Here is a 72089-nt window from a genome sequence, read left to right on the forward strand (position 1 = left end):
TAGGGATCTCACACAAAGGAGCTTGGTGCATTCGGAACGTGAAGGACCTCACCTCATTGCTTTTATCCACCCAATCTTCGACTAGTTTCTTCCCTAGCCTCGAGCTAGTAGTAAGTTGCTACAAACGCCCTCTCGATCTATTTTAAAGTGGTTAAAATGAAATGTGAGGGTTAAAACTCATGAACTTACAAGATGATATGTTAAAAGTCTACTAAAATGCTAAAGATGTTGGTTAAAAGCTATGATGTTGTGTAAATCTTGTAAGACTTGTCTTGTGATGATTATTTAGTGCCGATCTATGTTGTGGTAGCTCGGATCATCATCTAACCCGGATGGTCATGTTCATGGATCATGGTATGGAGTATGTTCAAGAGTATAAAAAGGGTTAAATGATGAAACTCTACCACACACTAAACATGAACTTGTGTAAAATCGATTTTTACTTATGAAATAGTGTTCAAAACTAGTAGATCTACAGATCTACAAGTGGTATTTTCAAAGAACCAAGTGTCAAGTGAAATCATATTTTCTAAACCGGATCTTTACTAAACAAAAGTGATTTTTGTAAGCACACAAGTGTGTAAACACTTGTGTAACACTAAGTTTCGACAAAGAAGTATTTTTGTCAAATTTTACAAGAAGATGTGAAAGTATATTTCCTTTAAAAACAAGATTTTCAAGAAACAAAGTTGATTTATATAAAGATCCACTAAAAGTAATGGGATTTACTACGTATTTTGGATAAACCACAAGTTCATGTAATTTATGCGATTTATACATATTTTGACTAGTTTGATGCTTTGGATATTGTTTTTGTGAATGAGAAAATTGTTGATTTGAATTATAAAAGAAAATGATACGCTAGAAAGCGTGGCCACCTCCAGTTACAGGGGAAACTCTGGCGAAATTTTTCTAAAAACCTAACACTTAAAAGTATTTTCATCACAAGTGTTACAAATGTATTTTTGACTTGTTTTCAACATGTAAATTTCGCCACGACTTTATTTACAAAATATCAGAGGTGGGAACTTTCACAAAATAAACGGGGTAAATGTATATTTGATATATATATTTTTCATAACGTCACTTGTAAAATGTTTATGATTATTTTGTGAAATATACAAATATTATTTTTAGGGTAAAAATAATATTACCAAAGGTTAACAACTCCAAAATAATACGAACGCCTTCAATAATAATTATTTAAGTTACAAGGGTATAGTTAATACCACCCGACCTTTAAAACGTAACTTACGCATTTTAGGAAATATTTATGAACGCGTATTTTTGTTAAGGTATTATTTTGGGAAAATCATATGTATTAAAATATAATATTTTTGGGAAGAATATTTATATTTTGGAGTAAGAAACAAAATATATATTAAGTGAGACTTAATAATATATTTCGAAATTATACGAACGCACATGTGTTAAATCCCCCATCCTTGGGAAGGAAAATAATTACCAAGTATTTACAAAATGTAAACACGAAATAGATGTCTAACTATTTCCCAAAAACTTAAACCATGAAGCTAAGGCACGGCCGTCCGTCTAATAGAGTTAGTACGTGTAGGTCGTCGCACAACTGCTTGATCAGGAGATATACTTGGTAGAGACGCACCACTGTGAGTTCATATCCCCCTTTTCTCTTAACTGTTTTCAGTTTTCTAAACTGCAGGGGTGAAATACATGTTACTATATTTATGAGAACTTTATACATGGTATGGTTAGCGTAAGGAGGTTTACTACTTAGATCATGTGAGTGGGTAGGCGGAAACTTGAGGCCATTAATCCTCAGGGTAGGACCGAGGGACAGGAGCGGTAGATCTATCTGGGTGTAGCGAGCCCAGCCCCAGGCCCAACAGTACGGACCTCGGGGTGACTTTGTGCCCAACGCATAAATCCGCTAGGTTTGAGTCTTCCTACTTGCACTTCACACATATCAATGGCCTTGCAAACCATTGGTGATCTCTTTTTCCTTATTTGCTACATACCAAGATTTTATACATACGAAGGTTTTACTTACTCACTTACACATGAACTCGCTCAACATTATTGTTGATTTTTCCAACTTACATGTATTTCAGGGAATTAAAGATCTGGCGCGGTATGTTATGTTTTCCCGCTGCGTAGGAGTTACGAGGTCATCCGGGTTTAGGGGATGTGACTTTTTCCTGGACGAGTCACAGTCCTTAAACTGCATTTATATCATGTTGATGTTTATGTCTTTCAAATAATGTCTTTATGTTATCAGGTTGTAGTTTCCGGTGCATGAACGCCGTAAAACAATGTTATGTTACTTATGTTTTTAAAACTTAATTTAATGGATGATCTTGCATGGTTTTATTTCATATAGCTTGTTATGATTAAGCTATGGTATTAAGAAGTCACACCAAAAATTAAACACGCTTCCGCAAAGCCAGGGTATGACAATCTCTCACTCACTCTCTCCCTCTCCTCTCGGCTCACCATAACCGCCACCACCACCACCACCTTAACTCAACCATATTCATCCATTTTCAAGCTTGTTCAAGCACTAGAAGGTGATTCCTTGGAGCTTGAAGCTTATGGATCATCAAGGAGTTCTCTTGCTTGCTTTCATCATCCATTTTCACCATCTTTTCTCTTGAAGTTCTTCCCTAGCTTTGAGCTAGTTGTAAGTCCTCGTTTAAACTTTGTTTACTTCTATTTTGAGTAGTTAAAAGATGTAGTATGAGGAATATCACAAGAACACTAAAAGGTTTAAACAAGAAACATGAACATAAAGCCTACATAAAGAGGAAATATGATGAAATGATACTAGTATGGTGTTGTTGGGTGTATGTTGATGCTTGCTTGCTGATTACTAGAAATATGTTGTTGATCATTATATGAAACTTGTTAACTTATGATTTAAAAACATGATTTAACAAGTAGGAGGTGATTAGGGGTTTACAGAAAAAAATCACCTCCATATTTAGACATGCACTTAGTAACAAAATGATTTCTTGTAAAATAACAAACAAAGTGATCTAGTTAATTTGTAAATCTAAAACTTGTGAATGATTTTCCTAAAGAAACCAAGTTTGAAAGATGGTTCTTGAAAGATCATGATTTTAGTGAACCTACACAATTTTTTGTGACAACATAACTGTAGAAATGTTCTTGGAACAAGAAGATGTGGTAAATAAATATTTTTGTAAAAAGTATCTACAAGTTGTAAACGTCTAAAAATCCCGAGAATGAGCTATTAAGTAATGTAAACACACTTTGGAGGGTAACTAAGACCACTAAACACCTTACTAAGTTACTACACGTTTTTACGAAAACTCAGGTTCATGTTACTATGTAGAGTGCATTGTTTTTACACTTGGTGAATGTAATATTGTTTAGTGAATGATTGTTGATTGCTGGACAATGTTTGGAAAAGAAAATGATATGCTTATTAGCATGGACACCTCCATTTACAAAGGAAACTCTGGCGAAATTTTCTAAAATTCCAACACTTAGAAATTATTTTTCTAACAAGTGTTCATAATACGTTTTAACTTTGTTTCTTTTCAAAATAAACTTCGCCATGAGTTTTGTTACAAAAATGCAAAGTATCGGAGGTTGATTTTTACAAGTAAAATGGTTAAATATATATTCGGAATATATATATTTTATACTAGAATACTTGTGTGGATACTTGTTTATTTTGTGAGATAGTTATATTATTTTAGGGTAAAATAATATAACTTAAGAAAGTACCTTGACATTGGAATTGCGTGGTACGTGATAGAAGTAATGAGTAGATAAACCGTACGTAGGAAACGTGTTATGCATGAGAAACTGATTGTTATCTGTACCTTATTAGGACGTGCTTGATTCCTGTTTATTAGAGTAACTAATCTGACCGAGCAAACCAAGGTGAGTTCACACACTTTCTAAGGCATGGGATTCCCGGTGGTTGGGAATGGGTTAAAGAATTAAAACGAAACCTACATATCCTCCGGGGTAGATATGTACCGCCATCATCCATGGGTAGGATGCCAATATTAATCCTGCGTATTCTCCTTGGGTAGAATACGTACGTTCGTCCTCCTTGGGTAGGACAACAACCTTAAAACTTACTAGACAAAACTCTATCATTAAGTCCCTCATTTTATATCGACTTAATCGTCGAGGCCAATGGCGAGCGGTTCATTAGTTAATAGCGCTATTAGGTTTAACAAACCTCACACCGTGCCAGTCGGACGGGCGTGTACTAATGGACTATGGCAAACTGTCAGTGATGATAGACATTGACGTAGGGCACAACTATTGTTCGTCAGTTGTCGATATGGTAACGGTCTAGTGGTTCACTTGGGGAAGCCCCCCCACTGATTATGGATATGGTTTGGGTAATAAAGAAGGAACTGTTTAATCATATTTTCAACTATGGGGTAACCCCCACGGCAAGTAAGCCAGCAAAAGACAAACCATGTTTTCGGAAACAACTCAAAACTAAACAACCAACTGTGAACTCACTCAACTTTGTTGTTGACTCGTTGTTACATGCCTTACAGGTCGTTAGATGCTTATGGAGCTGGCACGAGGAGGAGGTCGTTGTGGGATATGGACTGTGTGCCATGCTAAACATTTAATCTTTATGAACTTATGGAACTTATGTTTTGGTCTTTAAACTTATGAACTATGAAACTTATGTTCTAGTTTACGTATTATGCTTCCGCTGTTAACTTAAAGTTGGTTACTGTCTGATGGTCACCAATTATATTGTGAATGGTTTTATCTACTTAATTACGTTGTTCAATATGATTGGTGGCTCGATTCTGGTCATGTCACGCCTCCAAGCGGTGATACTCCGCGTGTGGATTTTGGGGGTGTGATAAGTAACTATGATCTCACATGCGGTCGTCCTGAATAGTGTTGCGACTTACAAATGTTCTTATATTTGTTAGACACTTCGGTCTTTATAAATGACTTGAGTACAAGTCTTGTGTCTTGAATGTGTGTAAGACTTGCATGTCTTTGTTTTTCCGTTGAACTATGTATTAGATGTATGATTTGTTAAACTGTTATCTATACTATATTAATAACCATATCCAAAGGACTTCTTAAGGTCATAATAATTTTCTTAAAACACCCCTAAAGCATGATGTACAAGTCTTTTAAAGACTATAAAATATCACTTTCCACTTATACCCTTATTAACTCAAACAAAAACACACAAATCAACGATCCTATATCAATGATCCTATCGTCCATCACTATCATGATCCTATCCTACCGTCCATTAACTCCACACGGATCATGATCCCCACAACTCTCGTACAATCCCTACTTTTGTACAGCTTTTGTGACATTTGAATTTTGAAACAGTGTTTCAACATCGATTTGAGGATTTGGCTCCATCTTCTCTCTTTCTCATGTATATTGAACGACTCGATCTCCTCTCTTTCTCAGAACACCACCGACTTGAAGATTACATCTGGGAGATATGACATCGAATAAGTTCGTTCTTCCGATTCAACAACCATCAGGTTTGTGTTTTTGAATCTGAGTATCCATGAGTTTTGGAACAATAATTACGATTTTTAGATCTAGGGTTTCATACTCACCAAATCGGGCATCGTGTAGTTTATAGTGAATCAAGTCTGCAAAGATTGGTGGCTACGGAGAAGAGTTCCTGGCTGTAGATGGTGATTGAGGTAGGTTCCGACAGACAAACTGAGGTATGCTTCTTATAATTGCATTTCATCTACAACTACCATATGTGTCTTTTTCTCTATCTGAAATCAAGATTGATATCTCAGGATTTAATAAGGTGTGGCCGATATTTGATTCTTTTCAATCTTGTGATTTTCGGAAGGTATTTGCCTCTTCAAATTTAGGATCTAAGCATTTTCACCAAGTAGGTTTAACGTTACTTTTTAATTGGGGTTTTGTTTGTTATCGGGTTGTACACAGCATCATAAGTGAACGTGAATCACAAGGGGGGCTTCTGAGTAGTAATTTGAGGGATTCGTCATTTGCTACATGTTGTGAACCAAGTTTGGTTGATTACCAGAATTCTTATGTCGTCTCTTGGTCGAATCATTTGTAAATTTAGTGCTTTTGGCTTGTGTTCAGTCCTTGCTTCTATATATGCTATATACAGTAACATATTGCTTGGTTTAGTTGTGATTTTGCTCCCATTCTTGCTGGGTTGTCTGTACAATTTAGATATGCACCTAACATTTTCTAGATATCTTACCAGAATGCACAAAATAAAAGACACAACTTATACTTATGGAAGAAACAAACTTTTAAATAATGTGTACTTAATTGTTCACCGAGCTCAGCATATATTTGCTAAGTTAAGTTATATGGAGTTTTTTTAAAGCATTCCACTTGTATATTGTCATGGAGCTTTTGTTTTATATGAATGAAAATGTGATTATTTGAGTATGACATATGTAACCCAGGTAAATTGAAGCCACCAACGGGCTTGTAGCCTAGCAGCGTGATGGTATCATGGTGCGCAGATAAGTTGTTCCTCCCCTGCTTCAATGGCTGATGTATCTGCGTTTCATGCAACTTCATTTCTTCCTGTAAAAAAGGTACACCATGCTTACATTTTGCTTCTTATAACATAAAAATAGACTCAAGGCATGTTTTTAAATCTTAAATAGCACTAAGCTCTGTTTGTACCATTGATAAAAGAATCAATGTGTTTTTAATTTTAACCCTCCTGAGCAAATTTACTGAATAAAAAAAGCTAAATTTGTTTTCTTATCGAACAGGCTGAGGCTATAACAGATACAGAGAGAAGAGGGTTTCTAAAAATGTAGAGATAGGCGTAGAGAGGCCATGTGGTGAAATTTGGCTCATGAAATGAATGACAACAGAGTATAGTGTTTATGTATGGACTGTGCTTTGCATTGCTTTATGTACCATAGATTGGTATTCATTAGTAAGTTTTTATTATTTTCAGGAAGCACCAGATATTGTTTATTTTTGGTCTTACCTTTTCGGGAAATGGATGTTGCCAAAATAATATCCGAACCCCAGTTACAGCTATTAATTTGTATTGTGGTTTTTTATTTATTTTACTGTTTTTATTCATTTATTTTAAATCTAAAGATAAGGGGTTGCTATTTTGGTTACTTGATCTATCCCTGTTACAAGTTTCCCTCTAATATGTGTCCTTTACCGGGACTTGAATAACACTCTGGTTTTGTAGGGTGCTTTCTACCTTTTTATTGATTTCAACCATTACTATGGCACACAGGTTGATGGTTTCAAGTTGATTAAAAACTCAGGATGCGTGTGCTGGTATTTGTTAGAAACGGGTCAGGTAAGCATTCTACCAAATGCATAAGTTGGAACTTCCGCATTATGTTTTACAAGTCGTACCAATATTTCTCTTAATTTAGAGTTGTGTTTGGCAAAAACGGTCGTCTTTGTTTAAGTAGGGATGAGCTCGGTACCAACCGGTAGCGATACCGAAAATCCTCAAAAACGGGTACCAGTACCAAAAATACCCGGTATGCTATGGTTCCCGGTACCAGTTGCCCATCCCTATGTTTAAGTACATAGAGATGCACAAATGGTCCATGTACCATAATCAGTCCCATGGCCACTGTGGTCATCATACTTGCCCAATTTGAAGTCTAAGGACCGGTTAAAGGTGGCTCGGGAAGAGTTAGAGTTTGATTCAGAGTTAAAATTCTTGAACTCAACAAGTGCCCCAGCTATAATGAAAAAAAAAAAAAAAACTCATTTGTGACTAAGACTCTCTTTTAGAAAAGTGTAATATTTAACTGTTCAGTAGGTTACTACATATTCAAATTTGTGAAATAATAGGTAGGCAAGAAAACATGAAAAATTAAGAAATGTATATTAAGTTTCAGGTTGCCCTTGTGTCGAAAATGATGGTTAAAGCTGACAAATACTTGGTCATGGGATGCTATGATAATGATGGTCTTGTGAGCTCTCCAAGAACACCAACACATGAATAACAGCTTACAGTAGACTCAGCTGGTAACGGGTTTGGCCACATTGTTTTCTGTAAGAAATTACAGTTTTATATATGAGTTATACTTATTCAGTAACAATATACTTTAACAAATAAAAACGAATTTGAATGTTTTACACCTTACAGATATTGCACTTGTTATTTGGATTGCCCTTCCTTGTTCTTTCACTATCTACAGGTCTTAGGGTTAGTTTTACAGAGTACAAGTTAGGTAACGGTTAAACCTGATTACAAAAACTAAACGTATTTCTAATTGTTGCAGGCTATTCGTGAAGTGGTTGGGTAGTACAAAGAAAATACAAAGATTATAGCGGATACATTTACCTCACTAGGTTTCAAAGTATATGGCGGAATGCATGCCCCATATGTGTGGGTCCACTTCCCTGGTCGAAATTCGTGGGACGTCTTCAGTGATATTCTTGAGAAAAGTCATGTTGTGACCACACTTGGGAGTGGGTTCGGACCTGCTGGTGAAGGGTTCGTTAGGGTCAGCGCCTTTCGCCCCAGGAGCATCGTGTTGGAAGCCTGTAGGAGATTCAAGGAGCTAAGAAAATGAATCCGTTTTCATATTAAATTAATTAATTCTTCAATCAACCTGCTTGTTTGTTGGAGGAATTTAACCTGCTTGTTTTTTTTTTCGATCCACCAATTCCCCCTTGAATGCTGTCACCACTGATTACTAATTGGAGTTTAGAATCAATTAACAAATCACACACGTTTAGGAATAACTCTCCAGTTATATTATATTATAGCTGAATCCATCTATATATACTAGCCTAACTTGCTAGCCTAATTGAAACACATTTAGAATGTTTACAAAATCAACGAAAAACTAAACTATTTGAACCTACTTGTAACTTATTATTTCAACTTAATCCATAGGCTTATGGACCAAGTATTATTAAACGGACTTAAATTTTTTTTTTGAAAGATAATTTTGTTAACGCAAACTCAGCCTCCAAGGAGAAAGAGACGCGACCAAAAAACAAACCAATTACACCATCTCGAATTTACACCATGTTTTCCAATCTATACAACCCTTTTTATATCTACATCTAAACCACAGAAGGCTCAAAACCTTTATCTCCGCAACCACTTCGACAACATTTAGATTTTTATCCGAGAAGATGCGATCATTCCCACCTTTCCACATACACCATAAGGCAATGTAAATAATACCTTGAAACGCTACTTTCTTATCTCCTTTCAGTCCTACCGATTGATGAATCGTAACAACATCCCGAACCGAAAAACCAAAAATGTTTGGTATCCTACACCAAGTCATAATCAGTGCCCAAACACCAGTAGCAAAACAACCCGAGAACAAATGGTCTGCCGTCTCCAAGTCGTGATCACAGAAAACGCAATTTTTTCGTCGAACCTGAATAATTCTTCTTTCTAAAGCTGCCGTTGTTGCATTCTGTCCATCTCTGCCCCCCAGAAAAATATATTTACTTTAGAAGGGACCCATTTGCACCACCACTCCCGGCTTGGGTGAGTCGGTCATCAGAAGTTTGGCCGAACAGTAATCAGTTTTTTTAAAAACAACAAAAGTTGAGGGATGATCAAAATGCTTAAAGATTTTTTTCTTAAACTGTTCTATTCCTATTGTTTAGTGGTTTAACCACTTGAGTCCAAAATCAAAGAGTTTAACGCTCCAAGTCCTTAACCGCTCATTTTATAACGTTTTAAGTCCGTGTGTTTTAGTGGTTTTAACCAATTGAGTCTAAAATCCAAGTACAAGTGTTAAAAAAATTGGACTCAAAACATTATGAAATGAGTGGTTAGGGACCAGGGCGTTAAACTTTTTGATTTTGGATTCAAATGGTTAAAACCACTAAAACATAGGGACTCAAAAAATAATTTACTCTTAGATTATATTTCAAGACTTTAGTGATCTATACACATACCGTTCATCTTTGCTTTTGGAGTTTTATTGTGTTTTGCTTTTTGTTCAAGGTCTGTGAGCCGTCCTCTTGATGATTTGAATTCTAATCGATCAATTCTCGGATCAGTTTTGCATACGTTAATGATTTGCATAAAGAACTATAAAATGGTGGATTTGAGGAGAAGAAAGTGATGGTATCAAACAAAATAAATATTTAATAAATAACTAAAATTAAGATAATTCAACGATTAGGCTAGAAAAACCAACCAAAAAGGCCAAATATATCAAAACGTCTAATAATATAGTAAAGCTGTTTTGAGGGAGTTTATATTTATATCCAATCTATTCCACTTCAAAATTTTAAAGCATCGATGTCGGATTGTGTAAAATTTGCTTCATTTTTGCTTAATGAACCAAGTTAATTATCAAGTTTTCAATATGAAAATTATCAAGTATAAAATGGACCTTGACAAGGTTTTTATGAGAATATTCTTACAAATTAAGATAATATATTCTTCCAAATGAACAACCAGTTGTATTAATATATTCTTCTAAATGAACAACCACTTGAAATACAATTATATATTGAGCTTTATTTTTTGACTTGGCATTCTGAAGCATGATCATCTTCAATAGATTTTGAACTTTCTAAAAGTTTAACCATAACATTGTATTCAATGGTCATCTGAATTTAGGACAAGGTTTGATTGTAGATAAGATCTTTTAAATTATATACATCCAGTTTGATTTAGACTGTAACTTTTGAATTTATTATAGAATTAACAAATAAAAATGAGAGATATCTACACTACAATACATACACACTAACATACACAAGCTAAACGAGCAACCATGAGCTAAAAGCTTGTGGCTCGCTCGAATCTTGGTTGCAAAAACGTTGTACTCGACCGAACCGACTCGCCTCATTAATGAAACCAAGTCAATTTTGAACGAGCCTTTTTCAATCGAGATTTGAGTGAGCCACGAGCTTTTTGAACGACCCTACTCTTCACCCCTTTTTTCATAATACTTCAAATTTACCTTGTATAGATAATTAAAGAGTTATATTAGTTAAAGATTTATATTACCGGTACTGTAGCGAACAACACTAATACCGACCGAATGGCCGCCGCAACGGATGGATAATTCCCTCTAACAGAAGTACCATACTATATATCACGAGAAGATTGATAAACAAACGTAAAACAAGTACCACATTTTTAGTTATAGCTGCCGCTGCATCGCGCGGGTTTCTGCAAGTGTGTGTATATATATATACATATATATATATATATTATCTATTATATTTAATAAACAAAAAAATATGGGACACGTGTCGATTCATTAGGGCACTTCTAATTGGGTTTTTGGCGGGAAAAGTAATGGGTTTTTTTAGCATATCGGTTAGGTCCATGTGTATTTGGATCGGTATTTGGATCCATATATATTCTTCTAATAAAATAACTTTCCCTTCTATTATCATCAGTTACACCTTCTGCTGACTTATACGCTTCCGCCTCAATGATTCCCCTTTCATTCATTCATTCGTTCTTTTCAAGATCCGCCTCCGCCAGGCACTTTAGGGTTTAGGTTTTTTCCGATCTTATCATTAACGGTGAGTGAAGATCCGATAGAATAGCTTGGATTCGTGAACAAGGTAATCCTTTTTTGATGATATTATGGTTTAGGTTTTTTCCGATTTTAAGTTTTTCCGATTTTAAGCTTTATTACATGTTTCCGATTGTATCTAGGTAATTTTTGTTTCCCAGATCTTTTATTCTTTGATTTTTTTTGATTTTATTCTTTTAATATCTGGTTAAAATTAGGGTTTTGAACGGATAAAATGACATTTAGGTTTTTGAACGGATAACATCTGATTAAAATTAGGATTCATTCAGACGAATTTTTGATTTATCTAAGTGATTTTTGATTGATGATGAACTGATTCGGTTGATTTGATGAAGGTTTCTTTAATGTGCAGGAAGAATAGCTACACATAGTGCAAGCTTGGTCATATGAGTGACATACACTTGGTGCATCATATTACATACATACACTGTATGCTTTGATTGTAACTACACGAATTATTTGTCATTGGCGGCAAAGACGATTGATCGTACGAATTGGCAGCTATCATCGTTGTTACAGGCCGAAGTATTCGAGTTCTCAAACAAGGCGATTCAGCGAATGGAGCTTCTTGTGTTAACTGTGACACCTGTGTCACCGCGACCATCAAACAAATACCAAGCCGATGAAATATTGTATTTCATACTTGGGATCTTGTATAAATATGTGTATCTTTTGCACATATCAATTCTTGTTCAATTTCAAACTTTATATCGCTTTCTGGAGAATTATACGCAAACTGGTGCGTAAACGTACTCAGTTTAAATACGACAAATACTCCGGAACATCAACATATACTTAACATACCTTAAATAACCTTTACATAACTTAGAAATAAGTTTTGAAGGCTTTGGTATGGCAAAAGCAAGTTAATTCGCTTACAGGGACTAAACTTGACAAACTACGAAAGTGTGCCAATTTGAACTGTAACAAACCTTCCGGAACATGACCGTAAGTTAAACACACCTTAAATACCCTCTCCATAGCTTAGAAATAGGCTTTGAGGTGTTTGTTGTGCTAAAATAAACTTTTGGGTCATTCAGGGACTAAAAGTGTCAAAAAGTGCACAAGTTTGCACTTTCGTGCATAACTTACGTTCTGAATACATCCGGACATCCAAAAATTTATGTAAGCATCCTAATATTATGCCTTAGTGTTTGGCATGAGAAAAATCCATTCGTCGCGCAATTTGGATCGTTTTTCGCGCTTATGTGCATTCCGTCGTAATTAAGCGAACATCGCGTTCGTACGACCAAACGAACTGACATCCGGAATATTTTTGAGCATGTTTCATGTCCACAATGTTTAGGCATCATTTTAGGGCCTTAAAGTTGGCTTTACGGGCCTTAGAAGTGTCGAAATGGCTTAAATATGCAACAGGGACCAAAACTGTCATTTCTGAAAGTTGTGCAGATCAGACAAGGCTAGGCGGCCCGCCTGAGTTTTGCCTGTATGCTGATGTGGGCGGCGTGAGCCCTGCAGATGCAGAAACTCGTTTTTTGGCTGAGTTTTGCCCATTTGGTCGATCATTAGGATCTGACCAAACACATTAGGTGACCATAGCTGTAACCTTCCGAGGTTATACCTTATGGTCACGACGTTAGGCGTCCCAAACGCATTTTACGCGAACGACGCGTTAAAGTAGCATAAGCTACCTAAACGGGTCGTAATGGGTCGTAAGCACTTAGGATAGGTTTCCTTTAGTATGTAGGCTTTGTTAAACCATATTACACGAGTCTCCATACTCGTTTGGTTTACGAACCCGCATACTATCCGATCCTCCGATTTAGGTCCGGTATATTAACATAGTTACCTATATTAGGTGCCGTTGATATCCGTGATCTCTAGCGTTATTTGGTTATTATACAAAAACTTCAAAGCAATCTCAGGTGAGTACATATACCCCTCTTTTACTGTTTTCCAAACTGTCTTGGGGTGGAACACATGTGCTTACTTGTTACTTTTATGCTTTCAATGTTTTCATATCATATGCTTATTATGTTCCTCAGTACATATATTGTACATGATTTCATTGTGTTTATGCTATGTATGTCCATTGTGTGCATACTTAGTACATCACTCTACAATACATTTCATGCTATGTACGCCCATTGTGTGCATACTTAGTACATCACTTTACAATACATTTCATGCTACGTACGCCCATTGTGTGCATACTTAGTACATTGTTTTACATTGCATTTCCGTTGCATATGCTCATCCAGCATATGAACACATTATAATACATTTTGAACCGTTGTAACCATTTAACTATGTGAACCGTCTTAACCCTTTGATTATATGAACCGTTTGTAACCATTGAACCGTGTGAACCAGTTGTATCTGTTGACATGAATTACATTTGACAATAGACATTTGACTATACATAAACATTTCTACAATTGTTAAACATTACATCTTGATGGTTTGGTGTGAGTAAGTGATATAAGTAACGAGGCGTGTGTAATATGATACAAGCATGGTGGATACGCCGCTCGTACTTCCTATATATAAGTGTTTGTATGGTATTACATATCGTAGCGTTATTTGAATCATTTCAATTTTGAGACATATATCATTTTTACACAAATAACATACCTTTCACAAGACATTGATTTACAAACAACTTATCTTACAGACTCATTTTACATGGTTATTCATTTAACCATACACTATTCTCTTATTATACATATCATCTGATCTTACCGTTCTTCAAATGATTTACAAGACAAAGCAAATTACAAGGTTCATGACTAAACATTTTCTCAAACATAAGTCATGAATTCTGTTTTCACAAAACCTATGTATCTCACAGGCATTTTTATGCTGACGTACCTATTTTCACATGTGTTTTCAGGAGATGATGCATAGGACTTATCAAGACATACGTAGGCGGACCTGTGCCTTAGTGACTTAAAACGAGACAAGAACTAGTTAATTTATGTTATGTACTCTTTGGTTCTTGTTTAAACAATGTATACTTTCATATTTGATAAATAAAACGAAACTTCATTTGCCATGGATTTGAAACAATTAATTTTGTCCCAACACTCCCCGACGTTTCCGCCGCGGTTGCATGTTATATGCGGTCGGGGTGTGACAGAAAAGTTGGTATCAGAGCCAATGGTTATAGGGAATTAGGTTATTAGTAATGCTTTGACCTAGTCTATAACCTTCCTAGGACCCTAACGCGAGTTTACTTGCGTTTAGTCATAAAACAATACCAATACCTATCCTTAGGCGACGACCACAACAAGAACATAAATTTCAAAACCGCTTTGAAAACTAATCATCTGTTCTAGGATGATTGATTACTAGGTTTTGAACCCTCTGTTATAAGGTTTTGAACCCCTTTGAATTTTCAAAAATCTCGTCAAGATTTTGGGTCCTAAATAGTGTGAACACGTGCAAACTGGAAGAGTGAATGCCTGTACCCTGGGTTTTCTGTCTAAGGCTAGAGTGTTCGTACAAATCCACATAATCGGACCAGTCACTCTTACCTGGGAACTCTTGGGGTGAGTGTCCACTTATAGGTGAGCATGTCTTCGCTATACACTATGAGGATCTACTTGCTTTGATTCAACCTTTGTGTTGTTTGTTTGCTTCGTGGTTCAAACAAATGACCATCAACCATGATTTTGGTCGGTAATTGTAACATCCTATTCTTACCCAATGCCATTTCATTTGTTTTCTTTCTTGTTTCTCTTTTAGAATGCCCCCACGACGCGAAAACCAGATAGCGACTGCCGAACTGGCAGAAATCATTGCGCAGCAAATGGCTGCTCAATTCCCAAACCTCTTTGCTCAATGGAACCAAGCCAACAACAACAACAATGGTCCATGCAATTTCAAGAGTTTTAACTCGGCTAAACCACTCAAGTTTAGTGGTTCTGAGGGAGCGACTAGGCTTCTTCAATGGTTCGAGAGCATTGAAAATACTTTCCGCCACGTGCAGTGTCCTGATAATCGCAAGGTCGAGTTTTCTTCGAGTGTGTTCCAGAAGAGGGCCCTTACGTGGTGGAACGGGGTTATGAGGGATCGTGGTGCAGAAGTTGCTCTAGCATAGACATGGGCGGAACTTAGGACCCTTATGATGAGGGAATTCTGTCCTCGTCACGAGATCAGGGCCTTGGAAACGGAGTTCGACGATCTTAAGCAAGTTAGCGGTGAGCATCGAGCCTACACGGATCGTTATGAGGAGTTAAGTTTGTTATGCCCGAATATGGTTACACCTTTGGATAAGGCAATTGAAAAGTACATTGATGGCCTCCCTGACTCAATACAAGACATTGTGACTGGTAGCAACCCTACTACAGTTAGACAGGCCATTGAGCTATCTGCAACCTTGACTGAATCAAAGATCAGGAAAGGTAAACTTTTCCGAAAAGGTGACAAGAAACCGGTCAGGGAATCGAACCCAATCGAGGAATCAAAGACCATGGATGAACAGACTGAATCCCCTAAGAAGTCAAAGAAGCGAAAGGCTTCTCAGAACTTCGTCGTGGTCGCTCACAATGGTCAAGCCGTCCCCAACCAACCAGCTCAACCCCTGCTAGAAAACCATACAATGGAACTGCACCCTTGTGCAACCAATGTAGCCTCCATCATCACGCCAATGTACAGTGCCGCAAATGCCAAACTTGTATAGGCCATACAGCAAGAGTCTGCCCAGCTACAGCTGCACCAAACCAAGCTGGCAACAATCCTGCTCAAGGTCGTTTTATACCAGGCTCTTGTTTCAACTGTGGCGAGATGGGTCATTTCCGAAGAAATTGCCCAAAGCTTGCTAATGCAAATCCAGCACAGGGATGAGCATCTGACTGACTAGAAGACAACATCGTTTAGAAATAATCACGTCTTATGTATTATTTTCTTTTGTTGTCAAGGTCCAAGAAACAGTTGTTATCGTTGTTTATAAATAAATCTTTTATTTACATTGCAATGTATTTCTGTGGTTGCATGTATAAACGACATATCCCTTACAATACCGACAATCAAGAAACCGTATTCCTTGAAGAACAAACTACCCCTAAAATTCTCCCATTCTATGATCTCTTGCGTCTTCCACGAAATTCCTAAGTACCCGTTTCTTCTAAGAAAAACGAAGTACAAGGCGCAAGTTACAACACATGACGAATACCCAAAGTACCACTATAAATCCTTAATAGGGTACCTAAGGATTTCCCGTAAGTCCTTAATTGTTGTATACCTTAATTCGAATGTGGTGATTCCTTGTAATCAAAAATAGAATTTTGGGAGATCTTCCTATCTTCTCAGATAGATCCCAGTGGACATTGAGGCCCGTCGACTGGTTCCCATATCTGTATTCAATCGATAACAAGTTAATAACAAATTATAATCAAGTTAAACAATTATGTGACTTTGTGCTTATGTGTTCCCTTATTTGTTGTTGTATGATCCAAATTATGTTATCCAAATCCTTGTAGAATCTTCCATATCATTCGTATAAAGGATTCCTAGTAGGATACCCAAAGGTACTACGTAAAAATCCTCAATGGACTTCTACGTTATAGTTAAGTCCCTTGGATTATAAAGTACTACTTCATAATTAGACCCCTTGAGTGGTCTAGTTAAACAGATTGATCCAAAAAAAAATCTGGTTAGGGATATCATGTGATGATATAGCTGAAAGGACTCCTTGGTGGCCTAACTAAGAAGATCCCATGTCGATCTAATTAAAAGGACCCGATGGAAGTCTAGTCACCCTCATCACAAGTTTGATATCCTTCCCCAAAACATTAAAAAACAAACTGTGCGGACTGTGCAAGGGATTACATAATTATGGATGCATACATAATTATGGAATTTAGTGCACAGAAATCACAGCAAGTTCTGTCATGTGTCTAGAGTTAACCCTATTCATTTCCAACTCTGATGAAGCAACCGTTGAAAATGACTCCGTTAGTTCATTTTCGTTTCTGAAGATTTACCCGTTGAGGAAATGAATATCCGTTGTGTAATCCTTCATTTCCAACTCTGAGGAAGCAACCGTTGAAAATGACTCCGTTAGTTCATTTTCGTTTCTGAAGATTTACCCGTTGAGGAAATGAATATCCGTTGTGTAATCCTTCATTTCCAACTCTGATGAAGCAACCGTTGAAAAGGACTCCGTTTGTTCATTTTTCGTTTCTGAAGATTTGACCGTTGAGGAAATGAACATCCGTTTGCTTATTCCGTCATTTCCATTTCTGAAGAATACTCGTTGAGGAAAATGACTCCGTCTGTTCATTTTCGTTTCTGAAGAATGATCGTTAAGGAAATGACAGGATATTGCCTTGCATATCGCTGATGGTTATTTGGCAGAGTCACAAATAGACTCCTACGAATAAATTTCGGGACGAAATTTCCTAAAGTAGGGGAGACTGTGACACCTGTGTCACCGCGACCATCAAACAAATACCAAGCCGATGAAATATTGTATTTCATACTTGAGATCTTGTATAAATATGTGTATCTTTTGCACATATCAATTCTTGTTCAATTTCAAACTTTATATCGCTTTCTGGAGAATTATACGCAAACTGGTGCGTAAACGTACTCAGTTTAAATGCGACAAATACTCCGGAACATCAACATATACTTAACAAACCTTAAATAACCTTTACGTAACTTAGAAATAAGTTTTGAAGGCTTTGGTATGGCAAAAGCAAGTTAATTCGCTTACAGGGACTAAACTTGACAAACTGCGAAAGTGTGCCAATTTGAACTGTAACAAACCTTCTGGAACATGACCATAAGTTAAACACACCTTAAATACCCTCTCCATAGCTTAGAAATAGGCTTTGAGGTGTTTGGTGTGCTAAAATAAACTTTTGGGTCATTCAGGGACTAAAAGTGTCAAAAAGTTCACAAGTTTGCACTTTCGCGCATAACTTACGTTCTGAATACATCCGGACATCCAAAAATTTATGTAACCATCCTAATATTATGCCTTAGTGTTTGGCATGAGAAAAATCCATTCGTCGCGCAATTTGGATCGTTTTTCGCGCTTATGCGCATTCCGTCGTAATTAAGCGAACATCGCGTTCGTACGACCAAACGAACTGACATCCGGAATATTTTTGAGCATGTTTCATGTCCACAATGTTTAGGCATCATTTTAGGGCCTTAAAGTTGGCTTTACGGGCCTTAGAAGTGTCGAAAATGGCTTAAATATGCAACAGGGACCAAAACTGTCATTTCTGAAAGTTGTGCAGATCAGACAAGGCCAGGCGGCCCGCCTGAGTTTTGCCTGTATGCTGACGCGGGCCGCGTGAGCCCTGCAGATGCAGAAACTCATTTTTTGGCTGAATTTGGCCTTTCAATCACTCCAAAGGGCAATGCCCCTTCACCATCTTTGGGGTTAAGGTCATAATAAGCTACCACAACATCTTGACAAGTGTACGATTGAGATCATGGCACGAAATTCAATAAACGATCCTAACGGTTTTGCTTTTCCTATAAATACCCCCCCCCATTTGTGTTAAAACCCACAAAACTGATCAAAAAGCTCTAAGTTGATGCTATTGCTTCATACCTGAGCTCCTGGATCAAGTTTAGCTTTCGGGGACCCTTCGTAAGTGTTCTTTCGTTCTTTTAATCGCTTTCTAGGGCTAAAGTCAAACTTTGTTTGACTTTCCGCGTTGACCACTTATGGTCAACACGAAGTTCGTTGGAACTTCATAACGTGAGCGTGATCACGATGGTTATAGTCCCTAGTGACTACACCTACTGATCACCACGTTATCTAGGCTCAGTGACGAGTCGTAGTTTCGGCCAAAATGCGCATTCTTGTGTGTTTTGTAACTAAACTACTCACGAGTATCAAAACCGATTGTTTTGATACCAAACCAGTTTTCTAAACTTAGTTAAGCATGTGTTAACATGCTTAGCTCGTCACTTGTAGTATAGTGCTTATATAGGGTCGTAAGGTAAGCGATCTAAACAATCGCTTATACTTTCGAACCCGACCCATTTGGTCGATCATTAGGATCTGACCAAACACATTAGGTGACCATAGCTGTAACCTTCCGAGGTTATACCTTATGGTCACGACGTTAGGCGTCCCAAACGCATTTTACGCGAACGACGCGTTAAAGTAGCATAAGCTACCTAAACGGGTCGTAATGGGTCGTAAGCACTTAGGATAGGTTTCATTTTAGTATGTAGGCTTTGTTAAACCATATTACACGAGTCTCCATACTCGTTTGGTTTACGAACCCGCATACTATCCGATCCTCCGATTTAGGTCCGGTATATTAACATAGTTACCTATATTAGGTGCCGTTGATATCCGTGATCTCTAGCGTTATTTGGTTATTATACAAGAACTTCAAAGCAATCTCATGTGAGTACATATACCCCTCTTTTACTGTTTTCCAAACTGTTTTGGGGTGGAACACATGTGCCTACTTGTTACTTTTATGCTTTCAATGTTTTCATATCATATGCTTATTATGTTCGTTAGTACATATATAGTACATGATTTCATTGTGTTTATGCTATGTATGTCCATTGTGTGCATACTTAGTACAATCGATTTACAATACATTTCATGCTATGTACGCCCATTGTGTGCATACTTAGTACATCACTCTACAATACATTTCATGCTATGTACGCCCATTGTGTGCATACTTAGTACATCACTTTACAATACATTTCATGCTACGTACGCCCATTGTGTGCATACTTAGTACATTGTTTTACATTGCATTTCCGTTGCATATGCTCATCCAGCATATGAACACATTATACTACATTTTGAACCGTTGTAACCATTTGACTATGTGAACCGTCTTAACCCTTTAATTATATGAACCGTTTGTAACCATTGAACCGTGTGAACCAGTTGTATCTGTTGACATGAATTACATTTGACAATAGACATTTGACTATACATAAACATTTCTACAATTGTTAAACATTACATCTTGATGGTTTGGTTTGAGTAAGTGATATAAGTAACGAGGCGTGTGTAATATGATACAAGCATGGTGGATACGCCGCTGGTACTTCCTATATATAAGTGTTTGTATGGTATTACATATCGTAGCGTTATTTGAATCATTTCAATTTTGAGACATATATCATTTTTACACAAATAACATACCTTTCACAAGACATTGATTTACAAACAACTTATCTTACAGACTCATTTTACATGGTTATTCATTTAAGCATACACTATTCTCTTATTATACATATCATCTGATCTTACCGTTCTTCAAATGATTTACAAGACAAAGCAAATTACAAGGTTCATGACTAAACATTTTCTCAAACATAAGTCATGAATTCTGTTTTCACAAAACCTATGTATCTCATAGGCATTTTTATGCTGACGTACCTATTTTCACATGTGTTTTCAGGAGATGATGCATAGGACTTATCAAGACATACGTAGGCGGACCTGTGCCTTAGTGACTTAAAACGAGACAAGAACTAGTTAATTTATGTTATGTACTCTTTGGTTCTTGTTTAAACAATGTATACTTTCATATTTGATAAATAAAACGAAACTTCATTTGCCATGGATTTGAAACAATTAATTCTGTCCCAACACTCCCCGACGTTTCCGCCGCGGTTGCATGTTATATGCGGTCGGGGTGTGACATTAACCACATTGGATTGGAGAATGTGTTCAATTACTCCGTTTCGTTTTATCGGTTACTTTGTTTCGTGTTTGTGTAACGAATCGTCTTCGAGAGATTTGGTGTCGATGATTTCGCAGATTATATGTGCAGCAACAATTGGCAAGTTTATTATTAATGATCATTGTGGAAATTCAATTCAATTGTTTGAATAGTTTAGTTATGTTTAATTTTTTGATTGTAGATTTGAATATAATGGCGCATCGATCATCTACTATAGCAATGGCGGCAACATTGATGGCTGTAGATCAAGGTTTGACCAGAGAATCAATGGAGATCAAAGTGAAGACGACTTGGGTTAACCAGCTTTTTGATCATGTGAGTGAGTCTTTCTATTGTGTTTATTTTTTATTTTTTATTTTATTTTTTTTATTGCTATATTATTATTCGTTGGGACCATATTAAGAAAACATTTTATAAAATAAATGAGAGTAAATTACTTTTTAATTATCTTTGTTTTAATGGTTTCATCATAATTCTCATTTACGTGTTATCCAAAGATAATTTTGGTTGGTAAAGTCCGAATGAGACCTCCCCTCTAAGACTCTAAGCGGCAAGTTCATATACTTAGTGAGCTAGCGCTATATTGTGTAAAAATATTAATTTAACATGCATATTGTGTAAAAATAGCGGATAGCGTAGCGAGGCGCTCATTCATCGCTATCTGATTTTGGCGCCTCCATAGCGAGTAAATAGCGGGAATTCAGGGTTTTTTTTTTGTTCCACCACAAAACTTGTGAATTTTCGTTGATTCTAAGAAAAGTAACCCATATATATTTGAAAAATCTCTAATTATTTTTTCATTACTTTCTAATATAAATTAATTTTAGTCTACAAATGTATCTTTAACTCATAAAATTGAAGTTATACTTTCTATAAATTATTTTGAGTGAACATGGCTAATTTGTATGACCTGTTTAATCACATCAGTTAACATTTCTTATTTTTTAATATTAAGAAATGAAGGGGTAATATACTTATTATACTCGCCAGTGATACTTTATAGGCTAAGGTTGTATGATTTTTTTAAATAATTTTGAATTTCAAAGTTAATAAATAAAATCTTAATCAAATTTAAATTCTTATTTTGGTAAATTAAATAAATTATATTTCTTCTATAATTATCAAAGATAACATATTTTTCTAAATTAAAACTCCAATCAGTGCCGATTTGAAGGGATTTCATATTCCTTAATTGTGTTTTTTTTTAATTTGAATTTTTTTTCTCTTTCTAAGATAACTTAGAAGTAAGTCGGATTTTTATTTTTGGTAATCAAACCTGTTCCATTCTCAAAAATTTATTTTGGGTAACTTTAAAATTTAACTTTCTCATATTTAAATTTGTATAAATACTTAAAATAACTCCCTACTTTTTATTATATATACAAGTTCCAAAACCTCATGCTCAAACACGGTTTAGATTTCTTAAACCTATTGAAATATCAGTTTTCAATATGGAACCTCAAAACATAACCATGTTGAACAATCTCAATCCTTTGTCAAACAACTACACGCTCAAGTTGAAGATCGTTTCCCTTTGGAGGAAAATGATGCACGGCCGTCCGACTGAAACTTATCGTGTCGACATGATATGCATGGATGAAGAGGTACGATTTATCAACTTTTACTATACTGTTATTATATTATGTATTAAGTATGGGTCTTCATCTCCTTAATTTTTTTTTATTTAATAACTTAATTTTTATTGATATTTTGTAGGGTCACCAGATTCAGGCTAGCTTTATGCATAGGATTTTGCCAAGACTTCAGGAATACTTCAAGCTGGATGAATGTCTTCTGATAACCAGACCATCGCTTGCACCCAACAATTCAACCTACAACTACACCAAAAATAATCAGAAGTTAACTTTCAGTTTTTTCACCCAGATTCAAAAAAAGTCAAGATTGGAACGGGCCTAAGTATAACTTCAGTTTGTGAATTTCAAGGACGTTGTCCAAAATCGACTTGAAGTTAATACCACAGTTGGTATGTCATTTAATTCAACATGTTTTAAGCAATTCCTGATATTTCTTTTTGTTTTATTTTTATTCATAATTGACACTTATTTTTTATTTATAGACTTTATAGGATATGTTGAGGTTTGTTTCAATCTAGAGGACACCAACGAAAAGGATGGTACGAAAGGGAAGAGATTGAATGTTAAGCTTAAAGATCTTGAGTGAGTTCTTTACTTAATCATTTATTTATTTCGATATATTGTATAATTGATATGTATTTTACGTATACTTTCATTTGTTCCATATTTAGGAACCACCAGATTATTGGTACACTTTGGGATGAATTTGCAATTCGGATGCATGCCTACTTCAACGCTGAAAATCGAGAGAAGTATGTCGTGATGGATGTTCACTTCGGTGTTGTGAATCTTTACAAAGGTACAATTTTTACTTACCTATTTTATATTATTTTTTTAAATAACACTTTCATGTGATTCGTTTCATTGTTTACCGAATAAAACTAATAATATATGTTGACTGTTTTTTTATTAATATAGGAAAACGTGGTTTGTCAACCTCATTTCAGGCAGAGGTATTCTATAATTGTTTTAGTTATTTTGAAATAACATTACTATTATTTATTGCATACTTTGAATTTATTATCATCTTACAAATTATCCATACATAATTGCGAACTAATTCATACGTATACGTATTTAAAATAATGTAGTTTAATTGAGAAGTTTTTTTCGTCGCCATCTTTAAGTGACAACTTTGGATCGTATTTAAAATAATGTAGTTTAATTGAGAAGTTTTTTTCATCGCCATCTTCAGCCGTTCGTTCTAAAGGTGAAATTGTAATAAACGTTGCTTCAAGTGGTATTGCGTCCTTACTTCTTTCTCGCGGTAGGACCGCACACTCAAGGTTTCATATACCCATTAATCTAACAGAGGATTCAATGTGTCATATTAAGCCAAAAAGTGATATTGCGAACTTAATTAAGGAGGCAAAGTTGATTATATGGGACAAGGCACCAATGGTCCACAAACATGCCTTTGAGGCTTTAGATAGGTCAATGACAGATGTTTTTTCAGGTGGTACAAGTATACGTTCAGAAGTTCCATTCGGCGGTAAAGTTATCGTTTTTGGTGGTGACTTTAGACAGATTCTTCCAGTTATTCCTAATGGAAGTAGACAGGAAATTGTGAATGCATCCTTGAGCTCATCATATATATGGTCAAAGTGCAAATTGTTAAAGTTGACTAAAAACATGCGACTGACTGTCGGAGCTCAAACTTCGAATATGGAATCAATTGAAAAATTCGCCAAATGGCTACCTGATATTGGTGAAGGAAAAGTTGGTGGTGATAACGATGGTGACACCCTTATAGAGATACCTGAAGATTTGTTAATCAATGATGTATCTGATCCGATTCAAAGTTTAATTGACTTTGTCTATCCTTCGCTAATGGAACAGTTTAAGAATCCCGGTTTTTTTTCAGAACGAGCAATCCTAGCACCTAAAAATGAAGTAGTTCACGACATTAACGACCGGTTGCTAGCGTTATTTCCCGGTGAAGAGAAGGAGTATTTGAGTTCTGACAGTATTTGCCAAACCGAGCAAATGCTTGATCCGTTTCAAGAAAGTTTATACTCTACGGAAAATCTCAATGCTCTTAAGATTTCAGGTTTACCTAATCACAGATTAGTACTAAAAGTTGGAGTTCCGGTAATGCTTCTCAGAAATATCGATCAACAAAATGGCTTATGTAATGGAACTAGACTTCAGATTACTTTTCTTGGTAAACGAGTAATCGAAGCTGAAGTAATATCCGGCGGAAATATTGGATCAAGGGTTTTTATTCCGAGGATTAACATGATACCTTCAGACAAAAAAATCCCTTTTCAATTTCAACGCAGACAATTTCCGTTATCCGTATGCTTTGCCATGACCATTAACAAAAGTCAAGGACAGTCATTATCTAGAGTTGGTCTATATCTAAAAGATCCTGTTTTCACGCACGGTCAACTGTATGTTGCGCTATCAAGAGTTAAGACGAGAGATGGTGTGAAGATTTTAATATTCGACGATGAAGGACAACCAACAAATCAAACTGCCAACGTCGTTTACAAAGAGATTTTTGGCAACTTATGATATATATTTTTTTCTTTCTTTTCGTTGACTTTTAACTTTTGTCCTGTTATATTAATGTTACCTATTGGTTTATTTTGTATTTGTTCAACAAGTTCTTATATTCTTGTGTTTTTTATGTATTTCAACATTTTTGTCTTAAAGTTTAATGATATAATATGTTACATTTTAATAAAAATACCAATTTTTTAGCTAATAAAATTAAACTACCTGCAAAGCAGTCGCGGGTGATAACCTAGTATATATATATATATATATATATATATATATATATATATATATATATATATATATATATATATATATATAGGAAAAGGATCATGTGAGAAGTGATAGGCTAGTTGAGAAACTTGAGAAGCATTCTGGACCACACATTTTTCTAAGCCTTTCGTAATATACACATATGTATAGTTTAAAATTGACTATATACATATGTGTATAACTCAATATACATATATGTATATAGTCAATTTTAAACTATACATATGTGTATATTACGAAAGGCTTAGAAAAATGTGTGGTCCAGAATGCTTCTCAAGTTTCTCATATAGGGTGGACTTCTCTTAGGATCCCTACCCTATATATATATATATATATATATATATATATATATATATATATATATATATATATATATATATATATATATTTCACCAAATATATATATGTAATCTTGTATCTTGTGAGTTGTATCATCGGGTCTTGTCCTCTTGATTTCATGTCTTGTATGAATAAATTGTATAATTGTATTTTCATCAATTATATGTCATTGGGCCGAGCCCATGTCTTAATGTTATTGGGCCTAGCCCATGAATTTATGTTATTGGGCCATAATATTATTGGGCCTAAATATTATTGGGCCCAAATGTTATTAGGCCTTAGCCCATATGTTTTGTCATTGGGCTTAGCCCATGTATTCATGTTATTGGGCTTAATGTTATTGGGCCTTAGCCCATATGTTTTGACATTGGTCTTAGCCCATCATGTTATTGGGCTTAATGTTATTGGGCCTTAGCCCATATGTTTTGACATTGGGCTTAGCCCATGTATTCATGTTATTGGGCTTAGCCCAAGTATTTTGATAAGCTCATTTATGAAGATAAGCCCAATTGTAAATATAAGCCCATTTATAAAAATAAGCTCATTTGTAAGTATAAGACCATTTATAAAAATAAGCCCATTTGTAATTATAAGCTCATTTATAAAACATCTTTCATTTTATAAAAATCACCATACATGGAGTTTTTAGTTAAATAGAAAACATATAAGTTTTTATAAGTTTCTAAAATTTTGACTTTTGTTAATGGTAATATATATGTATCCGTGTCGAAAGATCGCCTAAGCGTCGTAGTAACTCCTCGGAATGGCGATATGTTTATAGATTCGCCCGTCGTCCGTTTTGACCATAAGTTGTTTCCGAAGGCTCGGAATATCCGTAAGTTGTTTTTAAGGCGTATTTACATGTAGTCTTGTAAGACTTTAGTCGAAATGTACATTGTGTTTATTTGTACCATTGTATTCAAGTTCATAGTTATCATACATATAACTAATACAAACAAATAACACATAGCACATAAGTTGTTAAGTTAATTAAATATATATATTTTCTCAAAAATATATATTTATATCAAACTTTGCTTTTATAAAAACTATTCTTTAAAATCTTTTTAATCTAATAAAGATTTTGTCATAAATAATAGTTTTTATAACTTATTATTTTTAAGAAAAATGGCCATATTTCCTTTGAAATATATACTTTGCCATGTTTATATAAGATATATCTTTTTCTTATATAATCACCAACAAATCTTCTCATATTCTTCTTAATAAAAACATATGAGATTTATATCAAAATCTTAACAAGATGAAATCAATAACATGTAGGGTTTTGGTATGATCATAACATAAGTTAACTAGTTCAAAATCCATGCTTTCCTTCTAGTTTTAACAAACTTTTTATAAAAACCCATCTTGTATGTTTCTTTTTGTAACTTTGTAAAAGTATTATTTTTAGTGAAAAACCTTATATACTTTAACAAAATCAAAGATTTTGATCATCCATCTAAACATTTATGTTTACAAAACCCTTAAACATTTTCATATACCCTTGTTAGATTTTGTTTTTAAACATCATCTAACAAGTTATTCATAAGCTAATCATCAAAACTAGATCAAATATGCAATTAATAATCCTTAAATCACAACATAAAAAAACTTTTATATCATGATTTTTATTTTGCTTCTTTGTATTTTCATATTATTTTGTATTATTGTTTAGTTTATTACACGTTCTTTAAACAATATATACATAAATAAGTAAGAAAAAGAGATTTTAGAAGGCTCACTTCTAGCACTTGTGGCTAGGAATGATCTAGATGATGATAAAAGCAAAGAAAAACGTTGATCTTGAGGTTTGAAGGCTCTTGAATGGAAGGAAATGCTTGTTTCTACATGTGGTTGCCTTAGATCCTCCTAAGATCCATGTAGCTCCATCTTGATCATCGAGGAAATGCTAAAAAGTGAAGGTTTTTGGTGGGTGTTCTTGGCTAAAAAGATGAAGATTGAGAGAGTTCTTAAGTGTGTGTAATAAAAGGTGAAAAGTTGTGGTAATGAGCTTTGTAAAATCAAGTAACCAGTGGTTATAATCTTTCACCACATTCACCACTTGCACAAGTTGCAACCAAGAGGTAAATATCTAGGATATTTTACCAAGTGGGCAAAGGAGGTGGGTCCCACATTAGGGTCTCGTTGTGAATTTTTTTTAACTAGTTTCAAGTGTTAGTTTTTGTAGAAACAAGGTAAGGAAGCTTAGATGTTTAAGTGTTTTAATTGTTTCAAGATGTTTAGTGATCATAACTAGTCTTAAATGATCCAAATAGCATTAGATGGTCACTAAAAAAAGATCCGATATCGTTCGGATATTCGTTTCGCTTTGTTTCCGTTAGTCGTTATTTGAATGCTAAGCTTGTGTAACTTGTGTGAATTGATGTAGTTATTGGTTCGGACGATACCCGAAGGTATCCTCATATGAATTCTATGTTAAACAACATTTTTACATGTTTCAAAAATATTAAAAAGCTGATTTTTGCAGAATTTCTGCGAAAAAGTGTTGAAATTGTCGCTTTTAGTGCTTTTCGGGTAGTTTTGAGTGTTATCGGACTTCGGGAAGGTTTTAAACCAAACCCTTGCATTTCTAGTTAGGGTTTAATGTATGTTAGATGTTGGACTTTTGTCTGAGTCCTAAAGATGTCATTTAGATGGTTTCTGCGGATCCTGCGTTTTCGTCAGAATATTAGTTTACTAGGTGCTTTTCTAGTAGTTTCGATGCATTGTTTAAACTGTTTCAAATGTATTCAATAAAAATGAATCATGTGCTTCCTAGGTAAGTATTCCATGAGTATTCTAAGTGTATGTTATGAAATATGCAGTTCGGGTGTTCAAAATGCATAAAAATGTAGCTAAAAATGAGTACTTTAAGTGTATGAAAGTTTGCGGAAAGTGGCAGTTGTCACATTCTCCCCCTGTTATTAAGAATTTCGTCCTGAAATTCAAGCTGAGTCATCCTTTGCAGGTGTATTCTCGAACAGGTGGGGGTATTTTGGTTTTGGTTTGATTTTCACGTTCCCAAGTATATTCGGGTCCGTGTCGAGAGTTCAAACGAATTTTTGTTAATACATTACAACTCATTCATGTTTTCTGGACCTTTCGGTCCATGAACTCAACAGGTGCTTTGGTGAATTGGAGTTTGTTATCAATGTGAACCTCATCCTCCGGGATGATAACTGTTTCTTGCGTTGGACTTTTCTTGGGATTCAACACAAGAAACATATCGTGCACACTACTACGTTCTTCTGGTAACTTCAGCTTGTAGGCATCGGTGCGAATCTTTCCTAAGATTTCAAATGGTCCTACATATTGATGGTTAAGCTTTCCACGCTTACCGATCCTTGCTACGCCCTTCCAAGGCGAGACTTTCAACAAGACTTTGTCTCCGACCTCGAAAGGTATTGGCTTCCGTCTCTTGTCTATGTAGCTCTTTTGTCGATCGCGAGCCGCTTCGATACGATCTCTGATCTGAAAAAAATTATCCGTAGTCTCTTGGACTAATTTCGAACCACTTAGTTGTTTATTGCCTGCTTCCGCTCAACATAGCAGAGAGCGGTACTTTCAACCATAGAGAGCTTCAAATGATACAGTTGGTATACTTGTATGGTAGTTGTTGTAGGAAAACTCAACCAAAGGTGAATGAGTATCCCAGTTGCCGCCCAAATCCAAAACACACGCACGAAGCGCATATCTCTGGGTGTTTGGATTGTCCGTTCGCTCTGGCCGTTAGTATGTGGATGAAAGGTCGTGCTTAGATTTAAATGAGATCGAAAGACCTGTTGGAATGACTTCCAAATTCTTGAAACAAAGCGACCGTCTCGGTCTGAAATGATTGAAATAGGCACTCCATGATGAGCCACTATTTCTTTGAGATAGAGTTCTGCTAGTTTCTCTATGCTATCCTTCTCCTGAATCAGCAAGAAGTGTGTGGACTTTGTCAATCTATCGACGATTACCCATATCATGTCGTGGCCTCTTGAAGTCCTGGGTAACTTCATAACGAAGTCCATCGATATTTGTTCCCATTTCTAGACGGGAATATCGGGTTGTTGTAGCAAACCCGAGGGTTTCTGATATTTTGCCTTGACCATTGCGCAAGTCAAGCATTCCCGACATAAGTCGCGATATCCTTTTTGAGGTTAGGCCACCAATAGTACTCTTTCAAGTCTTGGGCCTATGTGCTTCCTCCAAATAACATCTCGAAGGCCGCCAAAGAGTGGAACTCAAATTCTACCCACAGAGTATAAAGTTCCATCTTCTTTCGGTACTAATTGTTTTTCTGTGCCCCAAAGTGTTTCTGCTTGAATATGTTCTTCCTTGAGCGCTTCTTGTTGTGCATCATGGATTCGTGTGGTAAGATCCGTGTGAATCGTCATCTCTAATGCTCGAACTCTAAAAGTTCTAACTCGTTCCTTGCGGCTCAAGGCGTCTACTACAACGTTCGCCTTGCCCGGATGGTACTTTATTTCACAATCATAGTCGTTCAGCAATTCAATCCAACGTCGCTGATGCATGTTTAGTTCTTTTCGATTGAATATGTGCTGAAGACTTTTATGATCCGTGAAAATCGTACACAGATTGGTATCAGAGCATCGATTGTAGTGAACCAGGATTCTTTCTCGAGTCTAAGTCTACAATCACTAGGGACCTCTCACGAAAACCTCTTGTTCATGTTGAACAAATTATAAATAAAACTGGACAGGTCAAAAGGTTTTCATTGCATAAACATTTTTCAAGGTCCACTACAACAAAAAATTCACTTCACATAAATCAAGCGAGGATATTTCCATGGGTGAAGTCTATGAGAAATAGACACATTACATTAATAGACTATGTTCCTATGTGACACCTGTGTCACCACGACCATCAAACAAATACCAAGCCGATGAAATATCGTATTTCATACTTGGGATCTTGTATAAATATGTGTATCTTTTGCACATATCAATTCTTGTTCTATTTCAAACTTTATGTCGCTTTCTGGAGAATTATACGCAAACTGGTGCGTAAACGTACTCAGTTTAAATGCGACAAATACTCCGGAACATCAACATATTCTTAACATACCTTAAATAACCTTTACATAACTTAGAAATAAGTTTTGAAGGCTTTGGTATGGCAAAAACAAGTTAATTCGCTTACAGGGACTAAACTTGACAAACTGCGAAAGTATGCCAATTTGAACTGTAACGAACATTCCGGAACATGTCCATAAGTTAAACATACCCTAAATATCCTTTACATAGCTTAGAAATAGGCTTTGAGGGGTTTGGTATGCTAAAATAAACTTTTGGGTCGTTTAGGGACTAAAAGTGTCAAAAATTGCACAAGTTTGCACTTTCGCGCATAACTTACGTTCTGAATACATCCGGACATCCAAAGATTTATGTAAGCATTATAATATTATGCCTTAGTGTTTGGCATGAGAAAAATCCATTCGTCGCGTCATTTGGATCGTCTTTCGCGCTTATGCGCATTCCGTCGTAATTAACCGAACATCGCGATCGTACGTCCAAACGAACCAACATCCGGAATATTTTTGAGCATATTTCAAGTCCCCTACACTTTAACTTCATCTTAGAGCCTTGAAATGAGGTTAACGGGGCTTAAAAGTGCCAAAAATGGGCCAAATTGCATGTTTCTGAAGTGCAGGGACTAAAACTGAAAATTCTGGTATGTGACCCTCAGGCGGGGCGCGTAAGGATTGCCCAAATCCTTACGCGGGGCGCGTCAGACTCCCAGAACAGATAAGATCAGCTAGTCAGCAAATTTCAGCTGGTTTAACCACAACCACATGTTTTAAACTTGCCCTTTTAGCTCACTAAGGGGTATTTTCAGTAACCACAAGTTTACGACAAGTGTACGCGCAAGATTCAATCACGTTTTTCAAGAAACGATCCTAACGGTTCGGGAAATACTATAAATACCCCACCCCCATTCTTACAAAAACCCACACAATCTGATCAAGAGCTCTAAGTTGGAACCTTTGTTTCATACCTGAGCCATTTTGATCTAGATTAGCATTCGGGGACCCTCCGTAAGTATTCTTTCGTTCTTTTATTCGCTTTTCGAGTCCGAAAGTCAACATTTTGTTGACTTTCTGCGTTGACCAGCCTATGGTCAACACGAAGTTCGTTGGAACTTCATAACGTGAGCGTGATCACGATGGTTATAGTCCGTAGTGACTATACCTACTGATTACCACGTTATCTAGGCTCAGTGACGAGTCGTAGTTTCGGCCAAAATGCGCATTCTTGCGTATTTTGTAACCAAATTACTCGTGAGCATCAAAGCCGTTTGTTTTGATGCCAAACCTGTTTTCTAAACTTAGTTAAGCATGTTCTAACATGCTTAGCTCGTCACTTTTAGTTTAGTACATATATAGGGCCGTAAGGTAAGCGATCTAAACCATCGCTTATACTTTCGAACCCGACCCATTTAGTCGATCATTAGGATCCGACCAAACACATTAGGTGACCATAGCTATAACCTTCCGAGGTTATACCTTGTGGTCACGATGTTAGGCGTTATACGCGAACGACGCGTTAAGGTAGCATAAGCTACCTAAACGGGTCGTAATGGGTCGCAAGCGCATAGGTTAGGTTTAATTTTAGTATGTAGGCTTTGTTAAACCATATTACACGAGTCTCCATACTCGTTTGGTTTGCGAACCCGCATACTATCTGATCCTTCCGATTTTGGTCCGGTATATTACTATAGCTACCTATTAGGTGCCGTTTGATATTCCGTGATCTCTAGCATTATTTGGTCATTATACAAGAACTACAAAGCAATCTCAGGTGAGTACATTGAACCCCTCTTTTACTGTTTTCCAAACTGTTTTGGGGTGAAACACATGTGCCTACTTGTTACTTTCATGCTTTCCCGTTTTCACATCATATACTTGCTATGTTCGATAGTACATATATAGTACATGATTTCATTGTGTTCATGCTATGTATGCCCATTGTGTGCGTACTTAGTACATTGCTTTACAATACATTTCATGCTATGTATGCCCATTGTGTGCGTACTTAGTACATTGCTTTACAATACATTTCATGCTACGTACGCCCATTGTGTGCATACGTAGTACATTGTTACACATTGCATTTCTGTTGCATATGCTCATCCAGCATATGAACACATTATACTACATTTTGAACCGTTGTACTCTACAATACATTTCATGCTACGTACGCCCATTGAGTGCATACGTAGTACATTGTTTCACATTGCATTTCTGTTACATATGCTCATCCAGCATATGAACACATTATAAAACATTTTGAATCGTTGTAACCATTTGACTATGTGAACCGTCTTAACCCTTCGATTATATGAACCGTTTGTAACCATTGAACCGTGTGAACCAGTTGTATCCGTTGACATGATTTACATTTGACAATAGACATTTGACTATACATAAACATTTCTACCGTTGTTAAACATTTCATCTTGATGGTTTGGTTTGAGTAAGTGATTAAGTAACGAGGCGTGTGTAATATGATACAAGCATGGTGGATACGCCGCTGGTACTTCCTATATATAAGTGTTTGTATGGTATTACATATCGTAGCGTTATCTAAATCATTTCAATTTGAGACATATGACATTTTATACAAATAACACACTTTTCATGAGACATTGTTTTACAAACTCATTTTACATGGTTATCCGTTTAACCATACAGTGTTCTCTTATTTATACATATCATCTGATCTTATCGTTTTTCAAATGATTTACAAGACAAAGCAAATTACAAGGTTCATGACTAAACATTTTTCTCAAACATAAGTCATGAATTCCGTTTTCACAAAACCAATGTATCTCACAGGCATTTTTATGCTGACGTACCTATTTTCACATGTGTTTTCAGGAGATGATGCATAGGACTTATCAAGACATACTTAGGCGGACCTGTGCCTTAGTGACTTAAAACGAGACAAGAACTAGTTAATTCATGTTATGTACTCTTTGGTTCTTGTTTAAACAATGTATACTTTCATATTTGATCAATAAAACGAAACTTCAATTGCCATGGATTTGAAACAATTGATTCTGTTACAACACTCCCCGACGTTTCCGCCACGTTTTGTATGTTCTACGTGGTCGGGGTGTGACATCCTACAACACATTACATTATCATTTTACGCATTATAAACAGTTTACAAGTTCAGCTTATACAAGATAGAAATCCTTGATTGATAGGATTTTTACACGATTATACATATAAGTTATTCATATATGTGTTGTACAAAATATTTGGCAAGAACAAAATGCCATCGACTTCGAATTCCATTGTCATCCTTGACACGCATAACATGGTAAGACACTTTTTACACAAGACATAATGCTCTACTTCAAAACATAACATATTTTATATAATACATCTTCCCTGAGAATATCGACCACACGTCTATTGCGGAGCTTATGGCGAACGTGGTTCCTAAGTGAGACCATAAAGCATTGACCCCGTGGAAGATGGTTGCTTTCCCGAAGATGCTGAGATGCCTGACTTCAGTAGTGACGATGAGGTGGAGGTGGTAGCCTTAGAAAACAACTCCATTAGTGGGACGAGGTCCCTATGACTCCAAATCGCGATTGACGACACACTTGTCCAGACAAGGAAGATGAAGTGCTCATCTTAAAGGTGCCCCTCCAATTGTTATTTTTACAAAATCACTCTATTTTTATTTCATCTAACGTCGTGTCATTCCGATTAATGACAACGGACGTTGACACATGAACTATCATGAAGTTCCCTCCTGTGTTAAACATAGACAATAGTGTCCTTTCTCTGGCTGATTTTCTGCTTTGAATGAGAGAATGCTAGGGTGACCATGCATGACAATTTATTATTACGGGGGCCCACGTAATAACAAGTTGTAGCACATGGAAATCCTGGTGGACTCTGCGGGTCAAGCTAATGATCACTATTCATTCAAGAATTTTAATTTGTTACTTAAAATTCAGTCTTTTCTATCCAATAGAACACTAACTGAGATGGTTACTATAACACCCTACAATACAATACAGGAAGACGATACGTATTGTGCGCACCTAACATTCGATCTACAACACGAGTTGTTCGAGACTAGTCATCTAAACAAACAAAACCTGTTAACCACTCATGGAGGATCTTTCTTCAACATTCTAGAATCCTTGTACATGAGTTGGTTCCTTGGTGTCTATGGCACCTTATCTTACTTATTGGAAATGAATACAATAAATTCCGTCATTTGACATTTGTCCTATCCAAAGGGATAGTATGGCATGAGCCATGCTACAACTCCCTCATTGCATTCTATTCGAAATATATGAAGATCTTAATGATCTGGTTGGAGCTCGTGAAGCTCAAGCACTATTACCATATTCGTCACATGGGCAAGTACGATAAATGAATTTCTCTACTTCGGATGATCAAAGCCTATGTAGTATGGAATGCATACTATAGGGACGGAGGCCACTGGTTGGTTTCCCCTCCTCAACAAATTATTTCGTTTTCCACTTAGACATATGTCTAGTACACGCAAGAGGCGCTACACATTTTGGTTGCGGTTATCCACATTATCATTTATTCAAACATGTATGAACAATACGATCTTGAGGTTTGAAGGCTCTTGAATGGAAGGAAATGCTTGTTTCTACATGTGGTTGCCTTAGATCCTCCTAAGATCCATGTAGCTCCATCTTGATCATCAAGGAAATGCTAAAAAAGTGAAGGTTTTTTGTGGGTGTTCTTGGCTAAAAAGATGAAGATAGAGAGAGTTCTTAAGTGTGTGTAATAAAAGGTGAAAAGTTGTGGTAATGAGCTTTGTAAAATCAAGTAACTAGTTGTTATAATCTTTCACCACATTCACCACTTGCACAAGTTGCAACCAAGAGGTAAATATCTAGGATATTTTACCAAGTGGGAAAAGGAGGTGGGTCCCACATTAGGGTCTTGTTGTGAATTTTTTTTTAACTAGTTTCAAGTGTTAGTTTTTGTAGAAACAAGGTTAGGAAGCTTAGATGTTTAAGTGTTTTATTTGTTTCAAGATGTTTAGTGATCATAACTAGTCTTAAATGATCCAAATAACACTAGATGGTCACTAAAAAAGATCTGATATCGTTCGGATATTCGTTTCGCTTTGTTTCCGTTAGTCGTTATTTGAATGCTAAGCTTGTGTAACTTGTGTGAATTGATGTAGTTATTGGTTCGGATGATACCCGAAGGTATCCTCATATGAATTCTATGTTAAACAACATTTTTACATGTTTCAAAAATATTAAAAAGCTGACTTTTGCAGAATTTCTGCGAAAAAGTGTTGAAATTGTCGCTTTTAGTGCTTTTCGGGTAGTTTTGAGTGTTATCGGACTTCGGGAAGGTTTTAAACCAAACCCTTGCATTTCTAGTTACGGTTTAATGTATGTTAGATGTTGGACTTTCGTCTAAGTCCTAAAGATGTCATTTAGATGGTTTCCGCGGATCCTGCGCGTTCGTCAGAATACTAGTTTACTAGGCGCTTTTCTAGTAGTTTCGATGCATGGTTTAAACTGTTTCAAATGTATTCAATAAAAATGAATCATGTGCTTCCTAAGTAAGTATTCCATGAGTATTCTAAGTGTATGTTATGAAATACGTAGTTCGGGTGTTCAAAATGCCTAAAAATGTAGCTAAAAATGAGTACTTTAAGTGTATGAAAGTTTCCGGAAAGTGGCAGTTGTCACACAGAGTCAACAGTATACTAAAACCCATGTGAGAAAATAAGGGATTTAGGTTAACACCTTTCGGGAAACATAACAAACACCAAAAACTGTCCGAAACACACTATAAGAAACAATTTAGTACATTTTAGCAAAACATTCAGCATTTGGTAATTATTACTAAATATGGCTAAACCTCTTAATTTATTTGGAAAGCCTTGGAAATATTATACGGAATCATAAACACTTTATACCATACAAAATTCACAACTTAGCGTTTTAACGAACTGATAATTAAACAAACACCCGAACACGACTAGACGCATCTTGTGAACTAGTTAACAATATTTTGACATCATAAAACTAGTTTATGGCCTTAAACACCTTCTTATACATAAAAACCCCTAACACCCATAATCACCTAACTAAACCTCTTGAAATCTAACTAGAATACTTAATTACCATTTGAAACCAACTAGACCCCCCCTATGTGGCCGGTTATGTGGGCCCCTTAAACTCTCCATATTTTGGTCTCCTAATCACAAACATGTTGGGCGTAACTTGTAATTACATGAAGGATCTTAGATGAAAGATTAGACATAAAGGAAACTTCAACACCACACTTTACCAAACCTTATACCCTCATCATTTTCAAACTACACAAACTCCTTCCTTCCCCCTCAAAGCTCACGGCCAACCACCTCCACTCTCAACTCATTTTTCTAGCCCATTTCAAGATAATCCAAGGGTGTTCTAAGGTGTTTCAAGGCATTCTAAGGAAGGATCAAGGCTTGGAAGTTCAAGGACCACTCTTTGGAGCTATTAACCACCATTTTTCTTTATCTTCATCTACTTGTTTCTTCCCAAGCCTTGTGCTAGTAGTAAGTTTCTTGTGCACCCATTTTTCATCTTGTTTTTGTAGATATAACATATGATAACTCAAAATCCAAAAGATCTTACAAAACCAAGAAGATGAACACTTAAATCAAACTAAAAATCACAAGAAACAACTTGTTTATATTGTGCTATGAAGTTGTTAGTTGATTGTTTGTGTGTATGATGATGAACATCACATAAAGGCTTGTTAGATGATGATTAAAAACATGATCTAACAAGTGTACATAAGGATCTTGAAAAGATCCATGTGAGCATATTTTATGAGATGATGAACTTGACAAAATAAGTATGTCAAAGTGTAGAAGTTGTTTTCTACAAAATGTAGTTCTTGAAAAATGCAAGAATTTGAAGGTTTAAAATTTTAAAGTCTAAAGATTACTACATACTAAGCATGGTTTTAGTTCTTGAAAATGGGTGACAAGTTTTTAAGTATGAATTTTTACAAGTTGGTCCATATTAAAGAATAAACCATATTTTTAAAGTTAAAAGAACATGTTAAACATATTGTTAAAAGACTACATGTTTTCACAAATTTTGGAATTCATCACCTCATGAAAAATGCATTTTTTTTGCATATATTAGATTTATAAAAATTGTTGTAATGATTGGATGAATTTTGAAAAAATTAAACACATGTTTTAAAACAAGGGAAACCTCCAATTTTCAAAGAAAACTAAGGCCAAATATTTATAAAATTTAAACACTTAGAAAATATATTTTTAACAAATTTCTACAAGTAATCTGGATTAAGGATTTAAAATATAAAAATTCTCATAACTATGGTATAAAAATACAAGTAAAGGAGGTTTGGTTTTCAAATATAAAAATGACTAAAGATATATTTAGGAAAATATATATTTAGAGGTCACACAAACTATGTGCTATGTGTATATTATTTGTATTAGTTATACTAAATTTAGGGACTTGAAATAATATACCAACACAAATACAAAAATTGTAATTAAAGAACTACAAGTATATATATATATATATATATATATATATATATATATATATATATATATATATATATATATATATATATATATATATATAGGAGAAGGATCCGTTAGGAACCACCTTTTATTGCGAGAACCAATGTGAGCACAACTAAAAATACCTAAAAAACACACAAAATTTTTTTAAATATTTTTTACAAAAAAATCTCTGGATTTCGTTACCAAAAAACATTTTTTTGGCTACTAAAAGTAGCGATTTTAATGTAAAAAATATTAAAAAAAATTGTGTTTTTTTTTTATGTTTTTAGATTTTTTAAGGTTTTTTTGAGGGGTTTAGTTTTTATCATATTAGCTTGGGTGGGGGGGGATTAGGTTTTTTGCGGGGTTTAGTTTTTAGCATTTAGCTGGGCGGGGGGGGAGGTGTTTAGTTATTTTTGGTTGTGTTCACATTGGTTCTTGCAATAAAGGTGGTTCTCGCATGAACCTTACCCTATATATATATAGAGGAAGGTTAACGTACATTACGGCTTAAGGTACATCACGTACGACAGGTAATTACGCACGTTCATTATTAAATCACGCACGTTATAACTCAAAAATCCAAAATCACGCATGTTGAAACACAATAATCACGCATATTGAAAACATTAATCACTCATGTTATAGAACAAATCATGTTGTTGTACGTGAAGTACGTTAAGTCGTAATGTACGATATACTTTTTCTATCTATCTATCTATCTATCTATCTATCTATATATATATATATATATATATATATATATATACACCTTGGACTCAAATATTGGACTAATTGGACAAATGGACTTGTTGGAAAATTATACAAATATTCCGGAATTAATTAAAGTTCTATTATAACAAAACCTGGTAAACAGTATTTTCCAAACCGAACAAATGGCAAAGTATATATTTTTACAAGTATATAACAATATACTATATTTTTGTGAATCACAAAAACATATAATTTTTGAGGTGGATAAAATATATTTCTCATAAACATCTTAAAAATATATTATTTTGGTGGAAACTAAAAATATATATTTTTATAGACTTGATCTTAAAAATAAATTATTTTTAAGATATATGTGAACACTTGTATTTACCAAGCCTAATATATAGATATTTCCTATATACATATCTTAAAATGTAAATTTTAAGAATACAAGAAATTATGTTATTATGCAAGAATAATATTCCGGAAAAGTTAAACATGTATTAAATTTGAAATACTTAAACAAATACAAGAATATACGTATTCCTATACGTACAAATACATGCCAACACATACTACCAACACTTGGTAAAAATACCCTTATACAAGTATTATACTTAATTATGAGAATACAAAGTAAAATACGCAACATACTCATAATACAAGTATACATATACTTGGGAATACTTACTATGTGTATAATACTTAACAAACGGTACCATTGGTCGTGAATATTACAAACACATGCATATAGAAATAACATATATCAAAACAAGTTAGAATATATTACTTTTAACGTACCCCTCACAATCACAAATGATATATATGCGATGCATGCAAATAATATAAGTTAAAATATAATATTTTAACTAATACATCGAACTTTGAATTTTATATAATTATGAAAAAATTATATAAAGACATCATACACCGAAAGTGCAACTCAAAACAAAAACAATTCCAAAACAAGTCTTAATATATATTTAAGACTAAGAACCGTTACAAGACCGAAGTGTCTAACAAAACTTAGCGCGATTGTAGGTCGCAAAACGAATCGAGGAAACCTAACTTGAGTACGCACTATTACGGACGCAAAACTGTGAGTTCATGTCCCCCTTTTCTTTTAACGTTTTCGGTTTTACAACTCTCGAGGGGAAATACATGTTAACAAGGGTATGATTAAGCTATGGTTCTTAGATCATGTGAGCATAGGCGCTAACTTAGGCACCATTAATCCTTTTAAGGACCGCGGAACAAAGGTTAGATCTAATGGGTACGGGCGAGCCCCACTCACGGTCCTTGTGCGGTCACTTAGAGTGCTGTTGTGTCCCTATCGAGGTTTTGACACTTAAATCGTCTACTCGGGTTGAGTGCTTCCTATGTCGTCACACATATTAATGTCCTTGCAAAACATTAATGATCAACAAATTCATAGACGCTTTATATACCAACTTACCACACTTGAACTTTCAAATGTTTTTGAGATTCATTTGATGCACATGAACGTAAAACGCATGAACTCGCTCAACTTTTGTTGATGTTTTCAAACTTACATGTATTTCAGGGAATTAGATGGATCTTGGTGCTGGCGTTACTATCAAGCTTTTTTTGGGTTTCAAGTCTTCGATGTCATCCTTTTTGGAAGGTTTGGTCCATATATCTCATCTTCGATGAGATATAGGATGCAAAGCCTCACGTTTTAATCTTTTGAAAAACTAGTCGTTTTTTTATGGAACTTCAAACTTATGATGGTGTGCAACTTAAATTTAATCTTGTATTGGTTTCTAACTTAAACAACTTAAGGTTTGTAATACTTAAAGTTATGAATTGATGAACATCGCTTGTTTTAATCATGTAGTTGTTTACTATTATCGTATGCAACGAAAACTAATCAAGTTCACACCTCACGCTTCCGCAAATAGACGGGTGTGACATCCACCACCACTACAACACCATCTTCCATCATTTAGAGTGTGTAGTAGTCTCGGGTTCCAAGATCGATCGTAAGAGTCTTTATCAAACAAAGGCCATGCTTCGCTAAACTCTTACATCACATGGTGAAGACAAATATTTTATGTATTACTTTTTTATTTCAAAATTTTGGCTCCTTTTTAATTGGGTATGCATTAATGACTTTAATAACTAGTCTTAGATATTGAAGGCGAATTTATCTAATCATTCTTCATATGTCGTTGATTCACATATTCGAGTCTTTACGGTCTATATAAAACGCGTTAATTTCCTAGAAGGGGGTTAGAAAGGTGGTTGGGTAAATTCTATGTCTCGTTCTGTGTATAGATACTGCGAGAACCTGGTTCAAGCTTAGTACTATTTCACGAGCGGACGGTTTTAACCCCGCAGGAGAAGTAGGAACCACTTGAATCCCTTATCTATAAACTACTATTAAAACTTTAAACCAACCCTACAAGGACTGTATCCCTACTGACTTAGACCAAAGGGTTGAGGGTAATCGATGCCTGGAAGAGTGCCTACCACTTTTCGCATTAATAACTTACTTAATTATCTTTTAATAATCCGACCTTACGGGACTGTATCCTTGCTGACTCATACCAATAGGTTGAGGGTAACGTTGCCTGGAAGAGGCCCTACTAACTTAAAGATAATCTCTTAAAATGTCCAAAGTGCGAAAATCATCAAAGGATACATAAAAGAAAAAAAAAATCATTTTTTATGTTTTTAGTCTATTGCGTTTTAGGAAAAAAAAACATTTTTTGTGTTTTTTGTCCATTGTGTTTTATGCATCTGGGTTATGGAAAACTATTTTATTTCAAAAGTATAGCAATAGTATGCTCGTTTTAAAAATAATAAAACACTCGTTTTTATGGTGTAATTTTTATAAAAAAAATAATGTTGTATAAAAAAGTTATTAAGGTTTTAAAAACGATGGAGAATTGGAGAAGAGAGAAACTATTAATTTGGATGGACTAGAATACCCTTAGAATCTCAGGCGCCTCCTAGTTTTTGTTCAATGTTATCTATTTAATCCAAGCCCTTGATTACTAAATTAATGGTCAAGATTACTTCATATCCTTCCTACCCAAATAAACTTCCTAGTATATCCTAACCATATGAAAGAATATGTTTTTCGAAAGTGCTCGGTTTCCTATGGATGAGGCGTCTGAAACCAATATCAGACAATTTATCTGGAATCAAAAAGGCTGATAGAGACAATTACTGGTCTCCTAACACTGACCGGTACATTCTGAAATTTAGGAAGGATCATCGACGACAGGGGCGGACCTTATGTATAGTGAGCCGTAGCACAGGCTACGGCTCAACTTTTTATCAGCAATGTAATTTTTTTTTTCGGTTTTTATACCAAGGGTACCCCTAAACAACTACGTGGACACCCCTAAAAACAGTCTTGATGAAACAATGGTTAACCGGGCAGGGTTAACACACTGGTCTCGTCAAGAAGGGTTAATCCCTTCCTCTCGAGGATCGCTGGCTGGATCACCAGTGGTTGATCTCCTGCACAAGGAAACAAGCCGTGACTCGTAACAAGGAGGATGGGGTGGGGGGTGCTCCTTGTTACCACTCTCCGGCGTGAGAATCAATAGTTTGCTTGGGAAGCAAAGTAAGATAGTAGTAGTAGTGAGAGAGTTGTGAGAAGATACCTCAAACCTGGTTTGGGGTTGGTATTTATAGCCGAGGAGTGAAGGAGGATGATGATGGATGGACTGACGACGTGCTGCACCTTTTCAGGTGTGTCAGGCTCGTCGGTTATGGAGGTTACGCCACGTCAATCCATTGCTTACGTAGCTCTGACAGGTAACTGCCATTGGCGCCACTTGCACTGTGGTGTCAGTACCACTTGCTTGAGTACATAGGATGCGGTGCAAGCCGCATCGCTACGTGCGGTAACATCTGAAGTTACCGCGTCTCCTACTTGTGACCAAGGAATACGCGAGATGCGGTGCTAGCCGCATCGTCGTCTTGCCTGCATCCCTTGTCGTGACGAAAATGTCCGTATGGTGCGGTGTCAGCCGTACCGCTACGTTCATCTTCTTCTATGCCTAAGGTAAGGCTTTCCTGTATTGATAGAAGTGTTCACTGGATGCGGTGCGATGCCGCATCGCTGTGAATACTTCCGTTTTCATACACCAGATGTGATGCTATGTCACATCACTCTACCGTTCTCATGTTCCATGTAAGTCCTCCTTTGTTACTAGATAGATTGGATTCAACCCTCGTGTCGATGCGTTCCCGCATGGGCACAAGTAGGTTGTTAGCTAGTGGGGGTTTTGATAAGGGTAATGGTCACTCGCGGTCGATGCTGACGCGAGATCTGGGACCATACCCCTTCAAGTCCCCCCCAGTCTAGTGTTGCTGCCACATACAAGGTGTGTGTGGGAGGAGTACTGGACTATGGTGTTTGGAAGGTAGTTTGGAGTCTGGAGAAGATCCTAGACCATGTGTGGTCTTTTCTGTACGTAAATCAAGCTGGAGGTCTGGAAGGGTCATCTGACGCCTCTTCCGTATCGGTGAAGGAATCTTCGTCTGATGCGAGATTCTCAGCCGATTTATGTCACCAGGTGGCTTGCCACCTGTTGTTGTGCCGAAGGTCTCTTGGAGACCTTGTTAGTAATGCTGCAAAAACTTCGAACCAACCTCTGAGATGGTGGTTCGAAGGTATGTGGAGGTTTCCCATCCTTTAAAGGTGGTCTTTTCTTCATACCAATTGTTGAATTGGTGCACGAAGAAGAAAAGAAACTTTTGGACCAATCTTTGGGACTGGGATCAAGAGTTGTTGGTGCTTGCAAGTGCTTTGCTCAAGCTCTATGTTCAGCATCTAGTTATGAGACGACGATCCCTTTTTTATTGGGTTTTCGTGTTTATCGTCATAGCTCTCTAGTAACCGCACGTTCTTTGCGGTTACCTCGTTGCGTCATTGTTGGCCATGTTTGGTCGAACAATGTATATTCATACTATGGGTAAATAAACATGGTCATAGGCAAGGGTATGCCCACCATTGTTTATTCTATGCGGCCCATAGTCGGGCTAACAAAGTCATAAGCAGACTTGTTACCGCTGTTCGGACGCTTGTTGTTCGACGAGGGTTTATTTAGAGCGCTGTTCTGCGTTCGTTTTGGAGCCACTTACCTTCCCGCTCCAATACCGAGTTTGCCTTGCAATAGCATTGTTCGGTGATGTGGAGTGAGCTTGGCTCTTCCGTAGCAACCACTCTGCGGAAGCTATGGTTATGTCCGTAGCTCCTCGTGAGTGTCTGTGGTTTTGCATTACCACATTTGCTCGAAGCGGGTGTGACTCGGATGTAGCTCTTGAAGGTTCAGGAGACAGGGTTGCTGATGTGCGTTCGCGTGCATTCCCTTCCTTCCTTTTGTTAAAGAAGGTGTTCATGTACCCTCTGCGGTTGTGAACCGGACAGGAGGGATTTGAAGCTTGAAGAGAATGAAGGCAATGCGGTTCCCCTGTGTCTGAGATGCGGTTCAGTCCAACGGCCAGCGCTGGTTCTGAGCATCTGACACACCTGAACGGGCTCGTGTGTGTCATGTCCGCATATTCCACGTGTGCTCGTGGGTAGTGCGGATAGGTATTATACCCCCTTACAGTGTAGAGATATATATTTTTACCTATTTTTAGGGGTATGTTAAAAAACGACATGCGGTATGGGTTATGGTGCGGTATACCAGAGAAACCGCATGCCGCTTATAATTGGATAATGTAGTCGCTTTTTGTTGCATACGTGGCTGGACGCACGTGTGAGTTGGTGGAAGTTGGTGAGATCTTCCTGGCATGTGCTGAAATGAAAGGACGTTTGCACTGCCCGAGGCATTAAATGCACTGTAGCGAAGAGTGTAAACGTCTCTTGTGTCAGGCGCGTGGGCGGCCACGCGCGCGTGATAACCGTCAGCGGAAACGGCGCTCGACACGTGGTGTCATACGATTCGCCCCTTTTTGAACGTGATCATTTGTTTTCTCCCTCCGCATTAATTGCGATGGGTATATAAGGGGAAACCGTTCGTGGTTTCCCCTCACTTGTTTGAAATTTTCAAAAATTTGCCGGTGAGAGAAACTTTGTTCTTTGTCTTCTCCGACGAAATTTCTTGAAGTTCCAGTGAGGGTTTCTAGTTTTTCTGTTCATCTTCTGTTTCTTTGATATTCTTGATGGCTGAACCATCTAGTCCACACAATGTGGAGGGTGAAAACCCTGAACAACCGGTAGTGGTTGAAGAAGAAGAGGGGGGGCTGCCGGTGGTGGATTACCGGCGTTAAAGTGGACCAGAAAAACCTTTGATCGTCTTATGCTTGACGTCCAAATGCCCCCTGAGTATGGGGCTCAGTATCCATCGGAGGGTGATACTGGTGCTGACGCTCCGGCTGGATATGTGACCATGTGGGCCGACTTTTTTGGTGACTGTAATCTCCGGTTACCGTTGACGGTGTTCGTTGTGGATGTCTTGGAGTGGTACAAGGTCCACATTTCTCAAATGAGTCCGTTTAGTATGATTCGGATTCGTAATTTTGAGTTCACCTTCCGTGCTCTTGGTATAGAGCCTACCGTCGGAGATTTCCGACGGTTTTATCAGATGACTGTGTCATTGGGTTTCTTTTCTTTCCGTCAACGAGACGGTAGCCCCAAGCTGATGACTCCTCCCAAGGGGATGACGATGTGGAAAAAGAAATTCTTCTATGTCAAGGCTGCTGCGATTGTTGCAGACATGACGTTTCGGAACGTGACCGAGACGATCATAGGGGAGACCATTGCGATGCCCAGTTTGAAATCAGTGCAGTGGTTTCCGCAGCTTCAGACTATTGAGTCTGTCAAGCTGACCAACACGCAACTGTGGTTGTTGCGTATGATGTTGACGAGGAGGAACAAAAACTCGAGGCCCGTGGTGCGGGAGAAAAGCGGTGGTACGTACTTTTCATGTGTTTGAGTTCCCTATTCTTTTTTGCGGTACTGACTTTATGTTGGCTATCAGAGGATGCTCCCGCATGGAGGATGTTTGCCCCGGATTTCCTTGGTACGGTTGAGACCGTGGTTTGTGCGGATGGTGAGGAGGATCATAATGCTATCATCCGTAGTAACTTCCGGGTGCCTACTGAGGCCGCACTGGCAGTTGAGTTGCCGCCAGGCAAAGGTATAATTTGGAAGGTTTTTCACTTGTGATGATAATGTTGGTTTATTGACTCACCCTTTGGATTGATTTCATGCAGGTGATCTTGGGGCCTTAGGGGACCCCGATGCGAAAGGTGTGCCAAAGAGGCAAACTGTGAAGGGCGTGCGCTTTCGCCAAAAGAAGATAAAGGAGGTCACTACTGTGCCTCATCTGGTGCCGCAGGTGGCAGGTATCTCTCACTCCTCTTTTCGTCGACACAAGGATTATGTGATAGTATCTGATACCCTTGAGGGTTTGGGTACAGCCGCGGGGTCGCGTTCTGGTGCTGCGAAGAAGCAGGCAGAAGAGACGGCCGCGGGAGGGACAGCTGCGGGTCCCCCTATGATTGGTGAGAAGAGAAAGCCAGAGCCGAAAGCTGCTGGTAGTGTTGAAACCAAACGTCGGAGACTGGTAACCAAAAGGTCTGCTCCGACGCAGAAAAAACCTGCGGTTGTTATTGGTAAGTGTATGCTAGCTTGTCTTAACTGTTATGTGTAACTTGTTTTGATAGCTATTTGACGTTGTTTTTTGCAGAGCCTCAAGATGAAGATTTTTCTATCTTTGATTCTCCGGAGTCGCCCCCGCGTGCCACGGATGCGGGTGCAACTGAAGTGCCATCGACACCCCCTGCCAAGGTGGTGTCGGAGTCGACGGTGCGGACAGAGGGTACCGCAGAGAATGCTGCGACCCAGATTTTTGACACTGTTGACTCGTCCAACAATCTGATCTCTCCCAATGAGGGAGACAATGTGAGTGTGCGGTTTGCTGATACCGGGAAGCAACAGTCTGATGCCGAACCGGAAAAAACTGGCGCTGAAACGCGGCAGCATGATGCTGAGCCGCAGAAGTCTCCTGTTGATAAGGGTACCGGCTCGTCTGCCGGTGGTGCGGGGTACGATGGGCCTCCAATTCAGCCTGGGGAGTCTGAGTTGGAGTACTATTACCGCACCTATACCCAGGGTCGTAGTACTGTGTATCACCGACCCCCCTGGACTGTTATGTAGGGGGATGATATTTCCAATGACCCGTCGGCATGCAAGGAGATTCTGGGTGGTCTAGGCACCCCTGTTGAGGTTGAGCGAGCCCGCGCTGCGCCCCGTGAGCTGCGCATAAACCAGCTCTCAACAATGTTAGTAGGGTCTTCTATTGTGGCGAATGCCATCTTGGAAGACTACAAGGTGTTGGGTCGCCGCGAGGAGGAGGCTGCTCGTATGCGGGCGGAAGCAGAAAAGCTGGCCCAGGCTGCGCGCGCGGGTGCGGAGCAGCTCGAGAAGGACAAGGCTGCTTTTGAGAAGCAGAATCAGACTTCTGAATGGGCTGCCGCTGCCCAGCTGAAACAGGTGCGTACCCTTGTTAAACTTCTTGCTGATGAGCGCAAGAGTTGGAATGAAAAAATGTCCAATGAGCGCAAGAAGTGGAATGCATCGTGGGCTAAGCAGAATGACATTCTGTTTCATGCTCGGCAGGAGTTGACAAATGCCAAGGCAGCGAACGCTACCTTGAGCCAGGAGAAGGCTGCGGCTGAGGCCATTTCTGTTAAAGCGCTGCAGGCGAAGGCCGACGCCCTGAAGGCGCTTGGAGAGGCCAAAGAAGCCGGTGCTCGTACCGCGAAAGCCCTTGAGGAGGCTGGAAAGAGGGAGAGCCGTGCTTCTAAGGCTCTTGAAGAGGCGAATGCGGAGCGCATTCGTTTGGACAAAGTTGTTACCAACCTGCAGGTATGTTTCGTTACCTCTGTTGTATATTTCCTTTATTGTTTTGAAAATTTTTATCGAGTGAACTGTTTGCTGTTTTTGTAACAGGCTGAGGTTCAGGCCCGGGAGGTCGCGGTTACAGACCTTACTGCCCGCGTGTCTGCTGCGGAGAAGCGGGCTGACGCCGCTGCCGAGGCCAAGGATGCCTTGGTGTCCTCCTTTAACCAGCTGGAAGCTGACCGTGAGTGGTTGCGGACTCACGGCATCGCGCGTGTAAGTATCCGTTGCCTTTGTATTTTCTTGGGTTAGTATCCAAGACTTATGATCCTTTTATTGCAGATTGTTGAGGCGATCATGAATGCCCATGAGACCGCATCTGGTTTGGACCTGGTTAAGGAGCGTGCGCGCGATGCTGGCTTTAAGGCTGGTTATAACCGCTGCATTGGGCATATCAATGTACTATCCGCAGGTGGTTATACTGATCAGGCATCCGGGTTCCGTGATGTGGATACCGAAGGTCGCCTGAAAGCGGCCGTAGCCTCCTTTTATGATACGCCCCTTGCCTGTGTAGGGGAACTGGACGATTGTTTGGAGGTTGCGGACTATGTTGACCGCTTGCGGATGCTTTATCCGGATGTGGAAGAGGAAGAACCCGCTGGTGGTTCCGGAGGAGATGCGGGAACCAGCGGTACAAAATAGGGTTTAGGTTGGCTATTGTGCCTCCTTTTTGTATTCCTCCTGTATAGGATAGGAACTTTATGTAAATTCATTTAAGCATCATGTTAGGTGCTTGAATTTTTTGAATACAAAGTTTCTTTGTTCAGTTTATACAAGTGTTTTTAATTCTTGCCTGTCTGAACGTATGTATGCGTAACTTTACCCATTTATGAACGGGGTCAAGTATACTCCATACTTTTGTTGTATGAGTATGCATCAATTCTGTTATTTACCGTGTGAGGGTTTTAGAATTGCTTAAGCTTTGTAAAAGCTTATATATCCGGAACTCTACCCATTTGTGAATGGGGTCAAGTGTACTCCATACCTTTGTCGTATGAGTCCGCGTCAATTCCATTGTTTGCCTTTTTGGGCTCAGGAATTGTGTTAAGTGTTTAACAAAAACTTGTTTATCCGGCCGGATGAACATGCAAGTCTTTTTGCCTTTTGCTGGCCTATTACAATATTTGTGTGTGGTTACCACTTTGTATGGGTATCGCGAATGAAGATTTTGCCAATCTGTTTTTGGGATACCGCAAAGTGGAACATGCATTTGTAATAGTAATAACAAACAATAGTGTATAAAATTGCTTATTTATTTATTTGCAAATGGCCTGCGGCCCGATAGGTTACATAGAGAAATGTAAGAACACGGCTTACATATAACAGCGTCGAAGCTGCTGTGCATTCCATGTGCGTGCGATAGGTTCGCCTTCTAGTGTTTGCAATCTGTACGCGCCGTTCCCTAAGACCTCTTTGATGAGGTAGGGTCCTTCCCACTTGGGGGCGAGTTTGCCTGGGCGCTCGGCATTAGATGCCTCATTATCGCGTAGGACGTAGTCTCCTGGGTTGAAAGTACAAACGCGGACGCGCGCGTTGTAGTACTTTTCGAGTTTGGATTTATATTTGGCCTCGTTGATGGCAGCGTTTTCGCGCCTTTCTTCCAAGAGGTCCAAATCGATCCTGCGTTCCATGTTGTTGTCTAGTTTTTCAATAGCCAACATTCTAGGAGAGGGGAGACCTACTTCTGCGGGGATCACCGCTTCTGAACCGTAGACTAGGCTAAAGGGTGTTTCCCCATTGCTTGTTTTTGGGCTTGTACGGTGAGCCCATAAGATACTTGGGAGTTCATCGACCCAGCCACGCCTGGCCGTTCCCAACCGTGCCTTGATCCCTTCGACTAGGTTTTTATTGATACTCTCAACTTGGCCGTTCCCTTGCGGGTGTGCGACTGATGAGAATATGTGCTCAATGTGTAGTTCTTCTAGCCATTTTTGAAATTCGTCGGCAGCGAAGTTGGTGCCGTTATCGGTGACAATGCACATTGGTAATCCGAAACGGCAGATGATGTGTTCCCAAATGAACTTTCTTGTTATCATAGCAGTGGTTGAGGCGAGCGGTTTTGCTTCTACCCATTTGGTGAAGTAATCAACCGCCACTATGATAAATTTAACCGCACCTGGAGCGTCAGGGAAAGGTCCCACAACGTCGATTGCCCATTTCTGAAAGGGCCATGCGGTTGTGACGGGGACTAAGTTGTTTTTTGGCCGCAAGGTTTTTGGGGCATGACGTTGACAGTCGATGCACTTGCGCAACTCTTTGACGGCGTCCAGGTGCATGCCGGGCCAGTAATACCCGGCATTCATGATTTTGGCCACTACCATGCGTGGTCCAGCGTGTATGCCACATATGCCCTCGTGTATCTCGCGAATGAGGTATGTGGCATCCTGGGGGTTGACGCATCGTAGTAGTGGCCCGAGGTATGATTTGCGGTATAAGATACCGTCTCCCATTTGATAATGGCACGCTTTGTATTGTAGTTTGCGTGCTTCTGATTTGCTTTCGGGAGTCACACCTGATTGTAGATATGCGATAATAGGTGTCATCCATGATGTTGAACCGTATTGAATGACGTTGACTTGGCGCAGGGGTACCGAAGGATTTTGCAGGATTTCGATGCGTATCTCCTTTGCCAAGTGTTGGAAGCTGGTGGATGCAAGTTTCGATAGTGCATCTGCGGACTTGTTTTCGCTTCGATTAATATGGCGAATATTGAACGAAGCGAATTTGGATTTTAGTTGCAGGACTTGCTCGAGGTAGAGGATCATGATATCCCCCTTTGCGGCATAGTCGCCGCGTACTTGGCCTGCAACTAACAAAGAGTCGACGTGGGCTTCCAGATGTTGCACGCCGATTTTGACTGCTAAACGTAGCCCCGCTAATAGAGCCTCATATTCTGCCTCGTTGTTTGTGCTTTTGAATTCGAGGCGGATTGCATATGTAAGTTCTTGGCCGTCAGGGCTGAGAGTCGCAGATCTGCACCCGCCCCTTCGTCGTTGGAGGCACCATCTGTGAAGAGTGCCCATGTCTCTGAGGAGGGTGGCGTTGGTGCAGGAGTTTGTGCTTCTTCGCATTCTTGGATGCGATTCACCGGTACTTCGGCGGCGAAATCAGCTAAGATCTAGCCTTTAATCGCGGGGCGCGGTTTATAATGTATCGTGTGCGCGCCCAGCTCGATTGCCCATTTCGCTAATCTCCCAGAGATGTCGGGTTTGGAGAGGATCGGGCCGATCCTGTAATTGGTTAGCACTGTGATGACGTGGTTTACGAAGTAGCGTCGCAACCGTCTTGAAGCGTGCACTAATGCTAGCACCAATTTCTCCATTATTGAGTATCTCGTCTCTGGGTCGTTGAGCATCTTGCTGATGTAGTAGATGGGTGTTTGAACCCCCTTTCGCTCCACTATTAATACCGCACCCACCGCATTGTCCGCGGCGGATAGGTATAGTATGAGTGGCTCATCCTTGCGTGGTGCGGTTAAAGTTGGGAGTTGTATCAAACACTCTTTCATTTCCCGGAAGGCCTGTTCAGCCTCTGCGGTCCACTGGAATTGTTCTTTCTTTGAACAGCTCCGCAGGGTCTTGATGAACGGATAAGACTTAGCTGCGTGGTTGGCTAAGAATCTGTTGAGTGCCGCTAGCCTGCCGGCTAGCCGTTGCATATCCTTCATCGATGAAGGCGATGGCATGCGCTCGATCGCCTGGACTTTCTCCGGGTTTACCTTGAATCCATCTTTAGTTACGATGAATCCAAGGAATTTGCCTTCTTCCATTCCAAACGAGCATTTCCCTGGATTGAGCTTTATGTTAACGCTTCGCAGAGTTTGGAATGTTCTTTCAATATCTGTGAGCATGGTATCTTCTTCCATGCTCATGACGACCAGGTCGTCCATGTAGATTTCGACACTTTTGCTTATTTGGCCGCGGAAAGTGTCGTTCATCAACTTTTGGTAGGTTGAGCCCGCGTTGCGCAACCCAAACGGCATTTTTGTATAGCAGTAATTTCCGGTGGGAGTCCGGAATGCCGTTTTGTCTTCATCCTCGATTGCCATTTGTACTTGATGGTATCCTTTGTAGCAATCGAGGAAACACTTCCACCTGAATGGTGCGAGATTATCGACTTTTTCGTCGATTTCTGGAAGCGCGTAACAATCCTTGGGGCAGGCTTTGTTAAGGTCTTTGTAATCGACGCACATGCGCCAGCCCCCGGACGGTTTTTCTACCATGACTGGGTTGGACAACCAAGTCTGGTATTTGACTTCCCGCAGGATGCCTGCGGAGAGCAGTTCTTCGATATGCTCTTGCATCGCCTGATTTTTAGCTACCCAAGGTGGCGTTGGCCTTGGATCACTGGCTTAATACCTGGCATGGTATTCAAGTGATGTTGCGCGATATCACGTGGGACCCCGGTCATGTCTGCGGGTGTCCACGCGAAGATGTCTTAGTTCCTGAAGAGAAGCTGCTTCAGTTGCGCTTTGGTGGTTGGGGACAAGGCGTGACCCAATGTGACCTTTTGTTCTGGGTATCTCGCGTTGAGAACCCATTTTTCTGGCTGGTCGTTGGGAGTGGGCCTTGCGACCTTGGTCGGGCGTACTTCGTCCGACATCATGACGTCCCTGCGGGCATAGATTATCGCGACCCCCAATTCGGTTGGGAAACCAACCGCAGAGTGGGGGACCGACGTAATCATATTGAAATCTCCTTGGGATTCTCTCCCGAGTAGTACGTCATATCTGGAGGTGTGAGGTAAAACCATGAAGTTTACCTCTTCTGTCCTTGTGTGGTTTCCGCTGGAAAGACGCACAGGGAAAGTAATCTGGCCTAGGGGAAAGACAGTTTCCCCTGCGAACCCGGTTAACGGGTAATCTACTGCTTGCAACCGATCTTTGTCCTCCTGGTCGAACTGGTTGAAGCATTGTTCGTAGATTATATCAGATGTACTGCCCGGGTCGATGAATAGACGCTCGGTGCAGTAGTGTGCCAGTTGGCCTGAAATGACGACGGCGCGCCTATCGCGCGGTCCGCCTCGGACTTTTGGAAAGACGACTTGCTCGTCCTTCCAGTCACATTCCGGCCTTCTTGCCGCTTTTCGCGGCCTGCCCTTGCCTCCGTGGATCATGTGGGTGGAAGCCACGTGCATGGTTCTCTTCCCGGAGGAGGTACCTTCGCCATGAGGGGTAATGCACTTGGTGGGTTTTTGCCCACCTGGCAAAAGATGTTGCAGTTTCCCCTCCTTTAAGGCGCGCTCAATCTCCAGTCGGAGACTGATGCAGTTGTTGGTGGTGTGGCCCGAGTCCTTGTGGTACTCACAGTAGAGTGTGAGGTCCTGATTTTTCTTGGATTTCATTGGTTGGGCCGGTCGCAAGAACTGTGGGTCCGCAAGGAGGACCTCACTTGGCGACATGGTGATCTCGGTCCAGTTGCGGTCCCGAGATTCTTTTTTTGACGCCCGACTGTCTCGGGCGGGGTTGTAGTTCTTTGGGTCGAACGTGTTGGTTCGCGGGAAGTATGGTTTGGAAATATCGCGATTTCCAACGTCCCGGTTGCGTTTATTGTTACGCTTGGACCCTTGTTGGGATGTTTCGGCTTGGGGTTTTGCCTTTGTCACATGCGGTTCGAGTGACCGCTATGTCTGGGAGTATTTCTTGACCGTGGTCATGACATCTTCCCATTTTTTGGGCAAACCCTCCTTGCCAGAGATGGTCATGATCATCTCTCTATCTTTGACGGCCCGGATGAAGTGGTTTCGTGCCATCTGGTCTGCCACGTCACCTATCTCCAGGCACTCTTTATTATATCGGACGACGAATGCTTCGAGCGATTCGTCGTCCCTTCGCCAGATGTTCATGACGTCACACGAATCTCGTTCGTGGCGTCGCTGATGGCAAAAATGTGCGAGGAACTTGGTACGCAAGTCCTCGAATGAATCCAGTGATCCCACTGGCAAAGAATCGAACCATGCCCTGGCCAGGCCCGTAAGGGTCTGGGGGAAAAAATTACACCAAGTGGGTTCATCCCACTGGCCGTTGATGCCCGCGCCCATGAAGACGTTCATGTGGTCGTCCGGGTCGGTCGAACCACTGTATTTCCCAACGTTGAATGGGAACTTTGTCGTGGTGACATGGGCGTTGGCAATCCGCGTGCCGAACTTGGAATTTTCGGCCGCTGCCTTTGGCCTGTATGGTTCGTTCGCAGGGCGCTTTGCCGCCCTAAGGTATGTGTTGCGGGGATGACTGGGAGGAACATAGTTGCGTCCTCCCGGTCTGCTACTGGTGTCATGCGAATCACCGCGGTAGCTATGGTCGTCGGGGTCGGTATGACCGTACCCTTCGGTGTATGGTTGTGGGCCCAATCGGCTCTGAATGCCTGGGTCGCGTCTGGAGGTTGATCGCCTCCTGTCCTCGCCATGGGGGCCAAGGCGGGTATGTACCGGTCCTCTGGTGTGGGACCCGTATGAGGAATCATCCTCGTTGAGGGTGTGGACCGAACAGTAAGACGATCCCCGTTCTTCACGTCGGCTTCTTGAAGCCGGGCGTGCATGTATCCTGCCGTCGTATTGTAAAATACGCTCAACAGGGGTGTGTGGTGCTGGGGGAAGCCCAGCTCGTATATTCGCTTCAGTACAAGCGCGGTTGTATGCTGCAGTCAGCGTGGCTGCCTGCTGCTCGTACCAGGCATGAATGGTCATGCCTGGTGGGATCACAGATGGGAACTGTGATAAGTCATGTCCGAACATAAAGGAGGGGCTCCTTTGTGTGGACGTGCCAATGTGTCCGGGTTGGGAGGTCGAGGCATTGACCCCTACCGGGTTTGGGATTGGAGGATTTTGGTTATCCGCAGTGTTGTTATGGTGATCAGTCATGATCGTGAGAGAGGAAAAAGGATGGTTTAGAAAATGCTAAGAGTAGCGGTGGGCGCCAATGATGAAACAATGGTTAACCGGGCAGGGTTAACACACTGGTCTCGTCAAGAAGGGTTAATCCCTTCCTCTCGAGGATCGCTGGCTGGATCACCGGTGGTTGATCTCCTGCACAAGGAAACAAGCCGTGACTCGTAACAAGGAGGATGGGGTGGGGGGTGCTCCTTGTTACCACTCTCCGGCGTGAGAATCAGTAGTTTGCTTGGGAAGCAAAGTAAGATAGTAGTAGTAGTGAGAGAGTTGTGAGAAGATACCTCAAACCTGGTTTGGGGTTGGTATTTATAGCCGAGGAGTGAAGGAGGATGATGATGGATGGACTGACGACGTGCTGCACCTTTTCAGGTGTGTCAGGCTCGTCGGTTATGGAGGTTACGCCACGTCAGTCCATTGCTTACGTAGCTCTGACAGGTAACTGCCATTGGCGCCACTTGCACTATGGTGTCAGTACCACTTGCTTGAGTACATAGGATGCGGTGCAAGCCGCATCGCTACGTGCGGTAACATCTAAAGTTACCGCGTCTCCTACTTGTGACCAAGGAATACGCGAGATGCGGTGCTAGCCGCATCGTCGTCTTGCCTGCATCCCTTGTCGTGACGAAAATGTCCGTATGGTGCGGTGTCAGCCGTACCGCTACGTTCATCTTCTTCTATGCCTAAGGTAAGGCTTTCCTGTATTGATAGAAGTGTTCACTGGATGCGGTGCGATGCCGCATCGCTGTGAATACTTCCGTTTTCATACACCAGATGTGATGCTATGTCACATCACTCTACCGTTCTCATGTTCCATGTAAGTCCTCCTTTGTTACTAGATAGATTGGATTCAACCCTCGTGTCGATGCGTTCCCGCATGGGCACAAGTAGGTTGTTAGCTAGTGGGGGTTTTGATAAGGGTAATGGTCACTCGCGGTCGATGCTGACGCGAGATCTGGGACCATACCCCTTCAAGTCTGTAAGCCCAATCGATTGACAATAATTAGCCCAAATCCCAATTGCCCAATATGTTAGCCCAAATCAATTGAAGATTGTAAATAATAAGCCCAATTGTCCAATATGTTAGCCCAAAATAATAAAAGATTGTAAATAATTGCCCAATTGCCCTTAAGTTTTAACGCACGGCATGACACAACTACGAAGATACCAATCAATTGAAAATAATAAGCCCAAATCCCAATTGCCCATTTAGCCACACTATAAGCGATGATGATAAATTTGCAAACTTGAATGGAATAAGTGATCTTGCGAGTGTTATTGTTGAAACGGGAACACATAGTTCTTGTCCTTCAGTTTATCGGGTAGTGAAGCTAGCTTTGCTTTTACCGGTTGCAACCGCAACCGTTGAAAGATGCTTTTCGTAATTGAAACTTGTCAAGACGGATTTAAGCAATCGAATGGGGCCGGAATTTTTGAACAATGCTATGGTTTGTGCGGTCAAAAAGGATTTTTTACGTGAAGTAAAAGACGACGATGTGATGGTACGATTTCAAGCTATGAAAAAAAAAAAGCAGACAAATCTATTAGGTATTTGTTTTCCTTTATTTATTTATTGTTGTTTTTTTTAATATTGTACGATTGCACAGTGATTTTTTTTATGATACCCGTGAGTTAATGTTCTAGTTTCGTCACTGATCAACGATTCTATTAAGTTTAAAAAAGTATTTTCTTATCAGTTAGTATATTTCCTACATTTTTTTGTGACGGTTATTTTTCGTCCACGATACCCAGTGGTGATAACATGTTGTATTACGTGTAAATACAATATGTGATTTTTTTGAAAAATGTAAAAATAATTTTCTTTTCCCACTAAACATACCACTTTTTAGAAAGTTATTTCTGTAACAAAAGTTTAAATACATATAACCGAGTTTATTAAGTGGTTTTCACAATGTATCCCAGAACACTCATTCCACTTGTGGTTGGTTATCAAGAACAAGCTAAAGACGCAGGATGGTTGGCTGTGTGGGAGGTGGGAAGTGCTACTAATCTTAATCTTATGTGTTGCCCCTTATGTAGGTATAATCGAGATTCAAGAGACCATCTTTTCTTTCAATGTTCGTTTGCCTCGAATGTATGGAAGGATGTGAAGCCGATGGTGTCTTTGGAAAGTGTTGATGATTCGTGGCAGTCTATCATGGGTTGGATGGCTCACAATGCAAGTTCCAAGAAGACAGAGCATATTGTGTGCAAGCTAGTCATTGCTGCTGCTACTTATTTCATATGGCTCGAGAGAAACAACTGCTTGTTTTCTAATGTTAATGCAAACGTTGCTTCTGTGGTTGGGAGGATCAAGAACACGGTCAGGTTACGTCTAATGGGATTCGAGTTTAGAGGGGATTCCAAAGTTGACAAGATGCTAAAGAAGTGGGAGATCGCTAGGAACGAAGAAGAGAATGATCCGGGTTAGAGACTAGCTCGTGGATTTTTTTAGTATAGAGTGTGTGTCTCGTGGCCGTTTTGTTTGTTGGGCTGTTTTGTTTGTGTTTTTGTTTGCTTAACTGGGATGTGGTCTTGTTGTTTTTCCTAGGCTTAGGTTGTCAAGCCTAGTTGGTGTGTCATTCTGGCATGCCCTTGTTCTGATTTAGTTATTTATAAAATTCACCTAGGGTAACCCTTTACCCAAAAAAGAGTTTATTAAGTGGTTTTCTATAAGACCATGCGTAGTGGTTTGATGAATAATGCCCCCACCCTGGGGCGTTTTCTGCCATGTGGCACTCCAGTCAGCATGAGGGCATTATTTGACGTTTTTGCAAAAGTGGCGTAGTGGAATAATGCCCAATAACGCCCCATCCAATTATTACATAATTATTTATTTTTTTAAATTAAAAACTTAAAATACTTCATTAAATTAAAAAAAATTACAATACTAAAAATAAAAAAACCCACTAAACTTAAAAAAAAACCGGAAATAAAAAACTGGAAATAAAAAAACAAATAAAAAACTACAAGGGCCTAATTTGCCATTTTTAAATTTAAAATAAAACCACAGGGGCCTAGTTTGTCACTTTTAAACTTAAAAATCACAAGGGTCCCACTCTTCTTGTTCTTCTGACCTTCTTCTTCTTCTTTGACCTGCAACATCTCCGACCAATCCAAAAAATTCCGGCCAATTCGAAAAATTCCGGCCGCCTCCAATCTTCTTCTTCTGACCTTCTTCTTCTTCGTTCACATTGCTCCATCATTTGCCCCTTCCAGCGTTATTCAAAAAAACGCCAATTCGATTTTTGCCGGAGAAAACGCCCGAACACGCCTAGGGGGGCGGCGTCCCGGCGTTTTGGGGCGTGTTTGGGCTTTATTTTTGATGAATCACGCCCGAGTACGGGTGGTCTAACAAAAGTTTAAATACATATAACCGAGTTTATTAGACCATCCGTATTGGGCATGATTCTGGCGTTTTTCTCCCCCAATCACCCCCCCCCCCCAATCACCCCATAGCCCCACCCCCGGGGCGTTTTTGGGCGTTTTCTTTCAAAAAAAAAGCTTCCAGGCAAGTTTGAAACAACGCCTTTCTTCACCTTACTTGGCCAATCATGTAATTCCAACTCAAATACCTTTATATTTAAATTAAAAAAAAAGAAAATATTAATTAGGTAATCATTGATGGGACATTATTGGGCATTATCCCACTACGCCCATTTGTGAAGAACGCCCATAATGTCCCTTTGCTGACTGTGATGACACGTGTCGTAAAATGCCCATATATTCATGTGTACACTACACATGGTCTTTAAGTGGTTAAATAAACAATGGTATACGCATCACAGGCTACAAACGGACATTAAATTTGTTTTCATCCAAGAATTTATTAGTGTCTAAAATGTTAATATAATATATTTAATGTTTCTAACATGATTTAGTCATTGTCTTTTGTCATCAAACGTTTCAACCTCATTGCTAAACCATATTCGTAGTCATTGTCTTTTGTCATCAAACGTTTCAACCTCATTGCTAAACGATATTCTTTTAAGCCGCTAGGAAGATAATTACATATAAAAATGAAGAGAATTATATAAAATGAACAGCTAGCTAGCTAATAGACGAAGAAGAGTTGGCACTTTACTAGGAAAATATAATATGTTAGCCAGATCTTGGTTCGGCTTTACGGAATGTCCTGACTTTAATCAGAAATATTACACCCGTCTGTATGGATATAATATATATGTTGAATATACTATCAGCCCATTAATGGCATTCTCCAGGACTTGTTTGATCATTTATTTCCTTGTACATTTGATCCTATGTGTGGCTTCAATGACGTTCAATTTGACTGATATTGGTCCCCGAAGTGAGAATCTGGAAATAGTTACTGAAGGTGCTGCTTATATCACTAGCGATGGAATCCAACTGACGCCTGCGGGGTACGTGTTCTTTGAGAAGATAGCTGGACGGGCAACATATATCAGACCACTCCATCTATGGGACCGAAAATCTGGTCAGTTGGCAAGCTTCTCTACCAATTTCACCTTTGTGATTAATTCACATCAGGGAAAGATTTACGGCGGTGGCCTCACATTCTTTCTTGCTCAGAATAATTCTGTTATAACTGGTGGGTCGGCTTTGGGGCTTCCTCTTAGTAATAATAAATCCATGAGCCCATTTGTTGCAGTGGAGTTTGTTACTGGTGTAATACCTAGCAGTGATCATGTGGGTATTAGCATTAACTCTCCTACTTCTGTTGGTTATAAAAATTGGTTAAGCAATGTACCTGGTGGGGGATTGTCTCAAGCTTGGATTACATATGATTCTGTTTCAAAAAATCTCACTGTTTCCTTCACTGGTTTTCAAAATAATACAGCTGTACGTCAAGATGGACTTGTTTACACTGTTGATATGAGGAATGAGTTGCCTGAATGGGTTATTTTCGGATTCTCAGGAAGTGCATCTGGAAGTCCTTATTACCAGAGCAATTTGGTGATATCTTGGAGTTTCCTTAGTTCGGATTTTCCTACAAAAGTTAAAAATATGAAGGTGAGATTGATAGTAGGAATGTGGGTCGCCATTATGTTTATGGCGGTGCTTATTTTTGTTATGCGGAGATGGAAGAGGAAGAAAAGCTGGGAAAATGAAGAGGACGAACATGAATTTGATGTAGAGATGAACAAAGTCTTTGAAATGGGCACCGGACCTAAAAGAATTTCCTACCAAAAATTAGTTCGGTCCACATGTAACTTTGCAGAGAACCAGAAGCTTGGTGAGGGAGGTTTTGGTGGTGTTTACAAAGGTTTCTTTAAAGAATCGAGCACACACGTTGCAGTTAAAAGGGTATCAACAAGTTCCAGACAAGGGATCAAGGAGTATGCATCAGAAGTCATGATCATTAGTCGATTGAGGCATAGAAATCTGGTGCAACTCATTGGTTGGTGTCATGAGAATAGAGAACTCCTACTTGTTTACGAGTTTATGGAAAATGGAAGTTTGGATTTACACCTTTTCAAGGAAAAGAGCTTGTTGGCATGGGACACAAGGAACAAAATTGCCCATGGCTTGGGTTCTGCTTTGCTGTATCTTCATGAAGAATGGGAGCAATGTGTTTTGCATAGAGATATCAAATCGAGCAATGTGATGTTGGACTCACATTTCAACCCAAAGCTTGGTGATTTTGGGTTAGCAAAGTTGGTTGAACACGAAAAAGGCACACAGACCACAATGTTAGCTGGAACCATGGGTTACATGGCCCCAGAATGTGTAGTAACAGGAAAAGTAAGCAAGGAATCAGATGTGTATAGCTTTGGTGTTGTTACTTTGGAAATAGCTAGTGGGAGGAGAACTATCGTGTACACAGCGGAAGAAAGACAAACAAGACTAGTAGAATGGGTTTGGGAGCTCTATGGGACTAGAACTCTAGTCGAAGCTGCAGATCCACGTCTTGGCTCGGATTTTGACGAGGAAGAACTGAAGCGATTGATAGTTGTTGGGTTATGGTGTGCACACCCTGACCCTGATCTTCGTCCATCAATGAGGCAAGCTATACAAGTACTCAAGTGTGAAGCGCCCCTGCCTAAGCTACCATCACACATGCCAGTGGCTACTTATTCTGCACCTCCTATGTCTTGGATATATGGTGTCACTTCCATCATACAAGATCAGTTGGTGAAATTGTAAAAGTTCATTCTATCTTTGACACGATGACATGTTAGCATTTAGTTTTGAATTCATTTAAATTAACATAAGTTACTGTTTTTTTTTTTTTTTTTTTTTGAATTGTAGGGGCTAAAGATTGAGGTGAACCAAGACATGAATTAGTGTCTTGATCTAAAAGCTTTTGCTGGAAAATATCTGAACTTTATTTTCACATGAAACAAAGAATGTTCCTGTTCGCTTTTCTTCTTCACAGTTAGGACACAATCGGTTTCTGTGCTCTCGTCATTATGGCCAGAATGACGCTTTTGTAGGAAACCGTCTTGGCATCAGTGGAGTTTTACTGCAAGTGTTATTGGGTTAATCGGTTGGTTTAACGGGTCACGGGCCAGCAGGTAAATGGGTCATCCATCAGCTAATGGGTCATGGGTGAGAACCTGTCCAAGTTGGAGTTTTGCTGAAAATAAGGAAGTAGTGGGGTTTATTTTGCATGTGATTTATTTGATTAATTCTCATTTTTTAGGAGGTCTACGTGAGTCTTTATCTATATATATGGTTTATTTTTATTGAATGGAAGTGTGAGTTTGTTGAGTGAGAAAAGAGTGGGGCCTGAACCAACATTTGGTATCAGAACAAGGTCGTCAAGCTATGAGTGCTGGTTTGAGAGTCGTGTTCGGAGAAGGGGGTGCAGCCCTCTAAACTGAAGAGAAAGAAATACATAGGGCTGAAGAACGAAAAAAAAGAAGAAAGAGGCGATTCAATCCTCAGAAAGAAAGGGCTGATCTAGGTCAGCGAAACAGAAAGAAAGAAAGAAGAAAGGCTGATTGAAATCAGTAAAGTAAGAAGAAAGAGTCGCAAACAACGTGAGAAAGAAGATTCGTTGCCAGAAAGAACGCGAGAAAGACCGTCGTTGCCGGAAGAGGAACCGGTGATAAGAAGACCGTCGTTGGAAAGCTTGTTCCGACGGGAGACAAAGAAGACCAAAGACCGTGACCACCGTCGGAAAGAGATACCGGCGAAAAGAAAACCGTTGCCAGCAATTATTTTCTGGCGTAAGATCGAGAAGGCGGCCGACAAGCCGCAAAAGACCGAATGGTGTGACCGAGACTGTGGGTGTGATAGTGACCGAAGGTTCACACCAAGATAGACCGTAGACCGAAAGAAGCTTTTAATGAAGAAAGCTTAGACCGCAAGACCGAAATTGTGAACAAAGACCAAGAGTTCACTTTAGACCGAGTCGTGAACCAAAGACCGAAACGTTAGAAAGAAAGAGAAGACCGAAACTAGAGCGAACCTAAGAGGTTCGTGTAGCAAGTATGTCATGTGTGGCTCGTAGCAAGAGAGAACGAGTTCGAATGTATGACCATTTTTCATATGTTTGCTTGGTTAGTTTATAAGATACGTGACAATGCATATGACTATAATTTCCTTGAATGCATTACCACTTTAAATATTTTAAGGTTGTTTAGTTAAAACATTATTATTTTTCAGTGAAGATAAGATACAAGCAAAAGAAGGCATTTTGGAAGTAGAGCCTTTAAAGATGGTGAAAAGCCAAAGCTTAGTTATAATTACGACAGAAATGCAAGCTGCAAGTCATCTTCTAATAAGTCCTAATGTTGAGGATTCTTTTTGTTGAACTTCAAATGTTTGTTAATTGTTATCTCACAAGTCAAAAAAATTAACCTAAATTTTAGTTATTATTGTTTTTATATATAGATCATGTTTAATTATATATTTTGAGAAATGTATGAATTACTTTTACATTTTTATAGTTTAATATTAGTTCTAGTTACAAATGTGTATTTTCTTTATTCAATGTTTCATGTAGTAGATATTTACGAATATGTATCACACATTCAACACATTCACACGGGTAACTAACCTAGTCTAATGTACCAAAAAATTCATATGAAGCTATTGAAAGACAACAATTTATGCATGTGACCACCAAAATCATCTATATATATAACTAGAATTTAGACCCGCGGGCGTTGCTCCGCAGGCCAGTGAATTTTACATTGTGTGAGCGAGGCATTTTCTTCATATGCTTTATTTATACAACTTATTACAAGGAATACAGTGAATAACAATTCAGCTTAATCATGTTAGATCCTATCCTCAAAAAAATATTGAAAACGGTGAAAACAATTCAACTTAATCATGTTAGATCAAATCCTCAAAAGAATAATCGGTTCTACCCCGCCGGTGGTAATGTATCAAATGAAGTTACAAAACCAACGCAATTAGTTTCTTTTTTACCAACCAAAGCAAGCTTTTATTCACTCAAAGAATAAAACAAACATGCAGACTTAGCAAGCATTTAATGCCTACATAGTACAAAACCCAAAGGGGCCCAAAACCAACATAAAGCAAACAAAGAACACATGGCTGGTCAACAGGTCATTCTCTCAAACTTGCTCCAATCTTCTAGGCTTAAGGTTGCACACTTGTATCTTTTCGCCATCCACGAGTAACTGTCTTCTTTTATCTCATTTACAACACCGATGGCCGAGACATTTATGGATTTAAAGACTTTTTTGTTCCTTCAAATCCAGATTCTCCAAGTAGTCATAAAGAAAGAAAAACATTGTAAATCGTCTCTTTTTTCTTGATCAACATATTTTGATTGAGGCTATGCTGCAACATCTGTCCTATAGATTCGAACCGGGATGGAATCGAAATCTTGAGCCAGACACAGACTTACCAACGCGATTAGTTAATTTTACTTAATATGTATAATTGGTTGTTATCACTAATATACTAATCCATTTTCTCAGGTGGATCCATCGATCATGCACAACTAAATACTTCATTAATTAGTCAAAACACTGGTCATTACAACCTTCCAATAATGGCTCATAACACCTCATTAACCCTGAACTTGACTATGAAGACAAAAAAGTTCCAAATTACAAATATACTTGCCTATTTTGTTATAAACATGAATCATTGCTTTCAGGTTCACATAATTCACAAAAGAGAGTCGTGACAACAAATTCCCTGATCACTGAAGTAGTTAAGCAACATACCTGTAGTAGGTATGTTAACTCAGCCCTAGGCTTGTTAAGAAAGAATAATAGAAGTCCAACCTACCTGCAAAAATGCAATAAAAAATCTGAGAAAACAGTAGGCGTAATTAAATGAGCCCATCCATGTTATATTTGTTGCCACAACCACTGCACAAATGTTGGACCCCCGGCCCGAACCCAGGAAGATATCTTACACCAATATTCTTCACAAAAACACGATAACTAATAAGAAAGTTAAAATTTTACACATTCAAGATTTTTAAAAGAGGGATACCTTAGAAAGGGTGCTCCCAATTGGCTGAAGATGAAAGTAATCACAATTGACACACTAGTAAACATATGAAAGCTTTAAACGTGTATTCTTCATCGCACTTGCTGAACTACTTTTTTTTCATAGCTCCCAAAAATTGATAAAAAATATTCAAGTGGCACGATTTAATAGTAATTTAAAAAAAAACTTGGGCTTCTCAATCCTGTTAAGTACAATCCTACACTCTAAAAATTTAAGCCTCAACCAAAAAATATACAGGGAAATGGAAATGGTGGCTGATGTAAGAAAAAGAGAAGAAAAGTTTGGTCAAGTCAAGCCACAAAGACCTCTCTTCCTCATCGTCAGCCTCTACTTTCTTCATCAATATTCTTACCATTTTCCTTTATTCAACTTTGATTTGTCTTCAAAAACTTGCAATAACTTAAATTATTTATGCCGGCTCAAACGTTTTGGAGGCCCAAAGCAAAGTTCAAAAGTGGTGCCCGTTAATGGTTCTTAAGAGAAAGATGGTGACTCGTATTGCAGGTCAGAGTAGTATGCGTTAGATGGTAGCTTAGAAAAATAATCCTAAAGACTTTTTCAAAGAAGATTGAAGCCTAGTCATGCTTTGTCTGCGGTTATTGAACATCATCCCGTACACAACACTTAAGAAGGTTAAGGCGGCAAGCAAGTGTGAAAAATTTGTAGTAGCATGGCCATCTCTTCATCTAGCCATTCATGGCAACATCGATAGTGATCTGGTGGAATCACAATGTTTAAAGGCGATCGCTTTCGGCGCCTAGGGTAACTAAACAAACAAAAGATAAGAATATTTTATATATAAGTATTATGAGCTCGAGCATGGGTAGGAACATCAATGTCAGCAAGCACATTAATTCCTCTTCTTTGGGCGTGAGTATAACTACACAATATAACAAAAAATAAAGAGATGCACATTATAGTAGTAGATAGTCCGATGTATGTAAATCAAAATTGTAATTTACTTGACTCGCTTAATTAGTTGCAACAACAACTGTATAGCATTCAGGCTTCATATCCAGATTTGTCAAGGAATGACTGCGATATTTCATGGATGAAGTCCTCTCAAAGTTATCAGCAATGTGGGGTGTTCCATAAGTATAAATAAGAAATTTAAAAAAACATTTATCAAATTGAAGTGTAAAAAAGATAGAATACCAGATTCCTTTATCACTTTATCAGTAATGTTGCATGTGGTAGCTATGATTCCCTCATACTACTGGAGAGAGATGCATGTGAGATCAATCGAAATAAATACTGTAAATAAAGATTTTTAAAGAGAACAAAAAGTATGTACATTTGTAATTGAGATTTTCACCTTTTTGGAGGCAAATTCCATACACCAGGTTCATGAATAAGTCAAGTCGATTAGGCCAGGTCCAATTGCCTAAATTTTCATGTTACATATTCTCCTTGCAGTTTTCCACTTTCCACATCAGATTATAACAATAGAACAAAAGTGCAATATCAGTAACCTAAACATAGATTAGGTAGGCAAGATTTTTTACAACTGACTATAACATAAACCAAATGCAATTAACCTAAATGCCACCATATCCATTTGGTATGGAAGACGAAAAACTAAAAAAGGCCTGTCCCAAACAAACAAAATGGTTCCCATACAAAACCCACTTCACCAACCTATAAAATAAACATTAATTAATTAATATTAAAAAAAGATTACCTTTTTCACATCAACGATGCACTCCAGAGCTTGAGTGAAAAAAACCCTAACAAAAAAGACTAATCATCAACAAATTAACAAAAGCCCTCATCCATCAGTCAAGATAATTAATTCATTAGATATCATGAAACTTAGTAAGCACACGAATGTGTTATGTTGCTAATTATTAGGAAACAAAAACCTACCTTAACTGCGATGGTGATGTTGGATTTCGGGCTTGTGAAGCAGCGGTGGGTTCAAGGGTGGAAGTGATGGTGTCCCGTGGGTATGAAAAATGAATGGCAGGCAAACACTCTGATTTTGGGATTTGGGACCGGAGATAAACACCGCAAATCTGAAGTTGGAGGAACGGTAATGGAAGCCTTGGGCAGTTCGTTAAACGCATCTGAACCGCAATGTAGGATACAAAAGTTGAAGCAAATGGTACAACACCCTAAAGTAGATAAAGCACCGCCGTCATCGATACCACAGCGGTCGCCGGAGTGTGGTCGTATCTTTCTCTCCTGATTCTCTTTCTCCCGATCTCTCTCTATCCAACCTTGTGTGACAGTGTGAGGAAGATGATTTAGGTTTTCATATGAAGGAGGATGAATGACGGTGTCTTTGTGGGTTTATGTCTCTTCCACCATCCAATCTACCCAATGAGAAGACAAAATCCGGAAAACTGGTATAACATATTATTAAAGCACAATGTACAACTCTCTATGCATACAAATGTTGTAAATTAGACTTATTAGACTTATCTTAGAGCATCCACAATAGGAGGATTTATTGGTGTTTTTAGGGAGAGAGAAAGTGATATAGAGGAGAGAGAGAGTGATGTGGAGGAGAGAGGGTGTAGAGATGTTTGTGGTGAAGAATGAGAAAAAATGGAAAGAGAAAAGTTATGTGAGTGTAGAGAGAAGAGAGAAGAAATGTGTTTGTGAGAGGGGCAAGTGAAAGATGGGGATTGGTTGGGCAAGTGCCACCTTGGCATTAGAAAAAATGAAAAAACATCCCTTATGGTACACGTGTCATATGTTTAGTGCATCTATTTTCTACTTTTCCCGCTCACATTTCCGGATTATAATTTGGGTCACAAATTCGGTGCTTTTTTTTTATTATAAAGATTTAAAAAACTAAACAATATCCTATTTTAGTGGAGTATTAGATGGCTTTCAATATCCCCCGGTTCATATCTATCTCTGGCCTAAAATTCCGGTCCCTATTCACTAAATACCAAATTTCGGTTTGTTATGTGTTTTAATTCAGATTCAAATCGTTCTTATCTGTATCTAACAACTATTGCCTTCTATCCCGTACATGGATCGATTTATAAAGCTTTGATGTTATGGATTTGTGTTCAGCTTGCTGCCGACTTCGAAGATCTTCATCATCATACTTTAGGTCAGATTTCAATGTGTTCATTGCTTTTAATTCTTCAAGGTTTAATATGCTCGTATCATTTACTTCATTTTTTTTTGTCAGCTACATACTTCCGGTTTGTTTTGATTGTTTTCATTCTGTATTTATTTTTGGGCTAATAGATAATATAGTTAGTTAATGTTTTTTTTTATTATGATTCGATTTCTAATATGTTTGTTTTGATTTGCATTTCAGAATCGGCTATCCAAATATTATTTAGTGGTTTTATTTTTTTTATTTATATATCTTTTAATGCGGTTTAGATTTGCAGGCAATTGAGTTATGGTAAATGGACAAAGCCATACTCCAAATCGAATACTCTGTAGGTGGAAGTGTTCACAGAGATTATGATTTTGTTTCTTCTTCATATGTTGCATATTATAGGAGAAGTGCAATTAATTGTTGATCATTTCCTTTTGGGACTACCCACTGTATACAAGGAGGATTTAAAGTGTGTTTTAAGCAGGCCTCCTAGGCTTATGAGGCTTTAGTCGCAAGTGCGCTGATATTAATGTTCCGTGCAGTCGAAGCAATCAGATAGGTGGTACCAGTTTCCAGTAAGGGTATGGATACGGGTACACACATGATAACAGGAGGAACTATGATTACTACAACATTGGGTTTAAGGGTGTATGTTTCTCGGGTTAGATTGCTCTAGGATACATAAACACCCATGCATTCCTTTTTCACGTTGCTTTTTGTTAGATATTTTAGTGTAATCGGGATTGACTTGGTGATCAAAGCGAATAATAATACACATCAAGCAAGTTAGGAGGTGCGGGAGTGCACGCTTGTTTGAGTTATTATTATTCGAGGTGTACGGGCGGAGCCCGTACTCTACGGGGGTTCCAAGGGGGCAGCGCCCCCTTGGCGGGGGTCCGGGGGCAGCGCCCCTGGGAGCAGGGTCCAAGGGGCGGCAGCCCCTGGCGGGGTCCAAGGGGCAGAGCCCCTGGCTGGGGTCGAGAAAATAAAATTGCTTTATAGAAAATGCCTTAGAAAATAAAATTTATGAAAATTTATGATAAATTTTCAGACAAAATTTCAAGGCAGTTTTTTAATGCAATTTACTAAAATTCGAAAATAACTGCCAGAGGCAGTTATCTGCAAGAAACCCTAAAATTCGTTTCTAAGTTTTGGTCACAATTCTCTGGTTCATCAATTTCACTCAAAAACACATACTCAGGTTCAATTCTCGAAATCAGAGTTGTATCCGATTAAATTATTCGGGTGAACCACCGAAATAATTTGATCTGAGAGTGATTACACGCCTCTCTGATCGTCCGGAAAACCGAAATTCCCCAACAAAGATCAAATTAATTTCTGTGAAGATGGCAAGCGGATCGATGAAGGATATGATAATCAAGGAGAACAAACTGGAGAAGTTCGAAGGTGTGGACTTCCGAAGATGGCAGAAGAAGATGCATTTTCTTCTGAGTTCGTTGAAGGTTGTGTACGTGTTGACTACTCCAATCCCGGAAATACAAGAGGAGGGAAATCTGGAGCAAATCAGGAAGAGGTCGAAGTGGGAGAACGACAATTATATCTGTCTTGGCCACATCCTGAACGGTATGTCTGATCCCTTATTTGATGTTTATCAAAATGTTGAAACTGCAAAGATACTGTGGGACACGTTGGAAGCCAAATACATGGCAGAAGATTCTTCTAGTAAGAAGTTTCTTGTCAGTAATTTCAATAATTACAAAATGGTTGATGAACGGCCTGTGATGGAACAATATCATGAATTGCTACGAATTCTGGGGCAGTTTGCCCAACATGATATGAAGATGGATGAATCCATCTCTGTTTCGAGTATCATTGACAAGTTACCTCCTTCCTGGAGAGATGTTAAACATAATCTGAAACATCAGAAAGGAGAGTTAACTTTGGTTGAACTTGGAAGCCACTTCAGAATTGAAGAAGGCTTGAGAGCACAGGAAAATGTGTTGGTCAATGATGAAAAGAAACGGGCTGGATCAAGTTCTGTGAATATGGTTGAGACAGGTGAATCATCGAAAGGAAACAGTAAGTTCAAAGGGAAACGCAAGTTTCAAGGAAACAACAATTCGGGTTCAAACAAAAAGCCGAATTACCCTTGCTGGAAATGTGGTAAGGTGGGTCACTTTAAGAAGGACTGTAAGTTGATGAAGAAAAACAAGAAGTCTGGTTCAAAGGAAAAGCAAGAGGCTGGTTCTAGCGGGTCCAAGGACCCGGGCAAGCAAGGTCAGAATTTAGTACAATTTAATAATTCGGTTCAGAATTATGTGTCACTAATTTCTAAGGCATTTTATGTGCAGGATGATGACATTGCTTGGTGGGTTGATTCGGGTGCAACAAGTCATGTATGCAAGGATCTTCGTTGGTTTAAAGACTTTCAACCAATCGAAGACGGGTCTATCATAAAGATGGGGAATGTTGCAACTGAACCAATCAAGGGAATAGGAACTGTTAATCTTGTGTTTACTTCTGGGAAAACTTTACTTTTGAACAATGTTTTGTATGCGCCCGGGATTCGAAAGAATCTGTTAAGTGGCATTGTGTTGAATAATTGTGGGTACAAACAAGTATTGGAAAGTGACAAGTATATCTTGTCAAGACATGGTACCTTTGTTGGTTTTGGTTATCTATGTAATGGTATGTTTATGTTAAATGTTGATGTCTCGTTTATGAATGAATCTGTTTGTGTTGCTTCAACTAGTAATGCAAACTGCATAGCTTCAACTAGTAGACACAACTTGACTGAATCGGAATTATGGCATGCTAGACTAGGACATGTACATTATAAAAGAGTTAAAGAAATGTCTAAAATGAGTTTAATTCCGCCTATTAACATAAACAATGACAAATGCCATGTTTGCAAGTTGAATAAGATAACCAAAAAGCCTTTCATGCAACATGTTCATAGGGAAACTAAAGTGTTAGATTTGATACATAGTGATCTATGTGATTTTCATGCTACACCATCTCTAGGTAATAAAAAATATGTAGTAACTTTTATAGATGATGCTACTAGATTTTGTTACGTTTATTTGTTGCATGCTAAGGATGAAGCTCTTGAAAAGTTTAAGATCTATAAACAAGAAGTAGAGCTTCATCGGAGTGGGTTGATCAAAACCCTACATACGGACAGAGGTGGTGAGTACTTTGATCCGGTGTATTTCCAATCTACTGGAATAATACACCATACCACAGCTCCCTACACACCGGAACAAAATGGTGTGGCGGAAAGGAAAAATAGGACTTTAAAGGAAATGGTCAATACCATGTTGTCCTATTCAGGCCTAAGTGAGGGCTTTTGGGGTGAGGCTATGTTGACAGCCTGCTATTTACTAAATAGGGTTCCAAATAAAAGGAACAAGACTACCCCTTATGAGCTTTGGTGTAGAAAACCACCTGAGCTGCATAAGCTGAGAGTTTGGGGATGTAGAGCCGTGGTGAGGCTCACTGATCCTAAGATAAGGAACATAGGGGAAAGAGGTATTGACTGCATTTTCGTTGGGTATGCGGAGCATTCATTTGCTCACAGGTTCTATGTTATAGAACCAAATGACTACGTGTCAGTGCATACGGTTATTGAGGCAAGAACTGCAGAGTATGATGAGAATAGATTCTCTTCAATGCCTAGACCTAGAGACATGGTTCCAAGCTCTAGTAACTCTCACATGGCTAATCAAGTGATTGATACTCCTCCGGAACTTAGGAGGAGTGGTAGAGCAAGAAAAGCTAAATCATTTGGTGATGATTTTCAGCTATATTTGGTTGAAGGATCTAGAGATGAAATTAAAATTCAATATCAATATTGCTTCAATATTGAGGAAGATCCTAAAACCTATAGTGAAGCCATGGCATCTCGAGATGTAGCTTTCTGGAAAGAAGCTATAAATGATGAGATGGACTCTATTATGCAGAATAACACTTGGAAACTGTCTGATCTGCCCCCTGGGTGTAAACCACTTGGTTGTAAATGGATCTTCAAGAAGAAGATGAAAGTAGATGGTTCAATTGAAAAGTTTAAAGCCCGATTGGTTATCCAAGGCTTTAGACAAAAGGAAGGAATTGACTACTTTGATACATATGCTCCTGTAGCAAGAATATCCACTATTAGATTGTTGGTTGCCTTGGCTGCAATACACAATCTTGTAATTCACCAAATGGATGTGAAAACTGCTTTCCTGAATGGTGATTTGGATGAGGAGATATATATGAAACAACCAGAGGGTTTTGTTATGCCTGGCAATGAGCATAAGGTGTGTAAGCTAGTTAAGTCATTATATGGCTTAAAGCAAGCACCAAAACAGTGGCATCAAAAGTTTGATGAAGTGGTTTTGTCTAATGGTTTTGTATTAAACCAAGCAGACAAGTGTGTATATAGCAAATTTGATGATTCTAGGAAAGGAGTCATAATTTGTCTATATGTAGATGACATGTTGATCTTCGGTACTGACCAGGATCAAGTTGATAAAACAAAGAAATTCTTGTCATCTTGTTTTGATATGAAAGACTTGGGGGAGGCGGAAGTGATCCTTGGTATAAGGATCAAACGGGAGAACAATGGCATATCTATCTCTCAATCTCATTATATTGAGAAGATATTGAAAAAGTTTAATTTTCATGATAGTTCTCCGGTTAGCACTCCAATGGATCCTGCTTTTAAGCTCTCACC

At 38.7% G+C, this 72089-nt stretch overlaps 2 protein-coding genes and 2 long non-coding RNA genes across 15 annotated transcripts; all 4 read left to right on the plus strand.

Moving 5' to 3' along the window:
* The first annotated feature begins 5234 nt into the window (after positions 1-5234).
* LOC110877915 lies at positions 5235-8647 on the plus strand. Of its 12 annotated transcripts, none has more exons than XR_002557399.2 (9): positions 5236-5501; positions 5599-5693; positions 5775-5830; positions 6426-6560; positions 6744-6862; positions 6935-7297; positions 7854-8010; positions 8105-8164; positions 8241-8647. It is a non-coding gene; the product is annotated as an uncharacterized LOC110877915 (long non-coding RNA). The 12 variants fall into 12 exon arrangements; XR_002557400.2 differs by having other exon boundaries at positions 5238-5501; positions 6744-6913; positions 7184-7297; XR_002557403.2 differs by having other exon boundaries at positions 5238-5501; positions 6744-6913; positions 7232-7297; positions 7848-8010.
* Positions 8648-22506: 13859 nt separating this feature from the next.
* LOC110874408 lies at positions 22507-23503 on the plus strand. Its single transcript, XR_004866670.1, has 3 exons — positions 22507-23132; positions 23226-23325; positions 23415-23503. It is a non-coding gene; the product is annotated as an uncharacterized LOC110874408 (long non-coding RNA).
* A 2-nt stretch (positions 23504-23505) lies between these two features.
* On the plus strand, positions 23506-25260 carry LOC110875859 (ATP-dependent DNA helicase pif1-like). The gene is made up of 3 exons (XM_022124054.2): positions 23506-23542; positions 23662-23696; positions 23917-25260. The coding sequence occupies exons 1-3, from the start codon at positions 23506-23508 to the stop codon at positions 25258-25260; spliced, it is 1416 nt and encodes a 471-aa protein (XP_021979746.2).
* Positions 25261-59127: 33867 nt separating this feature from the next.
* LOC118481729 (L-type lectin-domain containing receptor kinase IX.1-like) lies at positions 59128-62401 on the plus strand. Its single transcript, XM_035976947.1, has 2 exons — positions 59128-61040; positions 61150-62401. The coding sequence occupies exons 1-2, from the start codon at positions 59128-59130 to the stop codon at positions 61154-61156; spliced, it is 1920 nt and encodes a 639-aa protein (XP_035832840.1). The 3' UTR covers positions 61157-62401.
* The last annotated feature ends 9688 nt before the right edge of the window (positions 62402-72089 follow it).

Source organism: Helianthus annuus, chromosome 9 (assembly GCF_002127325.2).
Source record: "Helianthus annuus cultivar XRQ/B chromosome 9, HanXRQr2.0-SUNRISE, whole genome shotgun sequence".
Taxonomy (NCBI): Eukaryota; Viridiplantae; Streptophyta; class Magnoliopsida; order Asterales; family Asteraceae; genus Helianthus; species Helianthus annuus.

What these genes read in the sequence shown, in the direction of transcription:
- LOC110875859 (XM_022124054.2), top strand. Translation starts at nt 23,506, where the DNA reads ATGGATGTTCACTTCGGTGTTGTGAATCTTTACAAAG. An exon ending in TGTTGTGAATCTTTACAAAG is followed by an intron (nt 23,543 to 23,661) that starts GTACAATTTTTA and finishes TTATTAATATAG; the next exon opens with GAAAACGTGGTTTGTCAACC. An exon ending in CAACCTCATTTCAGGCAGAG is followed by an intron (nt 23,697 to 23,916) that starts GTATTCTATAAT and finishes TTAATTGAGAAG; the next exon opens with TTTTTTTCATCGCCATCTTC.
- LOC118481729 (XM_035976947.1), top strand. Translation starts at nt 59,128, where the DNA reads ATGGCATTCTCCAGGACTTGTTTGATCATTTATTTCCTTGTACATTTG.